The sequence below is a fragment of the Triticum aestivum genome, chromosome 2A, assembly GCF_018294505.1.
Source record: "Triticum aestivum cultivar Chinese Spring chromosome 2A, IWGSC CS RefSeq v2.1, whole genome shotgun sequence".
NCBI lineage: Eukaryota > Viridiplantae > Streptophyta > Magnoliopsida > Poales > Poaceae > Triticum > Triticum aestivum.
This window is the reverse complement of record NC_057797.1, coordinates 185,572,658-185,644,746: the sequence shown is the minus strand read 5'-3', so window position 1 is coordinate 185,644,746 and position 72,089 is coordinate 185,572,658. Positions and strand designations below refer to the sequence as shown.

Below are 72,089 nucleotides of genomic sequence, written 5' to 3'. Positions count from 1 at the left end.
GGATCGCGGCACTGTTAACCGGCGGCGCGAAAGTCGAGGACGAACGTCGACAAAGAGGAAGCAGCCGGCGGGGCAAGGTCGCCGGACAGCGAGGGGCGAGGTGGGGCCGAGGCGGCGGAGCGGCGCGGGGAGGCGCGGCGATGGTGCGGCGACCCCGGGCGGCGGGGCGAGGCGGCGGGGCGTCCGGCGACGGGCGGCTGAGCCCGGCCGAGCGAGGCGGCTGGAGCGGGGCGGCGCCGGCGGCCGGAGATGGAGGAGATGGCGGCGCGGGTGGCGAGGCGGCTCGGCCCGGAACGGCGGCGGGGAGGGCCGGAGATGGGCTCCCGGGCCTGGCGACGGGGACGGCGGGCGCAGCCAACGGGGAGGTGACACGTGGTGGCAGCGGGGAGGACCGTACGTGTCCGTCGGTGGGCTCTTTGTCTGGCGGCGCGCGGTGCTGAGATCTAGGGTTAGGGACGAGGGAGAGATCCGGATTTTCGGGAGGGGTGTATATATAGGCATAGAGGGAGCTAGGAGAGTCCAAATGAGGTGCGGTTTTCGGCCACGCGATCGTGATCGAACGATCTAGATGATGGAGCAGAGTTAGGTGGGTTTTGGGCCAAATTGGAGGGGTGTTGGGCTGCAACACACACGAGGCCTTTTCGGTCCCTCGGTTAACCGTTGGAGTATCAAACGAAGTCCAAATGATACGAAACTTGACAAGCGGTCTACCGGTAGTAAACCAAGGCCGCTTGGAAAGTCTCGGTCCAATCCGGAAATGTTTAATCCTCACACACGAAAGAAAGCTAGAAATGACCACCGGAGGAGAACGAAGCACCGGAATGCAAAACGGACAACGGGGAAAAAGCTTGAATGCATGAGACGAACACGTATGCAAATGCAATGCACACGATGACATGATATGAGATGCATGACAATGATAACAACACACGGAGACAAAGACCCGAACCCGATAAAATAAATTAACTTAACACCGGAAAACGGTAAGAGTTGGAGTATAAATTGGGAAAGTTACATCCGGGGTGTTACACTTGTAGAACCGGGATGCCGAGTCTGATCGGAATGTCTCGGGAGATGGAATATCCTTCGTTGACCGTGAGAGCTTGTGATGGGTTAAGTATGGACTCCCCTGCAGGGATTTGAACTTTCGAAAGCCATGCCCGTGGTTATGGGCAGATGGGAATTTGTTAATGTCCGGTTGTAGATAACATGAACCTTAACTTAACTAAAATGAATCAACTACGTGTGTAACCGTGATGGTCTCTTCTCGGCGGAGTCCGGGAAGTGAACACGGTATTGGAGTAATGTTTGACGTAGGTTATTCTATAGTTCTTCATTCGTGCTTTACCTCCTCTTCTCGCTCTCTTTTGCGAACAGGTTAACCACCATATATGTTAGTCGCTTGTTGCAGCTCCACATATTACCTTGCCTTACCCATAAGCTTAAATAGTCTTGATCGCGAGGGTGCGAGATTGCTGAGTCCCTGTGACTCACAGATTACTTCCAAACCAGATACAGGGACCGATGATTCCATTCCAGATGATGCTCTTGAGCTCAAGTGGGAGTTCGACGAAGACTCACGCCGTTACTATGTGTCTTTCCCTGATGATCAGTAGTGGTGTCCAGTTGGGGCAATCGGGACCGTGTCGCATGTTGGGGTTGATCTTTTATTTTGGTACCGTAGTCGCGCATTGAGGGCGTTACACCCGCGGGGCCCGCTGGCAGCGACACAGGGAGGGCCGCGTGGCGGACAGGTCAGCAGGCGACGCCAGAGTCGCTCCGACGACCCTCTCGCGGCGGCTCCTCGCTGGAGTTGGCCGGAAAATCGCTACGGTGACCCATTCTTCGCGCGCGAGGTGGCGTTGCGAAGCTGGCGACGTCGCGCATCCATTGTGGCAGTCGCAGGGGTCGGGGGGTGGCCAGCCGGGGCGCCGGCGATGAGGTCTTGCGGTGGCTGTGCGTCGGCGCGACGCACACGTACAGGCGCAGGTGGTGCGGGTGCTTGGCGACGTCGCGACAAGGGCGGGGAGCAGGGGAAGGCCCCAGGCGGCGGCCCTGGTAGGCGCGGCCAGGCGGCGGCGGCACGCGGGCGGGAGGCTAGGGGGTGCGGTGCAGGGGGGCGACCGGAACGCGTGGGCGCGCTGAGCAGTACGGGCGGCGGGCAGCGCGAACGGGCGCAAAGTAGCGACGGTGAGTGCGTGCCCTGACGGCGAGGCACGGCAGGCGAGGTGGGCGCGGGCTGACGCGTTGACAAGGCGTCAGCAGGCGCGTGGGGGGGCGGGCTGTAGAAGTACAGCGGCAGCAGCGGCAAAGCTTCAGCAGAAGAAGCAACAGCAGGTAATAGCGCGGCGGCATCGGCACGGGAGGCCAGCGAGGCACGGCGGGGCGGTCGGCCAAGACGGGCGGGGGCGCGGTTGAGGGGAGTAGGGCGTGTGCTCGGGTGCGAGCTAGATCCACGGTGGCCGCAGCAGCGAGGCCAACGGCAGCGGCTGGCTCGGCAATGATGGGGACGGCGTCTACGGGGCGAATGGGGCAGCGTACAGAGAGGGGAAGGAACGGGAGGCTCACCAGGAGCCTGTAGAGGAGCAAAGCGGGCTCGAGGGAGGCTCGAGGTGGCCGAATTTAGATGGTGACGGCGTTAGTGCCCGAGGTGGAAGACGACGGCGATTCGGGGCTGCAACGTCTCCCAGCTCGCGCTGGTGGCCGTAGTCGACGCGGTGATGACGGCGGTACTCTTGGACGCCTCTGGGCGGCACGGGGCTGCTGGTGGCCGGGAACTCGACGCGGAGATGGCGACGATGGCGCTCGGCTATGGTCGGGAAGGTGGAGCGAGCGAGGGGAGGGAGAGAGAGCAGGCAAGTGGGCGAGTGGGTGCGATGGTAGGTGGGGGAGGGGAGACCGAGGCATCGTGGGGTAGGGCATGGCCTTATCCCCTCTGGGGAGTCGCCGTCGAGACGGTCCGGCGGGGGCGAGCCCTGTAGCTGCTCGGGTCGCAGGAACAGAGAGGAGGGAGGCGACCGGGGGAGGTGGGCTGCTGGTTTGGGCCTCCCAGGTAGCTAAGGCCTAGTGGGGGGATACAGGGGGGTTTTCTCTTTTATTTAAACAGCTTTGCTTTTCTGTTTTTTTATAATCAGAGATGGGTAAGAAAATATTGGACATGCCATTTTCTTTGGAAAACTATGGGAAGTGCCCCTTTTATTCCCCGGTGATATTAGACAGTGCCACAAATATTTAGGAGACCAGAAGAATTCATTTGGTATTTTTCATAAATAGGATGGCATTTAAAAATGCTGAATTGATGTTGTTATAATTGCTAACGCTCATCTTTGCACAAAAGTGATGTTGTGTTCCTTAACAAAGGAGTGTTGTGGGATTTCTGACAAATGATGAACATTTTTCCAGCAACTTTTGAGCAAGTTCAAACTTCACTTGAATTTGAACTGAGTGGAATTTCAAATGGGAGAACAAGGTGATTAAGCATTGTTTGGAAAAATGATTAGTTTAATCATAGGGGGTTACTGTAGCATGACACTGGGGGTGTTACACTAAGATATAAGATACCCCTTGATACGTCCATTTTGCATCATGCTTTTATATTGATATTTATTGCATTATGGGCTATTATTACACATAATATCACAATACTTATGTCTTTTCTCTCTTATTTTACAAGGTTTACATGAAGAGGGAGAATGCCGACAGCTGGAGTTTTGGACTGGAAAAGGAGCAAATATTAGATACCTATTCTGCACAACTCCAAAAGTCTTGAAACTTCACGGAGAATATTTTTGGAATATATAAAATATATTGGGCGAAGAAAGCACCAGAGGGGGGCCACCTGTCATCCATAAGGGTGGAGGGCACGTCCTACCCCCTGGGGCGCCCTCCGGTCTTGTGGGCCACCTGGCAGGCCCCTGATGCCCATCTTCTGCTATATGGTGTGTTTTAACCTGGAAAAAATCAGAAGGAAGATTTCGGGACGAAGCGCCGCCGTCTCGAGGCGGAACTTGGGCAGAACCAATCTAGGGCTCCGGCGGAGCTGTTCTGCCAGGGAAACTTCCCTTTGGGAGGGGGAAATCGAAGGCATCGTCATCACCAATGATCCTCTCATCGAGAGGGGGTCGATCTCCATCAACATCTTCACCAGCACCATCTCCTCTCAAATCTTAGTTCATCTCTTGTATCTGATCTTTGTCTCAAAACCTCAGATTGGTACCTGTGGGTTGCTAGTAGTGTTGATTACTCCTTGTAGTTGATGCTAGTTGGTTTATTCGGTGGAAGATCATATGTTCAGATCCTTAATGATAATTAATACTCCTTTGATTATGAACATGAATATGCTTTGTGAGTAGTTACGTTTGTTCCTGAGGACATGGGAGAAGTCTTGTTATAAGTAATCATGTGAATTTGGTATTCGTTTAATATTTTGATGAGATGTATGTTGTCTCTCATCTAGTGGTGTTATGTGAACGTCGACTACATGACACTTCACCATTATTTGGGCCTAGGGGAAGGCACTAGGAAGTAATAAGTAGATGATGGGTTGCTAGAGTGACAGAAGCTTAAACCCTAGTTTATGTGTTGCTTCGTAAGGGGCTGATTTGGATCCATATGTTTCATGCTATGGTTAGATTTATCTTAATTCTTATTTCCTAGTTGTGGATGCTTGCGAGAGGGGTTAATCATAAGTGGGAGGCTTGTCCAAGGAAGGGCAACGCCAAGCACCGGTCCACCCACATATCAAATTATCAAAGTAACGAACGTGAATCATATGAGCATGATGAAAACTAGCTTGACAACAATTTCCATGTGTCCTCAGGAGCGCTTTGCTTTATATAAGAGTTCGTCCAGGCTTGTCCTTTATTACAAAAAGGATTGGGCCACCTTGCTGGACCTTGTTTACTTTTGTTACTTGTTACCCGTTATGAATTATCTCATCATACAAACTATGTGTCACTGATAATTTTAGTGCTTGCAGAGAACACCTTGCTGAAAACCACTTGTCATTTCCTTCTGCTCCTCGTTGGGTTCGACACTCTTACTTATCGAAAGGACTACAATAGATCCCCTATAAGTGTGGGTCATCATCCCTCTTCTTCGGAGTGGGTTTAGGAGATGGTTCAGGAAGAGTTCAATCATACTAATTTTTCAATATGTTATTCAATAATTCCTCAGCTTGTTCAAAAGTTTGTTCCCTGAAAACACAACCAGCACAACTATCTAGGAAATCCCTATAAGCATGAGTAAGTCCATTATAGAAGATATCAATTATTTCATTTTTCTTAAGAGGATGATCAGGCAAAGCATTCAGCAATTGGAGAAGCCTCCCCAAAGCTTGTGGGAGACTCTCTTCTTCAATTTGTACAAAGTTAAATATTTCCTGTAAGGCAGCTTGTTTCTTATGAGCAGGAAAATATTTTACAAAGAAGTAGTAAATCATATCTTGGGGACTACGCACACAACCGGGAGCAAGAGTATTGTACCATATCTTAGCATCACCCTTTAATGAGAATGGAAATAATTTGAGAATATACTACTAGCGAATTTTATCCTCATGAGCAAAAGGGGTGGCTATATCATTTAATTTGGCGAGGTGTGCCACAACAGTTTCATTTTCATAACCATGGAAAGGATCGGATTCAACCAAAGTAATTAACTCTGGGTCGACTAAGAATTCATAATCCTTATCATCAACAAAGATAGGTGAAGTAGCAAACTTAGGATCACATTCCATTTTAGCATTCAAAGTTTTTTCTTTCAGTTTGCGTAATAATTTCTTAAGATCATCTCTATCATTGCCAGCAAGAAAATATCTAGTTGTCTCCTCATCCATAACATAACCTTCCGGTATCTTAGGCAATTCATATCTAGGATAGCTAGGTCTAATAGGTGTTTCAAGATTTTCAGATTTAATAATTTCATCAGTTTCAGCATGCTCCATATCTTTAGCTCTAGCAATTTGTTCATCAAGAAATTAACCTAGTGGCATATTATCATCAAGCAAGGTACTAGCATCATCATGAGTAGCATTCATAGAAATAGCATCATCAATAACTTGCGGCATATCAGGATTAATAGCATCTGGCGGTGTTGCAAGTCTACTCAAAATAGAAGGTGAATCAAGTGCAGAGCTAAATGACAGTTCCTTACCTCCCCTCATCTTAGAGGGAAAAATCTTGGTCTTGGTATCCTTCAGATTCTTCATAGTCATAAATAGATAATAATCCCAAGTGACTCAACAAATATAGCTATGCTCTCCAGCAACGGCGCCAGAAAAAGGTCTTGATAACCCACAAGTATAGGATCGTAGTAATTTTCGAGGGTACTGTATTCAATCCAAATTTATTGATTCGACATATGGGGAGCCAAAGAATATTTGGAAGTATTAGTAGCTGAGTTGTCTATTCAACCACACCTGGAGATTAATTATCTGCAACAAAGTGATCAATAGCACGGTAATATGATAGTTTTGATAGTAGTAGCAACAACAATAGTAACGATAATAGTGATAGCAATGATTTTGTAGCAAGTGTAACAGTAGCAATAGCAGTAGTAACTTAGCAAGATCAATATGTAGGAAATTCATAGGCATTGGATCGGTAGATTCGTTGGATCATATTCATCATATAACAATCATAACCTAGGGCGATACAAAACTAGCTCCAGTTCATAAATATAATGTAGGCATGTATTTCGTAAATAGTCATACGTGCTTATGGAAAGAAGTTGCATAACATCTTTTGTCCTACCCTCCTGTGGCAGTAGGGTCCATATGGAAACTAAGGGATATTAGGGCCTTCTTTTAATAGAGAATCTGAACAAAACATTAGCACATAATGAATACATGAACTCCTCAAACTACGGTCATCACCGAAAAGTATCCCGAATACCGTCACTCCGGGGTTTACGGATCATACAGGGCCGGCCCTGAGGGGGGGCGAACGGGGCGGCCGCCCCGGGCCCCCAAACGCCAGGGGGCCCCCTCCAGGTACGTGTGTGTAGGGTACACAGGTATATACTATGACCGAAAAAAAATGAAGCCAAACTCAGCAACGCCCCAGCCTCTGCTCCTCTCGTGTGACTCACGTGCTAGGCCTAGGAAAGAAAAGGAGAGATGATGGGCTTGGCCCATGTTTGCACGTACAGGCAGATGATACCAATGTGAGTGATCATGCGCCCATATTTAATTTATCTGTGACATAATTTGCTAGTGTTGATGACAAACCAGTTATTACTGTGGATATTTATGATCCAAGCAATTTGGGTAATCTTGAAAATAAATTGAGGGATATATTAGTGGAAAGGGGGCCTAAAAGGGAAGAAGAAAACACTAAATATTCTTTGGATGAAAATTCAAGACATTTTTCATATACGCATTACTCAAGAAATATGTGCAATTGTCCAACAAAGTGGATATTTAAATAATTTGTAAAGATCTGTCCGCCCTTTTGGTGGCGGTTAGCGTAACTCACGGAGGGGCGACCTCAGGGCGATCCTAGTCCCGCTAGGGTTCCGTCCTGGCTACGCCGTCGTTCGTCGATCTGCACCGCTGGTGTTCGCTCAACAACGCCCCTCTGTAACCCATCTCGTCCTCTCTCCGCCCCATCCACCATAAGCCTTCCGCGAGCTAGGGATCGCGGTCGTACACCACCAGTCCTTCCCTAGGGTTTTCTGTTTTGGTGTGTGGGGGTGAGCTGGTATGATGGAGGGCGTGGAGGGCCTGATGAGGGGTTTGAAGCTGTCAGCGGTGGAGAGTAAGGGTGTGAAGTTAGGGCAGGAGGAGAAGGGGAAATCTCAAGACTGCGACATGGATGATCCCCAAGCTGTGGGGAAGCTGTTCTCGGAAAAACCTAAGATTGTGGGGATAGTAGGGCAAACTTTGGGTAGGATCTGGTGCCCAATTAAAGGACTGGAGTGCAAGGAACTTGAGACAAATATCTTCCTGTTTACCTTCCGGCAGGCATCAGGTTGGAGACGAGCTTTGGAGGATGGTCCCTGGTGGTTTGACAATGAGCTTTTAGTCATGGAGGAGTTCGACCCGGAGAAGACAGTGGAGGAGTATGATTTCAACCTCATACCCATGTGGCTTCGGATCTTCGACCTTCCCCTGGGACATATGAATAGAACCACTGGAGAGACTATAGGTGCGGATTTCTATGAGTTTCTTGATGTGGATGTTGGGCATGATGGAAAGGCGTTGGGGAAGTAACTCCGGGTGAAGGTAAAACTTGATATCAATGAGCCCCTCCCTAGGGGTTTTGTTCTGGATAGGGCGAGGGGACAGGAGGCGGGGAAGAATGGAGGACTAGAGGAGCCTGATGAGAATAACATCACGAAGAAGGAAAAGAAGGACTTACTGTGGTGCCGCTTCGAATATGAACACATGCCAGATTTCTGCTATACCTGTGGGGTGATCGGACATGGTGAGAAGGAGTGCAACAAGAAGCCTAGTAGAGGAGAGGCACCGCAGTATGGTCCATGGATGAGGGCTGAGGAAAACAGCAAGAGAGGGGAGGATGGAGGAAGAGGGAGTTGGCATGGCCCCCGAGGTAGTGTGGACAGAAGGAGGATTGGTGGAGGGAGAGGGAGTCAAGGGTCGCAGGTGTCAGGAGAGAGGAGGCAATATAGCTGGGGGAGGGGTTCTGACGGCTCGGGGAGCAATGCGGCCTCCTGGAAGAAAGAAATCACATGCTCAAAAAATACTGATAAGGCCACAGCAAATGAGGAGAAGGAGGTCACGAGCCCTCTGAAACTGACAGAGAAACCTGACACTGTGACAACAAACAAGGCTGCTAAAAGCCTCCAGTTCCACCCGGCTCCAAGTATGCTACCTGAAGGAGAACAGAGCACTATGGCAGTGGACCTACCAGCGAGCGCTAATCTCCGAGGGGCAATGCAACCTGAAGGTGGGAAGGATGGAGCCGAGGAGACGATCAGGACTGATGGTGTGAAGGGCAGCCCGAGGGAGGAGATGACAGATATGCATGCTGGTAAGGGAAAGGAGGGAAAGAGATTTAAAAGGAAATTGCGGCAGGAGGGAACGGGCTTGAACGATAACCTGAATGTCAAGCTGGGGAAGAGAGGAGGGGAAGATATGGACACATCTGAAAACAGCAACGGGAAGAGGGGCAGAATAGGAGATAGTTCTGACTGTATGGAGGAACATGGCAAAATAATAAAAGAGGCAGTAGCAGAAGTTCACTGTAAAACCAATAGCACATCGGCCGGGCTGCTTGAGCAGTCCTGCCGGGAGCAATGAAAATAGTAAGCTGGAACTGCCGGGGTCTCGGGAATGGCCCGGCAGTTCGTTCTCTTCTCGAGCTGGGAAGAGTGGAGGATCCCGATATTATGTTCCTGTGTGAGACTAGAATGAAGGAAAAGGAGCTAGGGAGGTTTAGGTGGCTGTTGGGGCTCGCCAACATGGTTGCGTGGAAGGATGAGGGGACTGGGAGAGGGGTGGCTTTATTTTGGCGTCGAGGAGTGGATGTGACTTTGAGATCATATGGAAGGCGGCATGTGGATGTGGATGTGCAGCAGGAGGGTGGCTTGGTTTGGCGACTGACGGGAGTGTATGGAGAATCAGCTATGGAGAGGAAGAAGGAGACTTGGAGGCTCTTGAAAATTCTGAAGCAACAACACCAGAATGGCAGACCGTGGCTTTGTCTGGGAGACTTCAATGAAATACTAACAAGTTATGAGAAGGTAGGAGGAGCGGACCGGCCGCAGCAATACCTGGACGGCTTCCGCGAGGCGCTGACTACCTGTGGACTCCAGGATATTGGATTTGAAGGTGACATGTACACGTGGAGGAATCATAGTAAAGAACTTCGCACGTATATATGTGAAAGGCTCGACCGTGCAACAGCAAATCATGAATGGTGTGACATGTTCCCAAATTATGTGGTAGTCAATGGTGAGCCTAGACACTCTGACCATCGGCCCATTGTCGTGCATGTGGAAGGCATGGACACGAAATGGAAGAGAGATGATCGCCTGTTCCGGTTTGAGGCTCGATGGCTGCAAGAGGATGGGTGCGAAGAGTTAATAAGAGAAGCTTGGGAGAATAATTGCTCGGCAGGCGTTGGGGGAGTGACTGAAGGTCTAAGAGCAGTGGCTACTAAAATGCACACTTGGAGTAAGGAGGTTCTGGGGGAACTTAATGGACAGATCAAACAAGCTAATGCTGATCTGGAAAGATGCATGAAAGAGGCGGTCTCAGAGGGGAAAATTAAGGAGGAAGCTAGGCTTAGAAGCTTGTTGGAGGATCTAAAAAGCAAGAAATATACGGAGCTCAAGCAACGAGCACACATGTGGTGGCTGCGTGGTGGAAGCAAAAACATCAGATACTTACAGTCTGTAGCATCATCAAGGAAGAGAATTAATAGACTGAAGGAGATTAGGAGGGAGGATGGTACGGTGGTGGAGGAAGGGGAGGTTTTAACTAACTTTGTGCGTTCGTTTTTTCAGGACTTATTTACATCATCCAACCCACACCGACTATCAGAACTGATTGATAAAGTCCAGCTGCGAGTGACTAGCTCTATGCGTGCGATCCTTGAGGCCGAATACACCAGGGAGGAAGTTAAAGCGGCATTGGATCACATAGGTGATCTGAAGGCCCCGGGGCCGGACGGCATGCCTGCGATTGTATTCAAACGACACTGGCATTTTATGGGTGATGAGGTTGTCAAGGAGGTGCTTGCTGTACTGAATGGTGGACAGATTCCGGAAGGGTGGAATGATACGCTAGTGGTCCTGATCCCGAAAGTGAAGAACCCGAAGAGAATCAAGGATCTCCGACCCATCAGCTTATGCAATGTAGTCTATAAACTTGTATCCAAGGTCATTGCAAATAGACTGAAATTGGTGCTTCCGGAGGTTATCTCTGATAATCAAAGTGCGTTCGTACCCGGCAGGCTGATTACAGATAATGTTCTTATAGCTTATGAGATATCTCAGTACTTGATGAACAAGAAGAGTGGTAAGAATGGAGTTGCGGCTATCAAAGCAGATATGAGTAAAGCCTATGATAGAGTAGAATGGTGCTTCCTGGAAGCCATGTTATGCAAGCTGGGGTTTAGCAGAGATTGGACTAACCTCGTAATGAAATGTGTAAGAACTGTCCGATACCAGATCAGAGTTAATGGCGAGCTTACATCCCAGTTTAGTCCGTCGAGAGGCTTGCGGCAAGGGGACCCTATCTCTCCCTACCTCTTTGTCATCTGCGCGGAAGGTTTGTCGGCATTACTACTTGAAGCTGAGGAGAAGGGAACCATGCATGGTGTGAAAATCTGTCCAAGGGCGCCGTGTGTATCGCACCTTTTATTTGCTGACGACTCCATGTTGTTGATCAAGGCTGACCAGCAAGAAGCCGGTGCATTGCATGACGTGCTCCAGCTATATGAGGACTGTTCCGGCCAAAGCATTAACGTCGAGAAATCTGCTGTTATGTTTAGCCCAAATACTTCTGATGCCGACAGAATCTTGGTCAAAAACAAGTTGGGGATACAGAGCGAAAATTGGAATGAGAAATACTTAGGCCTACCGGTTCATGTGGGGCGGTCCAAAAAGCAAGCTTTCAGCTACATCAAACGCAACATGTGTGGTCGCGTCCACGGTTGGCAGGAAAGGTTGTTAGCTAAGGAGAGTAAGGAGGTCTTGGTGAAGGCTGTGGGGCAGGCCATACCCATCTTTGCTATGTCATGCTTCGATTTAACCAAAACCTTTTGTGCGGAACTCAACTCTCTTCTAGGCAAATTCTGGTGGAGCCAACAGGACAAACAAAATGCAATGCATTGGATCAGTTGGGAGAAACTGTCACAACCAAAAGCGGCAGGGGGGCTGGGGTTCCGGGATATGCATACGTTCAACCTGGCGATGTTGTCAAGACAGGGGTGGAGGCTACTTCAAAACCCAACCAGCCTGTGTGCAAGGATCTTGAAAGCCCGATATTTCCCTCACTGTAGTGTCCTTGAGGCCGGAGTCCATGAAGGTATCTCTTATTCTTGGCGTAGCATCCTCCGTGGGCTGGATCTTGTGAAGCAAGGATACATCTGGAGGATAGGAGATGGCACAAGGGTCAATATTTGGACCGATCCATGGATACCGAGACCGTGGTCAAGGCGTGTCATCACACCGAAGGGAGCCAGCCTTTTAACGCACGTCGCTGATCTAATCTGCCCTATCACCGGTGGCTGGGACGAACGTCTCATAAGGGATACATTTCATGCAGAAGATGCTCGTCACATTCTGCAGATTCCCTTGCGCGAGGGGGTGGAAGACTTCATAGCATGGCATTTTGACAGCAGGGGCTACCACTCCGTGAAAAGTGCCTATAAACTTCAGATGGAGCTGAATAAACATACACAGGAAGGAGCACCAGGATCGAGTTCAGTGCGAGCCGGTCAGCTGAATAGCGTGGAGGATCAGTCCTGGAAGCGCATATGGAAACTCCCGTGTCCGCCGAAACTGCAGATGTTCGTATGGCGCATCAGGCACGAGTCCTTGGCCCTGTGCGTGAACCTTCAGAATAGAGGCATATCTCTGGAGAATTCAAACTGCTTACTATGTGGCAAAGGAGAGGAGGACGGTGGACATTTATTTATCAAGTGCAAATGGGTGAAGGAGGTGTGGAGGCATCTAGGTCTGGAGCACGAACGCAACCAGCTAGAACAGATCACTAGTGTGCATGCGATGCTTGATATACTGTGGGAGTTAGACGAAAAGAAGCGTGTTCTAATAATAACCTTCTGGTGGCAATGGTGGAATCAAAGGAATAAGGTCCGGGAAGGTGAGACGCCCATGCAAGTGGAAGAGATGGTCAGAAGAATCCGATGCAATGCACTAGAGTATGAGGAAGTCTTTACGCCGAAGAAGAAGAAGAGGCCGCCGGAGAAGTGGAATCCACCGCACACAGAGACGATCAAGTTTAACCTTGATGGAGCATTCCCTCCAGGATGCTCTATGGGTGGATGGGGTGTGATTGCTCGAGATAGCTCGGGGCAGGTTCTGGCTGCTCGGGCCGGCCGTCAGGAGAATATCCAAGATGCGTTTGGGGCAGAGGTCAATGCACTGGCAGCAGCAGTGATGACGGCGTCGGAACTGGGAGCGATGAGGGTTGCCTTTGAAACCGACTCACAGTTACTTGCTGAGGCCATGAACGCCCGTGCGGCAGACTCCTCACCTTATGCATCAATCATTGAAGACCTCAAATACCAGATGAAAATGTGGTTTTCGAAGGTTAGTATCATTGCTTGTAGACGGTCTGCGAATTCAGCAGCACATGACCTAGCCAAGATAGGTCGTATGTGTCTTCCTAATAACTATATGGAGTGGAACTCTATTGTACCGCCCAGTGTGGCTGTTTGTGTCTCGGGTGACATGCCCGAGCACCGTTAAATCTATAAAGCGTTGCTTTTCCTTCAAAAAAAAAGAAATATGTGCAATTGAGAGGTGCGTGATAAGAAATGGTCAGTTATTTCAAAAGGTGCAAAAAGAGTGTTTTCATTGTGATGTAAGCTTTTCAATTCTGACAAATGCAAGAGTGCATTGAGGCATGAGGGGTTTTGTGATTGGAAGCATATTAATGCGAGACCGAAACATGCAGCTAGTGTTGACCATATTACCAACATAAACTCTTGGAATGAACTGAGCACTGGACTGAGAAAGCATGAAACAAATTGACAAAGGGTTACAACAGCTTGGCAACATTGTGCATTGAGAAAAACATGCTTGATGAAATTGATATTGATAATATCATTAGCGATTTTCCATCTCAGAATATGAGGAGATTTTTTTAAGGAATATGTAATACATTATTTGATATGCACTTAATTTTTTCTTTGATAAAAATTATATCTACATGTAATGATTTATAAATAGACATTTATACTAAGGGCCATCAAGGGCCTCCAATTATAATTTCGCCCAGGGCCCCTGAAATCTCAGGACTGGCCCTGGGATCATAACACGTAACAGGTGAATATAACTTGCAAGATCGAATCTAGAACATAGATATAATAGTGATAACATAAACGTTCAGATCTGAAATCATGGCACCCGGGTCCAAAGTGACAAGCATTAAGCATGGCAAAGTCATATCAACATCAATCTCAGAACATAATGGATAATTGGGATCAAGCCCTAACAAAACTAACTCGATTACATGATGAATCTCATCCAACTCCTCACCGACCAGCGAGTCTACGAAGGAGTTACTCACCCCCGGTGAGGAGCATCATGGAATTGGCGATGAAGGAGGGTTGATGATGACGAAGATCGAAGATCCCCCTCTCCGGAGCCCCAAACGGACTCCAAATCTGGCTTCCCGGTGAAGAATAGGAGGTGGTAGTGGCTCCATATCACGAAACGAGATAATTCTTCCTCCATGGTTTTTTCCTGGAAAAATAGGATTTTATAGAGTCGGAATCAAGGTCCGCGGGGCTACCAGGTGGGCGCAACCCGCCTGGCCGCGCCTAGAGGGGGCGCCCTGGTGGGTTGTGCTCACCCAGGCGGACCCTCCGGTGGTTCTTGGCTCCAGTATTTTTCTTTTGTTTTGAAATAATTCTCCAAAAAGTTTTGTTCCAATCCGAGAACTTTTATTTCTACACAAAAACAACACCATGGTAATTCTGCTGAAAATAGCGTCAGTCTGGGTTAGTTTCATTCAAATCATGCAAATTAGAGTCCAAAACAAGAGAAAAAGCGTTAGGAAAAGTAGATACGAGGGAGAAGTATCAATAAGAACTTTGGAGTGATTCTTCATCGCACGTTGAGGGATGGTTATATGATCCAATTGTATTAGCATTGTTGAGATATTACACTAGCGAAAGTATGAACCCTAGGCCTCATTTTCAAGCCTTGCAATATTGTTTGTTCTCACTTTTGTTACTTGGTACTTTGTCGTTTTCTATTGTTACTATTACAAAAATCAATATCTACTATCATTACTACACTTGTATCACCATCTCTTCGCCAAACTAGTGCACCTATACAATTTACCATTGTATTTGGTGTGTTGGGTACACAAAAGACTTTTTGTTATTTGATTGCAAGGTTGTTTGAGAGAGACCATCTTCATCCTACGCCTCCCATGGATTGACAAATCTTAGGTCATCCACTTGAGGAAAAATTTCTACTATCCTATAAAACTCTACGCTTGGAGGCCCAACACGAGTCTACAAGAATAAAGTTGCGTAGTAGACATCACTATACGTCTTGCAATGGGAACAAAGTTGGCCCGATAGGGACTCACCTTTGTCCGGCAATATTTTACTTGCCCGAGATTCGATCTTCAATATCTCCATACCTAGTTCAATCTCGTTACCGGCGAGGCTCTTTACTCGCTCCGTAATACAAGATCCCGTAACTAAACTCATTAGTCACATTCTTGCAAGCTTCTTGTCATGTTATATTACCGAGAGGGACTAGAGATATCTCTCCATCACATGGAGTGACAAATCCCGGTCTCGGTCCATGAAACCGAACAAATACTTTCGGAGATACCTATAGAGCATCTTTATGATCACCTAGTTACGAAGTGACGTTTTATAGCAGACAAAATATTCCTCCAGTATCCGGGAGTGACATGATCTCATAGTCTAAGAAACAAATACTTGACATGAAGAAAGTTGTAGAAAATAAACTAAGTGATACGATCTGATGCTAAGCTTACGGTTGGGTCTGTCCATCACATCATTCTTCTAATGATGTGATCTCATTATCAAATGACAACTCATGTCTATGGTTTAGGAAACATTAGCCATCTTTGATCAACGAGCTAGTCTAGTAGAGGCTCACTAGGGACAATGTTGTTTATTTATCCACACATGTATTTAAGTTTCCGTTCAATACAATTCTAGCATGAATAATAAACATCTATCATGAACAAGGAAATACGACAATAATCATTTTATTATTGCCTTTAGGGCATATTTCCAACATGATCTATATGTCGTCATTTGTATTTGTAGTCTTATGATCTGTCTAGTAAGTTGTTATACTGTTGTGAACCTTGTGCGTGTTGTCCAATCTATGGGCCCAAGCAACACGATCTCAAAAACTACATAGGTAACACATATCGTTTAGGGAATTTGTGACCTCTAACGTGACAGGTGGAGATATCTATGAGAACTGAAGACAATATGACGGTGATCCATGAAACTTGATACTTGGTTCCGGTCCAAAGACCTTAATTGTGGAGATGACCACTATGTGACAACGGTGAAGCAGGACCATAAAATGCGATGTAACCCCGCGAGGAGGAGTTCCATAACATTAGGGTGATCCACCTATAGAACAAACATATTAAATTCTATGAGTATAATACAAGATAACTCGTATTATCGTCGCACTAGCACACTTGATATATACTTACTATGAGCTGAATTCTCTCCGCGCCTAATCTCTCCACTGCAGGAAACACAACTCTACTTTCACATTTATTTATGTTATTTATTTTTAAGTGTTTTTACCTTCATTACTATGAACCTTTTATCTTTGCCACTCTAGTTTATCCGTCCACTAGGACAATGAAAATATTTGCAGAAGTACAAACCGTTACTTCACAAAAGAATTGTGTCACCTTATGTGTGACAAAAGCGCCAATATGAATACTCTTTTCTGCTCTTCGTTGGGACGATAACTAATCGGGACACTTCCCCGAAAATGCTACATAACCCTGTTTGGCTTGCAGGCATCACCATACCTGATTCTTAGGTCTGGACCAGAGCACAACAAGGCGTCCCTAGTCATCATCTCGTAAACACTGCTCTGGAGGTAAGGGAACTCCATGAGTTTCCTTGCCAATGAAGTATGTTTTCTTCAGGTAATGCTGGTACTGCCACACAACATTTTAGAAGATAGCACAAGAAATAGCAAATGTTGCCTTATAATGAGTGTCCAAATCGATCATTATCTACAAAAAAAATGAGAACATTTGTTGGGTTATAACTAGCAGGTAGTTAGAAAGTATAGGGCAAAGCAAAGTAATTGTCACGAATAACATTACTTACACATACTCTTGGAGAAAACTAGAAATTGGTATTTTTTCGTCTTTAGTATAATATTTCCATGACAAGAAGATACACACATAGGTTTTAACGGCATCGAAAGCAATTCTTGCTAAGCTATGGATGACTAGTGGTGCTAAGTCCACAGGAATAAGTGTGCTACCTTGTGGAGTTGGGGTTCTTCGTCGTGCTCTTGATTCTTTGGGCACCGTAGTTGTGTCACTAACCACTCGTATTTGGGTGCTCTCTAGCAGAGATGGTGTTGAGTCAATTGAAACTGGGACTATCTGCCGGGGTTGGAGTTAGATGTGGTGTAGCTGGTTCTCTGTCTATCGGAGTAGAAGTACTATCTCCAAGAGTGTGCATTATGTGTGGTGGGACTGATTCTTTGGCAATTTCAACTGAGACGCTCTTTGCATCGACAGGTAGTCTTTTCAAACACCGTGTTTTTATCCTTTTAATACTGAAATCACTCCCTTTTATGTATGATACTCCTCACTTCAAGTAGCCTAACCGCCATGTAGTAACTATTCCCTTTGCTCATAAAAGACGTTTTGAATATTTAAATATAGACCACATATGGACCAAAATGAATAAACAAACACACTAAAATGTATATGTATACAACCGATTCATAAAAAAGTAGAACATCCTATATTTGTGAACAGAGGGAGTGGAAAAATATAGGGACAACTAAAAAAATCTAGATTATAGGCTTGTGTCCGTTCAAAGCTTTCTTTTATTTCAGGTACTCCCTCCATTTCCTTATACAAGGCCACAAACTCAAATTACAGATACCAAGGTAAAAATTAATGACTGCTTTGCAAGCCAACTTTTCTTTTCATTAAAAGGGATCATTAATAAACCTGCATGCATGCAAGGAAGGAATGAGAAGGAAGTAGCACAGTGTCATTATGACTACATGCATGCAAGTATTAAATAAGTTGCTAGTTCGAGAAAACATCATTAATTTTTAACTCGATTACTGTTACTGGCCTTGTATAAATGCAAAATGTATTTTTCATAGTGGCCTTATATAAAGGAATGAAAGGAGTACTATAAATTTGTAACCTCAATCGTGAATAGCGAACACTGTTTATTTGGTCATTTTACATTTGTTCTATCATCATATCACCATATCACAATTGGACGCAAGAGCCACTTCTGGCGTGCATTTGGAAGCTATGACCTACTCGTACGATGCCCTAGAAAAAACCACTTGTACCATTGTACGATGTCCTGAAAACCCTACTCGTACGAAAACAATTTAAAGGTATTATTTCCATAACGCATGGGACATGTGGTTAGCAAGATCAAAATTCACATAGTAGGTATTATTTCCATGTACACACATAAATCATAAATGCGTGGGGTAGAGTAATTAGGAACAATACTCCTGGATCGGTACGGCGCTACCGACCACATGGCACACGCATGCGATGCGGTGCATGCATGTCAAGCTCGCCCATTTTAAAAGGCGTGGCGTGCATGCATGCATGCATGGTGCGAGGCTGCAGCTGCGCAACGGGGGGCCAGTGTCTGCTGCCCGCTGCAATGATGCGATTCAATCGATTGCTTGCCCAGAGATCAGTTCCGATATTTTGCTCGGTTTTATATTTTCAAGAAAAATCATAGTCATTCATCTAACAAAGGAGAGGTTTTTCTTTTGCGGGGAATATAACAAAGGAGAGTTGACAACGGGACCAAGATGAGTGATTGACCAAACCAGCTGGTATTAGTGCAAAATATGCCGTAACAGCAACACATGCCACACCGACACATATGCTCTCTCTTCTCTTTTTTCTTGTCCCAACTTTTTCGTAGAAGATAAAAAAAAAAGATGTGTCTAACTCTCATCTAAACTTTTTTTTTTGCGGCAGAAAACTTGTATTACTTATTCATAGTATCAATACAATCTGCTTGTACCAGCTTCAGAACCTCAGGTGGGCCAGAACCGAGCCAAGTAACAATTCTATGATCAACTCTAGCTAACCTAGCCAGACAATCACTAGGTTTATTCTGATTCCAACTTACATGGGTAACACAAGTTTCTCTAATACTCCGAAGGTACTTAATTTCCTTCACCAAAGAAGCATAAACAGATCTATCCTCTTCCACCTCTTGTATCATGGAGACAGCAATAAGCGAGTCCAATTCTATTATAATGGGTGCATCACTCCTCTGAATAGCTAGCGACAATCCTTCCATACATCCACTTAGTTCCGCTTCCAAGACATCCCGACACGAGAACAATTGCCTACACGCCGAGAAAATGATGTTACCATTCTCATCACGTAAGATCATCCCAGAACCTGTTGTACCGTTCACATCGAAGAAACCATCAGTATTTAACTTAAGCCAACCCCGAGCAGGGCGGCTCCAAGTCAAGTTTTTTACATCAGGTGTTGTACTCGGCAGACTTTTTTCATAAGACAGACTCACTTTCCCCTTCCGGGAATCCGCTGATGCATTCGATCGGATCGCAATAAGTGAGTCCAAGTAACTCTGCAAAAATTTGCGTGATGCATCAACAGGAGGAGCAGGTTTTTGATGCACTACTTCATTCCGAATATACCAACTTCTCCAGAATGTGAATAGCACCATGCATCGTTGCGCTTCGTCCAAAGTTTCCAGTAACTCAAACAGCCACCCCTTGCCTGTGTACATAATCGTTTCAATTACCGGCAGCCTCCAAACGCTGGCCATGGTGTTGTATAGATGCCTCGCAAGCGGGCAGCGTAGCACTGGGTGAAAGTTGTCCTCAATTTCCCTCGCACAAATCGGGCAAAGCGGAGAAGTTTCAAGGCCAATCTTGTGCTTATTCTGCCATGTGGGTAAGCTGTTTGATGTCAGTCGCCATGCAAAATTCCGGACTGTAGGAGGAACTTCAGAAGACCAGATTAGCTTCCATAATGATCTGCTCCCATTCGGATTTGTACTGCTAGATTCAGAACTTCCTCTATGGACCTCCTCAAACACCATATCATATGCGCTTTTGACAGAGAATTGCCCATGGCGGCCCGGACCCCAAGCTAAAACGTCCTCCTCCTGCCTCGGGGAGGCTCTCAGCTTCATAATCTCCATTACATCAGCAGCAGCGAAGAATTTTGCTACCTGGTCATACTTCCATGAGCCATTTGGATTTAGCAAATCAGCCACAAAACGGATCCGACATCTACCATGTGGTGAGATAGGCTTGTAAGAAAACGGCCACGGTATCCAATTGTCGCGCCAAATTCTTATACTTCTCCCATTACCAACCCTCCATAGAATTCCTTTCTTCAGCAAATCAAGACCATGACTAATAGCTTGCCAAGTAGAAGATGTTGGGGAACATAGCAGAAATTCAAAATTTTCTACGCATCACCAAGATCAATCTATGGAGTAATCTAGCAACGAGGGAAGGAGAGTGCATCTACATACCCTTGTGGATCGCTAAGCGGAAGCGTTCAAGTGAACGGGGTTGATGGAGTCATACTCGTCGTGATCCAAATCACCGATGATCCTAGTGCCGAACGGACGGCACCTCCGTGTTCAACACACGTACAGCCCGGTGACGTCTCCTACGCCTTGATCCAGCAAGGGGAGAAGGAGAGGTTGGGGAAGACTCCATCCAGCAGCAACACGATGGCGTGGTGGTGGTGGAGGAGCGCGGGACTCCAGCAAGGCTTCGCCAAGCACTACGAGAGATGAGGAGGGAGAGAGGTAGGGCTGCGCCAACAGGGAGAGCAAATCACGTGTCTTGGGCAGCCCCAAACCTCAAGTATATATAGGGGGAGGGGAGGGGCTGCGCCCCCACCTAGGGTTCCCTCCCTAGGGGTGGCGGCAGCCCCCAGATCCCATCTAGGAGGCGGCCAAGGGGGAGAGAGAGGGGGCGCACCTAGGGTGGGCCTTAGGGCCCATCTACGCCTAGGGTTTGCCCCCTCTCCTCTTGAGGACGCCTTGGGCCTTGGTAGGAGGCGCCCCAGCCCACCTAGGGGCTGGTCCCTTCCCACTATTGGCCCATGTAGGCCTCCGGGGCTGGTGGCCCCACCTGGTGGACCCCCGGACCCCTTCGGTGGTCCCGGTACACTACCGGTGATGCCCGGAACACTTCCGGTGGCCAAAACCATACTTCCTATATATTAATCTTTACCTCCGGACCATTCCGGAACTCCTCGTGACGTCCGAGATCTCATCCGGGACTCCGAACAACATTCGGTAACCGCGTACATACTTTCCCTATAACCCTAGCGTCATCGAACCTTAAGTGTGTAGACCCTACGGGTTCGTGAGTCATGCAGACATGGCCAAGACAACTCTCCGGTCAATAACCAACAGCGGGATCTAGATACCCATGTTGTCTCCCACATGCTCCACGATGATCTCATCGGATGAACCACGATGTCAAGGACTTAATCAATCCCGTATAGAATTCCCTTTGTCTAGCGGTATGATACTTGCCCGAGATTCTATCGTCGGTATCCCGATACCTTGTTCAATCTCGTTACTGGCAAGTCTCTTTACTCGTTCCGTAACACATCATCCCGTGATCAACTCCTTGGTCACATTGTGCACATTATGATGATGTCCTACCGAGTGGGCCTAGAGATACCTCTCCGTTTACACGGAGTGACAAATCCCAGTCTCGATTCGTGCCAACCCAACAGACACTTTCGGAGATACCTGTAGTGAACCTTTATAGCCACCCAGTTACGTTGTGACGTTTGGCACACCCAAAGCACTCCTACGGTATCTGGGAGTTGCACAATCTCATGGTCTAAGGAAATGATACTTGACATTAGAAAAGCTTTAGCATACGAACTACACGATCTTTGTGCTAGGCTTAGGATTGGGTCTTGTCCATCACATCATTCTCCTAATGATGTGATCCCGTTATCAACGACATCCAATGTCCATGGTCAGGAAACCGTAACCATCTATTGATCAACGAGCTAGTCAACTAGAGGCTTACTAGGGACATGGTGTTGTCTATGTATGCACACATGTATCTGAGTTTCCTATCAATACAATTCTAGCATGGATAATAAACGATTATCATGATCAAGGAAATATAATAATAACCAATTTATTATTGCCTCTAGGGCATATTTCCAACAGAAGAGGCATTGCCTGTGAAGACCGTGTCTTCCAATTTCCCATTCGGATAATACTTCGCTTTCAACAGTCTCGCACATAAGCTGGTTGGCCTAGTAAGAAGTCTCCATGCTTGACATGATAACAAAGTCTGGTTGAAAAGGCGAAGGTCACGGAAGCCCACCCCTCCTTTTGACTTCGGTTGGAGTAGATGATCCCAACCTTTCCAATGCACCTTTCTCTTGCCCTCCGTTGAACCCCAATAGAAGTTTCGAATCATCCTAGTCAGATCGTCACATAATGAGTAGGGCAATTTAAATACCCCCATAACATATGTAGGCAGGGAGAGGGCAACCGACTTGATCAAAGTTTCCCTACCTGGCTGGGCCAGATGTCCATCCCCCCACTGGATCAATCTCTTTGTCAAGCTAGTTTGCAAGTTTTGAAAACGGCCCTTAGACATACGTCCCTCTGGAGTTGGGAGACCCAGGTACCTCTCCTCAAACATTGTACTTGTCACTTGCAGCGTAGAACGAACCTGATTCTGCACTGAATCCGGGCATGTTGAGCCAAAAAAGAGCGAGCATTTGTTAAAATTTAGGCTCTGGCCCGTAGCAGTGTTGTACACGTCCAAAGCTTGTTTCACCTCCAATGCTTGCTCCTGTGAAGATTTAAAGAACAGGAGAGTATCATCTGCAAAAAGGAGATGAGAAACCCCGGGCGCTCTCCTACAAATTCTAATTTGAGTTATTGCATTTGATACAACTCGCTGCCTTAAAATTGCGGAAAGACCATCAGCCACAAACAAAAATAGGAATGGTGATAAAGGGTCACCTTGCCGAAGCCCACGCGACAGTGCAAATGAATCCAAAAGGGTCCCACTTAATTTAACAGAGTATCTAACCGATGTGACACATGACATTATCCAGTCCACCCATTGGTCCGAGAAGCCCATTTTTTGCATCACTCGCTTCAAGCAAACCCAGTCCACTCTATCATAGGCCTTTGAGAGATCAAGCTTATACGCACAGAAGCTCTTTGAGGGGTCTTTTTCTTGCTTGATGTAATGAATGCACTCAAATGCCACCAAGGCATTGTCAGTTATCATTCTCCCTGGTATGAAGGCACTCTACTCTGGACAAATAATATCATCCAACAATGGCCGCAACCGGTTAACCAAACACTTGGAAATCACCTTATAGGTGACATTGCAAAGGCTTATTGGCCTGTAATCCGGCATACTGACAGGGTTAGCAATCTTAGGAATAAGAGTGACAGATGTGGAGTTCACGCCTTCTGGCATGATACCTGTATGAAAAAACTCTCTAACCGCAGCTAACACACTGTCCTTCAAGACACTCCAATTCCTCTGAAAAAAATGAGCCGGAAACCCATCCGGGCCCGGAGCCTTCAAGGGTGCCAATTTGACACATCGCATCCGATATCTCTTTATCACTGAAAGGTGCACATAGCCTTCTATTATCCTCATCAGAAATCAAAGGTTCAACAAGATTTATGACATGACTTGGGTCAATGCTCGGGTCAGCCTTGAATATGTTATGAAAATAATCATTGGCTATAACCTCCATAGCTGAAAAGTCCGAGTGCACGACTCCTATACTATCCGTCAGCTCACGGATTTTATTTTTTCTAGCCCTCCATATTGCTTTGCTCTGAAAATATTTAGTGTCCCTGTCACCCTCCTTTAGCCATGTAATCCTCGATCACTGAAGCCACATCATTTCCTCCTGATAAAGTAGCTCATTCATCTTATCAGTTATACTCCTAATGTCCTGCCTGTCAGCATTCATATTCATCAACTCCTCCAAGTGTGACCGAGACTTGGCAAGCTCCTTTGTAACATTACCAAACTTCTTCCCCCATGACCTTAGAGCTGACATTGTTTTCGTTAGAGCTTGCTGTAGGTCTGCCATGTTGCCAATAGCACCAATCGAATCCCACGCGACCTTCACAACTTCTGGTAGTGAGCGATCTCTCTCCCAGAATAGTTCATATCGCCGCCCCCCTCCAACTACCCTTTGCTGATCAGGTTTCCCCCTTAGAACTAGCGCCACGTGATCAGAACATGGCAATGGCACATGTTGGACCGAAGCGTAGGCGAACATATTCCTCCAGGAGTTTGTTGCCACAGCTCTATCCAGCCTCACACGAACATTGGATTGTCCACCATGTTTATTATCATAAGTGAAAGGGATTCCGGTAAAGCCGAGATCAATTAGTCCACACACCTCCAAGGTATCACGGAATGCTACCATCTGTGGCTCAGCTCTTGGAGTTACTGACATGTGCTCAAAGCTCCAAAGTGCTTCATTGAAGTCCCCAATTACTAACGAGGGAAGGTCATTTATATTTTTTAGACTTCTGAGCTTCGTCCACATAATATGTCTATTTTCAGTCCTCGGTTCACCGTATACACAGGTGATCCTCCATTGCTCACCATCCTCTTGCAACTTAACAGTAGCATCAATAAATCTTTCATCCTTGTCCAATATATCCACAATGCAAGATTCATGCCAAAAGAACGCCAAACCTCAACTCATTCCATTACTATCCACACCTTCAAACCCCTTCAAACCTAACCTGCCATGTAATCTTCTCATCTTCCTCTCCTTCTGCCATGTCTCACATAAGAACATAAAGGTCGGGGAATGCGACTGAGCCAAAGTCGCTAACTCACGAACTATCCGGGTATTCCCCCCTCCCCGGCAGTTCCAACTTATGAAATTCATTGGGACCGGCAGTCCTCACTGATGGAGACCGCCAAAAGGTTCATGTCAGTATCAACTTCACTACCTTCTTCTCCTTGTTTCCTTTTCTTAACTATTGGCAATTTTCCTGGTGTATTACTTCCCAACTCTGCACTCTCCTCACCTCCTGAAGTCGCTCCATTTTCAAGCAGCAGCACAACATTTGAGACCTTGCCCAAGAGGTTAGGCACAGGTTGTCCTCTCACATTTAGAGAGCCATCTTCAGACACGAGCCTTTTACGAATTCTGCTCCCATCATCCTCAGCCATCGAAGCACTATACTGTCCGGCCACATTATGTGCATTGGCCATACTGACCCTCCTCTCTTGATCATATGTATTGTTCATCTCCACTACTCCAGGCCCCCTGCCATTGCTACCTCCTCTCCTACCTCCTTGCCCTCTGCCTCCCGAGGCATTACTACCTCCTCTACCCCCTGCTCTCCCACCTCTACTTGTAGCAGCACCTCCTGCTCCTGGATCATTGTTCCAATGCAAAAAATCTCCCCAATCACAGGAGCCAGGGTCATGTATTCCATCTCCGCACTCTTCCACCACATGCCCCATACATCCATAGAAGAAGCAGAAATCATGGAGCTTCTCATAGCTGATGGGATACTTCTTCCTCTCCTTTAATGTAATACGAACAAATCTGACCAAGGGTTTGTTTACATTCATAAACACTCGCACCCGTAAATAACTTGAAGGATTTATCCTTCCCTCATTCACCATAACAATAAACGGTGGCTCACCCACCTTCTTTGCCACTTTTTCTGCTAATTCCTTCTTCCTCGTAAGTCCATCCGGCAGCCCTTAATTCTTGCCCATAGCGGATACATGTTCAGGGAGTATTCAGCCACATTCGTGAATCCGTCATACTCAACCAAAACAACCGGGTCTCTACGAAATTGCCAAGGGCCTCCCTCCATTACTCGCTTCCAATCCCCCAAGCAGTGACATTGCGCCAAAAACAGGTTTGGTCCTTTAATGTTGAAGGTAACGCCTTGCGCACATGCCCACATGTTCCTCATTGCGTTCAAGAGCGCCGAGTGGCTAAAGGGCCTCAAGGTATGAACCCTAAACAAGGCAAGCCATCTCACGTCCCCAATCAATTCCTCAACCTCCCCCGAGAGATCCAAATCCTCTTCTTCCTCTCCATGCAGCTTTAGACCTTCAAACGCGTCCTCCAGGTACTGATCCGGGCCAAAGTGATCCCAGCCACCAACCTCTTCCTCTCCGTGATCCTCCATGTCCTGATCTCCCGTCACGCCACCTTGCTTTGGATCAGGCGGGCCAGAAGATCCTCCCGATCCTGCACCTCCATCAACAGCCGCTTCCTTCATCTTCAACTTCTCTGCATCTCCTTCCTTCATCCCTCCATCGCCATCAAACTGATCGGGCGCCGCCATGCAGCACCAAGAGTGTCAGCCGCACGCACCCTTCGTGCGTCAGATCGCCCGGAACAATCGCCGATTGGTAATAGGTATCACGTGGACTCCGACGGCGCCGTCGGAGGAAAAGGTGGAACCCTAGGCGGACCCTAGGGGGAAAAAATCTGGGTCATATATTAATGGTATAAACTCTCATCTAAACTACTCCCCTTACATTATGGGACCAAGAGAGTAGCCTATTAAAACGTCTTATATTTTTGAACGAAGGTACTAGATAAGTAATAATTATGTCTCATCGAACTACTATACCATTGGATTTTACGTCGAGAGTTGTGGGGATTTCTTATATATATTTCTGTTTGGTTAATTAATAAATAATATAAGAATTAGATGTGGCTTTGCTAATTCTCATTAGCAAATTCATAAAAAAGTCCACGAACTCGCTGATGGCCACAGGGACGCCAGGCGTAGAACATCCCGGCCTGCAGCGCCACACGATGCACACATTATTATTTTTCTACGGGTCATACACGACATGCACGGACATACTCTAGCGATCCATCTCCCCTTCGTTTCCGCATGGACAAATTAAATTTTGCTCATGGTTCCTTCCGCGCGTGGCTGATGGAGACAACTAAACAAGAAAACTGACCGCTACTTACAAAAATCTGGGAGCGTACGTCAGGTCGTCAGCTAATGCGAGCAAGATTGGTTCTACGGACTCCATCCACAAGACCACAACTCTCATGCATGCATTGCGTGCAACAAACTTTGAGTCGATTGATACTACTAATTATCATTCCGCATAAATTCTAGGTTTTCGTTGGATTGAAGGATTCCTATAGGGTCTTGCAATCCCTTAGACTACCCATAAGACTAGCCACAGTGGGAGTAATTTCAGCAGTAACTTCGAGTTCAACTCAGCAAATTTGCTTATGTGACAATGAGTTAATGAAGAGAGAGGTAGTTGTAGTAACTTAGATAGTTACTGTAACATCACATGTTTCAATGCAATATGAGTCTATAACATAATAAATGAATCTTTGCATGTTACCACATTTAAATTACTACCCACTATGAAGATAGTAACATAGTCTAGAGATATGTGTATGTTACTATCCAATGAAAGTAACATAAGTACTAGTAACATCACACATATCTAGATTAAATAAATGATGCCACATTTAATAAATAAATAAAAGATGACAGTAGTAACATAGTTTGTTACTACTACTAGTATGTCACACATATCAAGGCAAGATGTGTTTATAACTTAATAAATAAAGTGCTTCATGTTACCACATATATATTACTCACCACTATAGAGGTAGTAACATAGACTAGTAACATGGGCATGTTACTAGTCTATATTACTACCCATTATGGCTAGTCTTAAATTTGATGCCGCGGTTGTTTAAATCCTTGGATCAAAAGGACCGGACCCCTACATTTATGAGATCGTCCTAATCCTACATTCTATGAAGAGGTTGGACCTTTATTTTTTGCATATCAATGAGGGTAGGGTATCACCAACGGCGACCCATAAATTTTCTCTGGCATCCGTTCGCGGGCAGGTGGATCAGTCCGCAGACATGGATGCGAAAGACCGACATCAAACGCTAGCCGCATACATTGCAAACTTTTTTTTCAACAAACCGGATGAAATTCATGTCAACACGGCCGAATTTCATACAAACCGGACAAAAACGGTTACATTTTGGACAAAATTTAACTAAAAAGGTAAAACTATGTGCATGTGCAATCATGCGGAGCTCCACTCTCATGACATGGATACACTATACTAGTCTACGATCGGCCGAGGCATATTCTTCCTCAATATCTACCCTATGTCCGGCTACACCACTCATCGAAGTGGCAAAGAGGGTGCTCCAGCCGGAGGGGAAGATGTTTTCGTGGAGCCCAGACGGATGCGCCCAGGATGGTCTGAGATAAAGACCGGACAGGTCACCAACGGTGGCCTCCACGGGATAGAAGCAGTGACATCCTCCCGTGTTCTATTTCTCCTCGATGATGGCGGCGGACACGAACGTGCGGGCGGCCACCTCGTCGACATCCACGCAGCCGGCTTCTTTCTTTGTCTGCATGGTGTAGCTACGCGCGCGTCAACCACGGATGGCGTGGGCGCAGACACTGGAGGCGCGGTACGACGCGGCGGCATCGACGATAGCGAAGATGCGCGTGCCGCCGTGCTCCCCGCCGTGTCGGCCTGGAGCAGCTCGCCACTCCTCCGTGAGCTGGCTTGGAACGGCGAGCTGCTCCGTCGGTCTTGTAGGTGGAGCAGCGAGCTGCCTCTCACATATCCGGCGGGCTCGACGGGCCACCCAACCGTCTCTTTATGCCGGAGAACTGCTCTTCCGGGTCGTCGGATGCCATCGAAAGAATGAAGAAAATGGTGAGAGATGGGGAGCGGTGGAACGGTGCGATTCTTACCCGGCGTTTGGCCTCGTTTAAACAGAGGGCGGACGGGAAGAGCCTGCTCGGCGCTGCGTTTAATGTCAGCCCGCTCGTGAACGTACATGTGGCCGGAGTTGGTTTCTCGACTTCCACGCGACTTTAATGAAGGTGTTTGAATGCGACGAGGAGGCGCGTTCAGCCAGGTGTGCAGCGAGCGGCGCCCTCGGTTGACGCACCGCTTCAATAGCAGAGGCACTGAGAAGTCGTGTCCGCCCTGAGATACAATCAATGTGGCTGACCTCCTTTTCTCATAAAGTCTCTAAAAGCACCTGCTGTTAATTCATAACCCGCTTCTGTTGTCTCTATGTAAATTATGCAAAAATATATTATTTAAAATCTTACCGCCCACTACATCATCATATTGTACATTTTCTTATGGTGTGGTTGATCTGGTTCAATTGTCTTTTTTGAAAATAATTAATGCAATAGTAGCTTAGCCATGCACACGCGTATTCTTACTAGTCGCGTACGTAGTCTTGGAAACTTCTTCCGTTCGGAATTACTTGTCACAGAAATGAATGTATCTAGATATATTTTAGTTCTAGATACATCCATTTTCGAGATAAGTAATTCTGAACGGAGGGAGTAGCTAATTAATGCACGAGGCGTGCATGCATGAGCTAATTACTTCATGCTCATTCGTGTGCATTTGAATGTACGCATGAAATTAGGTTTCCCCGACATTTGAACGAAAACTGATCAATATACACACAGTTTGTGCTAAAAAGAGAGCACGTCCATTCGACGGGCACACTCGTGTATGTGCAGTCCGCACAGGCGTAGCAACCTGAATTGAACGTAAAAAAGCCAAATTGAAAACAGAATATAATATTCAGAAAAATAAAACAGAATATACACACAGTTTTTCGTTTCCTTTTTGCGGGAAGAATAGTGTTGTTTCTTCTGACGGGAATCATTCAAGTTGTTTTTGTTCTGGCAACATATATGCACTGCTATCTATGATTCCCAAAATGGAATTAGCCTTTTCCTTTTGGTGGGTCTTCGGGCTTCGACGTTTAGAGCATCTTCAATACATAATATAAATGCAAAAATAACTAATTTTTGCATCACTGAGGTAAAAAAAATCCCTTTTCAATATATGATGTAGATGAAAAAAAAATACATTTTCGCCATCTGAAGATGTAAAATACAACACCTCGAGTTGCAAATTTACATCTTGACCTACACGAGATGTAAAAATGGCAGTGGCACGCCAACTGCCCAACTGCCTTCATTTCGCTTCTGCCCGCCCGACCCTCGGCTGCCCATCGCCGCCGCCGCCGCCGCCTGCCCACCTCCGATCCCGCCGCGACTCCGCCCGCCTGTCGCTCGCCGGAGTAGCGACGACTGCCCCCCTCCCCCCGGTCGTCGATTCGATTTCGGTCGCCGCTTCGAATCGAAGCTTCGTTGGAGGTTCGGCTGCCGTAATGGCTTCCACGGCGTGGTCGTGGACGGGTTGAGCTTGTTCCTAGCCTCGATCCACCGCCGGAGGTAGGGGAGGGGCACCACGCCGCCCGCCTCCATCGTTTTTCCCGCCACATGAAGTCGGCCGCCCCTCCAACGCTCTTCCGCCGCCCCTACGCCGCTTATCCTCCTCTCTTCGCCTCGAATCACCGCTCCTCTGTCGTTGCACCGCCGCCGTCCTGCCGCCCTGATCCGCGTCGCCACCATCCTGATTCACCACCCCGCCGCCCCGACGTTGCCTCATCGCCGCCGCCTCGACGTTGCCCCATCGCCGCCGCCCCGAATCGCGTTGTGCTGCCGCCGCCCACTAGTTTTACATCTCCATTTTGCATCATTTTATTGGAGTTGCTCTTTTACAACTCCAATATACATCATCTACTGGAGTTGTCTCTTTTTTGGAGATGTAAAAAGAAGTTCTTGGTGATGTAAATTTTTACATCTCTAAATTTGCATCTTCTATTGGAGATGCTCTTATGTTAACAACCATGCACACACTTAATATTATGTGCATGATACTATTAGTTTTACGTCCTCTATTTACATGACGTAAAATTATAAACGTAAAAACATAGAGTAAAATATACATAAAACATATTTTGTGTGGTTTTATGATTTATATCTTGGTTTTCTTATGCCAATTTTGTGTAATGAATCAATATGAAACTTACTATTTGTATACCAAACGTAATTTTTAATACAATGACATAAGAGTACATTATATGCGAAATAACTTATTCTGCATCATGTGTGATGAATAACATTACTATTTATATATAATTCCACAATATAGTGCATATTAGGGGTTTTAAGTCAAACATGTCTATATTCTATAGGAAAAAAACATCCACATTACAAAATTAGTATCAAAGGTACCATTAGATTCATCATGAAGTGTATTTCTATTTTTTTTAATTTAGTGTTCTATATGCTTGTGCCTGATAGTTTATTCTGTAAACTTGGCCCAACGTAGACATGTTTGACTTTTGAGCAAACTAATATGCGCTACACTGTGGAATGGAGGGAGTATATAACAAATCTCTTTTCAACAAGTGACTATTCATATTGATCATTGATTCACCCATGATTTAAAGTAGTTGGCTTTGTTGAGCAATGATTTCTATGAATAGGTATATCAACCTACATGTATCATTGACCTGCATATACATAAAATCTTCTATATATGCGAATTGCAATTTATCTATAGCATAAGACCATAGGGTGGCATATCTACGGAATAGTGCAAATGCTTTCTCTTGGTCATATAACTACACACATTTTTTCTGCTATATGATTTCCCCGAAGTATTAGATCCCATTGGGTTAACATGTAAATAGTTGTGTTTTATACAAGAAGGGCTTATGCATAAATCAAGTGGTTTATCCATTGGTTAACCAGCAGACCTTTCACGCAACAGGAAAGAGGTGCCAACATCAAAAGCAAACTTTTAGCGAATTAGACGGGCCATTAAATCTTAAACACTTAAATAAGCAAAACACCGACACAAGGTCCAATGAAGACCCGCCACTTCCATGGGTTATTTTTATCTATATGTGGTTATGTCATATTTATAGCACGTTACGGTACCACTTCCATAACTTATGATGTGTGTTGGACGGTTAGGGGGGAGGAGAGCGGTATTCTAGCCCAATAGCTCGGAGACGGGTCTGGTTTTAGTAAAGACATGCCCAATGTTGGATAATTATCATGAGCATTTTTCCAGGCTTTTAAGGCCCAATACGAATAAGGGATGGATATTTTTTTTGAAAGAATTTCTAAGTTAGTTAGGGGCGTCTTTGGGCCGATTGACTAATCAACAATCCTAGGCAATATCGTAGAACTATTCTTTCCATGTGATTAATTACTTCAGTTACCGAATGAATGCAAGATTTAGAACATCTGGTCGAATATTTCCATATATCAAAGTCGTATGATCTTCTACACACACATTAAAGGCACGTCTATGCCAAAGATAAATGTGGTTCTTGAGAGATTGTTAATTAATGATTTTGCATAGAGATATCCTAATGAAAAAAACTTCCAGGCTGTCATTGACACCAACAATTATGTTTGTAGATTGCCCCTTCCCCAAGATTCGACAGTGCTTCATGTTTGCAACAAACCTCGCTACCATGTCAATGAAACACCAAGTAATTCAATCCATAACAAGATAAATTTTTAATCCTCTATAACAACACTACAAAATTTAAATACTAGAAAATAACCAGCACAAACATCTTTCCAAGCTTTTAGGCCCAAAACGAATAAGGGACAAATATTTACCAAAAGAATTCCCAAATTAATCCGAGGCATCTTCGGCCCAGTATCTAGTCAGTGATCCTAGGAAATACAATATAACTAATTCTAAAAAAGGAAATACCACAGGACATATTTTCCTTGCATGTGATTAATTACCCCAGTTACAGAATGAATGCAGAACAGTTGACCAAATATTCCCTATATCAAAAATGGATGTAAAGTTTAGATCATCTGGGAAATATTGTCTACATCAAATTCAAATAGTCTTCTACATGAACATTAAAGGCACATCTATACCAAATATATAGATGGTTTCTAAGAGATCATTAATGATTTTGCATAGAGAATTCGTAATGGAAGAAACTATCAAGTAGTCACTGACCCAACAATTTTATTTGTAGGTTACCCTTCCTAAAGACCAACCATTGTTTCATGTGTGCTCACAAACTAAGATCATGAGACGCCAAATAATTAAATTGTAACAAGATAACATTTTAAACCTATAAAATGACATAAAATTTAAATACTAGAATATAAACATCACATGCATATTTTTAGGCTTTGAAGGCCCAATAAGAATAAGGGCCAAATATTCTCAAAAAATCCCCAATTTAACCCGATGCATCTTCGGCCCACCGACTTGTCAATGATCCTCGTCAACATCGTAGAACTATTTTTCCTTGCATGCGATTAATTACTGCATCTACCGAATGAATGCAAGGTTTAGAACAGTTGACCAAATATTTCCCTATATCAAATTCATATAATCACCAACATTAAAGTCACATCTATACCAAAAATAGATGTGGTTCTTAAGAAATTGCTAACGATTTTGGGTAGAGATATAGTAACGGAAGAAACTTCCAAGCTGTCATTGACCCATTTTTTGTGTGTAGGTTGCCCTTCCTGAAGACTCTCCATTGCTTCGTGTGTGCTCACAAACCAAGTTCATGAGACACCAAGCAATTAAATTTGTAGCAAGATAACATTTTAAACATATAAAACAACATAAACTTTAATACTAGAAAATAAACATCACAAAAAAATTTCCACGATTTGAAGACGCAATAAGAAAGGGCCAAATATTCTCAAAAGAATTCCCATGTTAACCCGAGGCATCTTCGGCCCACTGACTAGTCATCGATCCCCATCAACATCGCAAAGCTATATTTTCTTGCATGCGATTAATTACTCCAACTACTGAACGAATGCAAGGTTTAGAACAGTTGGCCAAATATTTTCGTACATCAAATTCGTATAATCACGAACATTGAAGGCACGTCTATACCAAAGATAGAGATGGTTCTTAAGAGACCGCTAACGATTTTGCATAGAGATACCGTAATGGAAGAAACTTCCAGGTTGTCATTGACCCAAGAATTTTATTTGTAGGTTGCCCTTCCAGAAGACTCTCCATTGCTCCATGTGTTCTCACAAACCAAATTCACGAGAAACCAAGTAATTAAATCCTAAACCTATAAAACAACATAAAATTTAAATACTAGAAAATAAACATCACAAACATATTTCTAGGATTTGAAGGCCCAATAAGAATAAGGACTAAATATTCTCAAAATCATCCCCAAGTTAACCCGAGGCATCTTCGGCCCACCAACTAGTCAACAATCCTTGTCAACATCGTAGAGTTTTTCTTCGTTGCATGCGATAAATTACTCCAGCCACTGATTGAATGCAAGGTTAGAATAGTTGGCCAAATATTTCCCTACATCAATTTTGTATAATCGCGAACATTAAAGGCACATCTATATCAAAGATAGAGGTGATTCTTAAGAGATTGCTAATGATTTTGCATAGAGATATCATAATGGAATAAACTTCCAAGCTGTCATTGACCCAACAATTTTGTTTGTAGGTTGCCCTTCTTGACGACTCTCCGTTGCTTCATGTGTGCTCACAAAGCAAGTTCACGAGACACTAAGTAATTAAATCTTAAACCTATAAAATAACATAAAATTAATACTACAAAATAAACATCACAAACATATTTTCTAGGCTTTGAAGGCCCAATAAAAATAAGGGCCAAATATTCTAAAAAGAATTCCCAAGTTAACCCGAGGCATCTTCGGCCCACTAACTAGTCATCGATCCCCATCAACATCACAGAGCTATATTTCCTTGCATGCGATTAATTACTCCAACTAGTGAATGAATGCAAGGTTTAGAATAGTTGGCCAAATATTTCCCTATATCAAATTCGTATAAACACGAACATTAAAGGCACATCTATGCCAAAGATAGAGGTGGTTCTTAAGAGATTGCTAACGCTTTTGCATACAGATGTTGTAGCGAAAGAAACTTCCAGACTGTCATTACCCCCAGCAGTTTCAAGGTTACCCCTTCATGAAGATTTGCCATTGCTTCCCGTGTTCAACATGATTTAACCTCACCGATCATGTTCATGTTCATGATACACCAAAGCAATTATATCCATAAAAGATAAAATTTTAACCTCGAAAATAACATAAATCTAAAATACTAGAAAATAAACACCACAAACATCTTTCGAGACTTTCAAGGACCAATGTGAATAAGGGTGGAATATTTCTAGAAAAATATTAGTCAATGACTCTCGGCAATATCATATATAGCCATTCCCTTACTAAGTCAATGCATTGCTAAGAACATCTGACTAAATATTTGCCAATAATCAAATTCGCATAGTCTTCTAGATAAACATAAACGTTACATCTCCACCGAAAATAGAGGTGGTAACGTATTCGCAAAAAGAAGAAGAAAATAGAGGTGGTAACCGAAGAAACTGCCAGGCTACCATTGACGACCCCGGCAATTATGTTTGTAGATTGCCCCTTCGCGAAGATTTGCCATGGCTTCATATCCGCGACATGGGAAACCATATTCATGCAACACCAAGTAACCAAACCCATACTGAGGATAAAAAATTGAAACCTCTAATAAAACAACATATATAAAATCTAAAGAATCCAGGAAGCAAAAAGCTTCCCTAAAAACAATTGCGTGTGGGAATTTCTGTTTGTTGCATGTTGATCACACATCTCAAGGACGTACGTACGTGCGCGCACTATTCGCCCACTTGGTGCCGATTCCAACCACTCTGTTCGCGCGACAAGGACGGCACACAGGCGAGACGGAACCACGCCCGTAGAGTACTTACAAATACAAATGTACAACGGCAGCACAGCAGGTACGTAGCACTACTCGATGCAAAAAAAAAAAGTACGTAGCACTACGTTCGAGTCTGGATGAATATGCATGGCGCATGCGTGGATCAACGTCGCGAATCTAAAAGCACGGGCGTGCCGTCCTCGTCACGCTGAGCCGCGCGCAGCCGCAGGCCACACGAAAAGTATAAAAATGAAAAGACCGTTTCTTTCCATGTAAGCTGCTGCCAGGTGGGCCGCACCAGGCACCATGGCGGGCCGTCCGCGCGGTGGGGGCCGCGTGCCGCTGTCTCGACCGGCGCGCCGCGACGAAGCCCGCCCGCCCGCCCGCCCGCACGACGTGTCTCCGGCTGCCCTAGTGGTGGCAGGAAACGATTCTTTTTCCGTGCGTGCGTGACGGGGGAAACCGATGGCTTGGCGCTCCGGTGGCGTGCGTGCATGGGCTTTGTTTTGCGAGACAGAGATGCGCTCGCCGGGCCACCGCCCCGCCCCGCATCGCACTCCTCCACTCGTTCACGTACCTCGCCGGGCCGGGGCACGAGGACAAGGTGAGCGGACCCCGCCGCGCACCGGCGTTGGTGATTTTGTTCCGTTCCCCGTCCTTCCCTCCTCACGTCCCTTCCCCTCCTTCGCCCGCCGCCGCGCGCGGCCCCGGCCTATAGATTCCCGCCCACGCGCACGTACCGGCGTGTACGCACCTGCTAGTTAACGGCGGATTGTACGTAGTTCCGTTCACGCCTGGCTGTATCGTCGTGCACGTACGTACCTACGTACGTAGGCAGTAGGTACGTGGTGCGGTAGAAGAGCAAGGGGCCGGCATTATTTGTTTGATTAGACTATAGACGAGGGACCTCCGGCGGCGTCCCTAATCTCTACTGGCAGTACGAGTATATATTAATAATCAGGAAACACCAGAGGGGAGGTCGTTCTCGTCGTGTTATTTTACCGCCGTTCACGCTGGACCAAGATTGGATCGGGGATCAGGAGCGAGCGAACGAACCAACTAACGTGCATGCATGGAGCACGTTTTGCTCCGTTTGACCTTCCTTCATCAACAAGATCCCACGACATATATATCGATAAAAAATGCAGGGTTGTGTCATTTTTGTCTGTGAGACTGTTTTCTTCTTCCACCTAACACCAGTTAGCTTTAGCCTGGATAAAAGTTGCAACCTTACGTAAGCACCGAGATATATATGTTTTATGAATGCGACAAATTCTGGACGGTTTTTGCACGATGCAGCGCATCAAACCGTCCATTGTAGAGCAAAAGTGGATAGCACCGTTCAATCCTCCATGGAGTTCGGCTGGCAACTGTCGTCCGCACAGTAGTTTCGATGTTTTACTTTGTACTACCAATGGTAATACGTACGTAGTACTGTAGTAGTACTCTGTATTATTATATGTATATATGCAAGGGTATGGATGAAAAATGGAGAAAGTTTGTATGGTGGCGTATAGCATGGTGGGAGGCTGGGAGGTGAGTCCGAGGCGTTTCGTGTACACGTAGCGAGAGCAATCCAGACGCTGGGTACTACTACTACTTTTCTGCGACTCGCTTTAAAAGCCTCCTCCTCCTCGCGTCGCCTCGCCCCTCCTCCCCCCTCCGCTCGCTCGCTCGCCATATTTCCCTGCGCCCCCACGATTCCCACGCCTCCCCAAAACCCCCCCTCGCCCCGCCCCGCCCCCCCGCACCGCCGGCCTAGGGTTCCGGCCATGTCCTCGTCGGGGCCGCCGAACCCCATCGCGCCCGCGCACGCCACTGTCCTCACCGGCACCCCCATGTCGGTGCAGCCGCAGCCCAAGCCGCCCCCGCCGCCGCAGCAGCCGTCCGGCTCCGCCGCGCCGCCGCCGTCCCAGCAGACGCAGACGCAGCACCAACAGCAGCAGCAGCAGCAGGGCCCTCCGCCCGCTTCGCTCCAGCAGCGGCCCAGGATCTGCTTCAACGCGCACTGCAAGGACCCCAAATCCGAGGGCCCGCGCCGCCGCGGCTGGCGCCTCCGCTCCGGCGACTACGCCGAGCTCTGCGACCGATGCTAGTACGTACGGTAACCCTTCTCTAATCGAATCTCCTGCCCCTCCCTCCCTCCGCCCCAATCGCGCCCGCTCGATTCGTGCGCCCGGGGAGAGCGAGCTCGCTCCCTCCCTCCGCCCCCACGGAGGCGGATTCGCCTATGGCGCACACCGGATCTACGTGGAGTGATCGCTACGTCGGCGCGATTTCGGCGGATACGCGGGGGTTTTCTGTAAAGTTGGTGGTTTCCGGGAGCGCTTTGACTTGCGTACGACGACTCCTGGTGCCTGATGCATGCATGCATGTGTGTTTTCTGTTTTCTGTGAGCAGTGGTTCGTTCGAGCATGGGACCTTCTGCGAGACCTTCCACTCGGAGGTGGCCGGATGGAGGAAATGCGAAGCGTGCGGGAAGGTGTGTGCGCCTGCATGCCGCTGATTCTCTAGCCTTTATGGCTCTACTCGTGATTTGTGCTTGCTGATTGATCCGTCTCTGTATTTCGGTTCTTGCTGGGCAGAGGCTACATTGTGGGTGCATCGTCTCAGTCCATGCGTATGCGCTGCTCGACGCCGGCGGAGTTGACTGCATCCTATGTGCTCGCAAGTCCTATGCGGCAATGGTATGGCATCAATTTTTTCACTCTTGCGTAAGAATTTACTATTATTGGGCTGATGGTAACGAGGACACTATCTTATGAAATATGTTGTCTCTGTTTTGCATACCGGCACTTTAAGCTGGTGAACTCTGATCAATTTGCATGTGCAGAGATTTTACAAATTTGCATTTGGATGGTTTGCAGAATGGTTTCACTTGCACTCTAGTTATGCTCACCTCCTTTTTTCTAGTGTACATTCGAACTGAAAACATCCATCATTCATAGCTGTACTCTAGCTATGCTGTTTTGTTGCCAGCATTAGTTAGGTGCAACCCTGATGTTATCTGTCTGAAGCCCAGTTTCTACTTTTCGCATGCCATTTACCATAGCTGGCAATTGATTTATGTGAAGGATGTCTCTATTAGGCATTGAAGTGTTTATATTTGCTGAAGCTGCTGGAGCTTTGCAATTTTCTTGTGTTCTGTGAAGTTCACATTCTAACCCTTGTTGATGCTAATTGTTTCTTATGCTTGTTAGGCACCAAGTCAGATGTGGTCAACTCCTACTGTGCATATGCCTCAAAATGTTGCTGACAGAAAAGACAGTTATGTAAAGAGTTGGAGACCTCCTACGGGCCAGATTTCAAGTCAGTGGCGACAGAATCACCAGCTGTGGAACATGTCCACTATACAATCGGACTTGCAGCAACGTCTAGCTTATGAGTTTGATAGGCCAAGTGGCAGTGAAAAATTACCTCCAGGGCGCACTTTTATTCATGCCCAGGAAAAGAAATCTGATGACATGCATGACAGACCAACAACACCTGCCGGCATGGGCCAGATTATAAGGGACAGATATGCCAATGGGCTCGGACAGCAGACAAGCATGGATCCGACACACTCCTCTACGCCCTACCAGAGAGAAGGACCAAATCCAAATAGCCTTCATGATCCTAGTCACCATGTAGGAGAAAGCGATCCTTTGTCTTCAAGGAAAGGGATAATTTCAGATGGTGGTTCTACTGTATCTACTGGCTTTAAGCTTGATTCACATCATCCATCCATTCTAAAGGATGATGCGGCGTCAACCCTGCCGACAATGGGTGGCTACACTATCACTAATTATCCACCGGTACCTGGACGAAGCGACCATCTCAGAATCATACCTAATAATCCGCAACAACCACCCACCACGGTGCCCCTCTCAGTAGTGCAAAAACAGTTCTATTCCCATAGTGTCATTGAGCCCAACTACCAAGCGCAATTCCGTAATGGAAAGCCCAGAATGGATCCAAAGGCGAGATCAGAATTACTTCCCCGCTACTGGCCTAGAATAACAGATAAAGAGCTACAGCACTTATCGGGAGAGTATCCAAAAAACTCTACGTATCTTCATGAGCAATTTCCTCTTAGACAATATATTCCTCTCTATTCTAGTAATTAATAATAACATAAGCTCATTTTTTTTAATAATGACATCTTGAATTATATCAAAATTATTTTTTTAAAGACTTCTTATCTATATGTAAGTGTCTCCTTAACACTCCTACAGTTCGAATTCTGTTATTACTCCTTTGTTCGAGAAAATGTTAAGTGCCAGTGATGCTGGTCGAATTGGTCGTTTGGTGTTGCCAAAGAAATGTGCTGAGGTAAGTTGATTCACTATGTCATTCTTAATTATACCTTCGTTAATTTGTAGATTCTCCATGATTAAATTATGTTAAGGCTACTGTCCATGGAAATTTTCTTTCACTGTTGCTTACTTATTCTGTATGTATGGTAATGATCCTGGAAAATACAAAGATCCCGGGCTTCAAGGAGATCGTTTTTAAAGAATTCGGAAAACACATTTTGGAGTTCCAAAAATCTTGATTTTTCTTCACAAGTGCATGTGGATGTTCACTATGCACTTGTAGAATTTCATGAAGAAATATGATTAGTTGTGTTCTACACCTAGATCTATTGATGTAATATTTTTCTATTATATAGATCAACAGAGTCTTTTTGCAGCGCACAAATTAAAAAGGACACATCTACATGTACACAAGGCCTGTTTCCAAAATCTTCTGTAACTTCTACTCCCTTCGTTCCTAAATATAAGACATTTTGGTAGTTCAAATTGATTTAACTACCCAAACGTCTTATATTTAGGAACGGAGGGAGCAGTTATGATTTTTTATATTTTGGAAAAATCTGGACTTGACATGATCCGTTCTTTTCCTGTCACTTGGTTTGCTAACTAATCTTGAACCATATTATTTTTGTCAGTAATCCAATGAGCTGGATTAACCTGATATGTGACTAAGTTCTGTAGAATGGTGGTATCAGCAACTAATCTTCTTCCCAGATGTTTTAAATACAAGTAGAGTTTGCTGGAGAAAACATGTTTGAATTTTGAAGCCTTAGTATAATAGGATATGTATGGATTTTGTATACTACTCCCTCCATTCCTAAATATAAGTCTTTCTAGAGATTTCAATATGGACTACATACGGATGTATATAGACATATTTTAGAGTGTAGATTCATTCATTTTGCTCCGTAGGTAGTCCATATTGGAATCTCTAGGAATACTTGTATTTAGGAGCAGAGGGAGTAGGTGTTTTAGTTCTTAGAAGAGAACCACCCTCATGTAAAATCATTTTGTATAGGCATACTTCCCTCCAATCTCTCAGCCAGAAGGACTTCCCTTAAAAGTTCAGGATGCCAGTGGTAAGGAATGGGTGTTCCAGTTCCGTTTCTGGCCCAATAATAACAGCAGGATGTATGTATTGGAGGGTGTCACACCCTGCATTCAGTCGATGCACTTACAAGCGGGCGATACAGGTAGATATTCTGTCTTAAAAACATGCAATGCACTAGATGTCGAATATATTAGCTTAATATAAAACCTAAGAGTAATAGCGTTACTTAGCATGGGTATAACAAATTAGTACCCCATTAGGTTTTTTCCTTGTACCATGATATCACACAGTACACATCTTGTACAGATAGAAATACCATGATCTGGCAATGTTTCTTATCCACTAGATTGGGGCATGTGATTGTAATTCGTTGCTATATCCTGTTTGCTGTTCTATTACATTAATGCTACCTTTCTTAATAATATTACCTTTCCTGATCTTATATTTGAATTGTTGGTGTCTTGATTTACATATCTTTCTCCATATCATATGTAAATTTCCCTTATCCAACCTTCAATTTTTGTCGAAGGTCATCATCCAGTCTCAAACTCTAATACCGTGTAAAGTGCACCCTCGAGCTCGTAAAGACCATCCACCCCTTGGGTCCATCCAAAGCTGTTTGTGCTGATTTGAATGTCACATGCGTACATCAAACAATTAACAGAAAAAAATGCAGGGATTCTCATGTCAGTCTTCTCCATCTCCTCTCGCGTCTTCTTTACTACGTCTCTTTTCACCCTATTTCTCAGGGCCACCAGTATCTAGACTCCCTATTCATGGCCTCTCCACCCTCACACCAGCACCCTCCACCATGTCCGTTGTCCTTCTCATCATTGTGTCATGTTATGCTCTTGCCGTAGTTGCACTGCATCCATATCACAGCTGTACAGCACAGCCTCCACATTTTGTCCACGACAGACACTGTTTCTGATGACACCTAAGAGATGTGGATCACTACAACAACTAGAATGGCTTGATAGGGCTAGGTTGACACAATGTAGGTCGCACATCCATTATATGACATCCGGGTTAATAAGATTGATAGACTACTCATATCAACAAGGAGTTCCTTATTTTCTGGGTGTCCATCGGCAAAGAACCTCAAAGTTAAGTGTGCTTGGCTTGGAGTAATTTGAGGGTGGGTGACCGACTGGGAAGTTGATTCTGGGTGTGCACAAGTGAGGACAAAATGCGCAGGAAAGACCATAGTTACCTGATTCGCAATTCGCTCGGTTCACAATTTGAATTCGTGATTCGGAATTAGCTATATCTATCGAGTCGGATTCGGCGGGGGGTACACATCTCAGATTCACGAACGTAGAAGGGGTTTGCGAACCCGGCAATTACGATTCGCCGCCTCTAGTATAGTGTATTTTTCTTTTATATGGAGACGTACACGCTAGGTGGGCCACATCTGATCCATGTACGTAACAAAAGAACAGCCCAGTAAGCCCACTAGAGAATGGAAACCCAATATAAAAGAACAGCCCATTAAGCCCGCTAGAGAATGGAAACGCAATATGCTGGCTTTAGGTCGAGACTTCCTAGCGATCCCAGCCGCCACACACACAGCACGCACACATCTTCTACCTCATGGCTTCAGGCATGCATCTCTCCTTTGTTCTTATTCTAGCACGTCTCTCCCTCCGCGCTCGTGCTCTGGCGGATGTAGGAGACGAATGAGGAGAAAACTTGACCGATTAGGGTTCGGCGAATCGGGCACCGATTTCCGTTAGAACCGACTGAGTTTGAACTCCGATCTGGGTTGTTAGATCTAGATTGGAGTTCGAGGCCTCTCCCAGCGAATCTGGTAACTACGGGAAAGACTCATGTAGGTCTGTGGGGCCAGTCTAGATCCTAGGTGGTAGCCAGGCGTAGCGGCCTTATACCCGGTAGCCAGTCCAGGGATCATTACACATTATGTGGCTATGTTGGAGCGGCAGCTTCAAAGCAGGCCTTGAGAGGAAGGAGGGCCACCATGTTAGTGAAGACCACCACTGTCAATGACAACCACTCTGGAATGGGCAGAAAGGGGTAAAGTCAATGGTCTTAAGAATTTGAGATTGTTTCGAAACATTGTTATGTTGAAAAGGATTTGGGCAATATCTGAAGGCTGCAATGGTCTTTTTCCCTTCTCATTTGAGATTCACTTATTTTATTTTAATTTTTTCTTAAGAAAGTGGTCATGTGTTTTGCTGATAACTCATCCCATTTAATATTGTTCAGTAAGTTTCAGCCGAATAGATCCAGAAGGGAAGCTGGTTATGGGATTCAGAAAGACAAAGACTCAAGAACAGGTAGGGTGTTACTTAAGTATGTTGTGTTGTGGCTCCCCTGGAGGATAGCTCTAAAATTCAATCTTTTGTTACAGTTCATGCAGCTTGTATATTGCTATTTGCTTGAACGATAGTCGAATGCAGATTCAATTGTGTTCTTTTGTTTGCTTAATGCCTGATGAAGTATTATCATATACATGCATAGGGCATGTCTCCATTCTTGACAATTTAGATGTTCTGCTGCATCCTGTTGTACCGTCAAGTCTTAAGATCTCCTGTTCATATGCTAGATCTTTTGATATCATAACTATGCTGGCTATTGACAAAATAATTGCTGGAATAGTTTGTTTGACTATAAGTTTATATGTTGATCAGATATTCCGTCAGGAAGAACCAACAAAGCCTGCAAATGCTGCACCAAATCTTCCAGATGTGAATGTTAATGTCAGTGCTCCAGATTCTAGTCCGAACTCTTCGTTAGCGCGACCAAATAAAGTCAACACAGAGAACAAAGACTCTAGCCCTGTGGAACAAGCTGCCTCTAAAATAGACAAAGGTGGAGTAGCACAGAAAGAAGGGCCGGGAACTGTTCGCACATCCCCCGGACCTGTGAAGAGAAAAGCAACTTCTATCGGTCCAAAGATTAAACGGTTCCGGATCGATAACGAGGAATCCATGGAATTAAAGATAACATGGGAGGAGGCTCAAGAATTGCTTCGCCCTCCCCTGAAGGCCCCTTCGGTTGTTATTGTTGATGGCCATGAGTTTGAGGAATATGAGGTATGTCATTCTTCTCAAATATCACTTGTGGTCTTTCGTCTGTTCCGGAAAAAAAACTTGTGGTCTTCTGATAAATAGTACTCCCTCCGATCCAAAAAAAATGTCACACTTTTGAACTAGTTTTGAACTAAGGTTATTTCAAAACTGTGACACTCTTTTTGGATCGGAGGGAGTAGTACATATGTTTATTCTGATATTTTATTTTGTGGCACATAGCTTACCAGTGAACTTGTATTATTACATGATTTGTTTTCTCTTATGTACTTGTTATGAAAAGACTAAAACTTACATGTTTTTCGCAGGAGCCACCAGTACTTGGGAGGAAGACATATTTTGTGACTGACCAATCAGGGTAATGTTTTCAGAATGATTTTTCTTGGCATGTGCATTTGACATGTGTGTAGAGATGGAACAAATGAGGCCTCCTTTTCTTATTGAAATGAATGCTTAATTCAACAGTCTGCTCAACATATTTATCTACTTACCTTTTTCTGTCAGTGAGCTCCTTGCTGTGCTCTAGCCTCTAGGTTTTAGTTGCAACAACATGTAATAATTGACCTTTGTGTTCCTATCTGGGAGTGGTGGAATGCCAGTGCCAAAACCTAGGCTGCCATATATCAATTTAACTCCTATGGAGTTCTATCTGTAAGATTTCCCGCATTGTTAACTTCTGCTTGCTTCTTATAGTTTATTTATTTTATCAGTGAGAATCATCAGTGGGCTCAGTGTGAGGATTGTTCCAAATGGCGGAAACTGCCAGTAGACGCCCTTTTACCCTCTAAGTGGACCTGTTCCGACAATAAATGGGATCCTGAAAGGTGACATACTGTTCTGTGTTGGCTGATTATTTCGTTATCATCGTACATTTTTATCTAGTTTCACTCGTATTGTTTATTATGATTAGCTAACAGTACAATACTGTACTAGTTACTGGTACAATGATGAACCATCTTTACAAATTACAATTATCTAGTCCTCAAAAATAGCAAATCATGTTTAGGAAAAAAAAGTTACCTTTCAAGTGGACATGCTGTAAAAGACATGTTTTTTTGAGGTTGAGAACTAGTATTCTTATTTTCCTGATATGTTCTCGTGGGGAACAACAATCATGTATCTGATCTACATGCCATCAAAATATGAGGAAAGAACCCCAGACAGAGACACTGATATTCTTGACATTGTGCAACTTACGGTAAACTTCATAAGGAAAATACTTATCCCTCAAACAAGTCCTCGCTGGGCATAGATGGGCCTTTTTCGTGCTAGTGCTAGAGAATGCCACATGTATTTGCTATGTAGTGTGCCAAATTGAAGCATATCTATTTTTACTGAAAGCTACAGAACACCATGGAGAAATTGTGTTACGACACAAGTGGCTGAAATCTCTTACCCAACTGGATGTTCATAAACTTCTTTATTATTGAGCTCAACAATAGTACTCCCTCTGTTCACTTTTATAAGACCTTGAAGACATTTCAGACAATGTGCAAAACAGCCTATTTTGAGTTGTCTGAAACGACTTACAAAAGTGAACGGAGGGAGTAACTATCTTGCCACCGAGGGGAGAATGATTTGCTCCTACTTATATTTTAGCTGTTGAGCTGATTGTTGTTTTTGTTTCTAGGACGACTTGTGTCTCTCCACAAGAGGCAAGCATGGAGGAACTTGCAGAACTGATTCCTATAAAAGCAGGTATGGTGGCCTGGAAAGATTTAGGCATGGTTATGCAGAAGTTGAATTTTATTACTCCCTACTAAAGTTGTACTAAAGCAGTAACAATTAATATGGATCGGAGGGAGTAGTAGTTATTTCCAAGTAGAAATGCCAAAGATGAATTACAGAGGGATATTTCTTTTAGATATCCACTATAACAACAAATGAACAACCGAAGGTGTAAAGGAGAACCAATCAAATGTATACCATTACAAGATGTGCCATAGACATAGCGTAGTCTTAGGTTATGTATGGTTGCGAGCTACAATTTGCCATGGCTAACCCTAACCTCCAATTGTGGATTGCCACACGTTCTCAGCCGTATAGCCCATATAGTATACATCATAGACATAACTTTTTGTCAACTTTTGCCACATTGCCTGAGGTTAGTTGTGGCCTGGACCTTGAACCAAAGTACATGTTAACTAAAATCAGCACGCTGGTTTGCTCAGTTATGTTGGGATTTAGACGATGCTCTTTCTATTGTATTAATAATTTCAAGACTCGCTAGAATCATGTTCAGTGGATGTTTAGGTAATGCATCCTCTAAGTTATCCCTGTTTGCACAAAGACATTGTGATTATCTTGTGTTTGAAACTCTTGTTGAAGAATAGTATGTTGGAGGTAACACTGTACCGTTATGTAATGGCTACTACATATAATAATAGCTTTTGCTTAATTGACATTGCAGGTGCTGCAAAAAAGGCTAAACTTAGGATGGATACTGACAGTATCGATGTTTCGGATGGGTTGGACACTCTGGCAAACCTTGCTATTCTTGGTGAGGGTGAATCTCTTCCTTCCCAGCCAACTACAAAGCATCCCCGACATCGCCCTGGCTGCTCGTGCATTGTCTGCATTCAGCCTCCTAGTGGGAAGGGACCAAAGCACAAGCAGACATGCACCTGCAATGTATGTATGACGGTGCGCCGTCGTTTTAGGACACTGATGCTTCGGCGTGAGAAGCGTGCGTCTGAGAAAGAATCGGAGGAGCCGCCTCGAAAGAAAGAGCAAGGCCAGTCGAGCGAGTCTCCACAAGACCCGCTGCCGGCTAGCACCAGTCCTACTAGCACTCCCCAGAAGGTGAACGGAAATGGTGATGACGCGGAAGAAGCCGTGGAGCATAGCATGGCATCCTCTCCTATGAAGAACCAGATTGACCTGAACATCCAGCCTGAACGGGAAGACGAGCAGTCACCAAAATCAGATGCGGTCGGTGCAATGAGACTTGCGCGAGAGAACGCAGCCTAGTGCGGCTCACCGTAGTGGCGAAAGTGGTGATAGATAACAGCAGATTGGAAACTGTCTATACCAATGGAGATATGCGGCGCCTGGAGTTGTAGTGTAGGTGTTATTACATTTTCCATACAAAAGGATCTAGCTAGTTTCCTTCCTGTTGCGGGGGACATATTTCCCAGTGTTGATGCTATATCGTGTATACCATAGATCAGTCGGTTGGTGCTGTAGGCAGGCCCCGTTGTAGGTGTTGCCTACCCTGTATGTATGTGTATTGTAAGAGCAGCGCTCTTCGGCACCATGTCAGCGGCATAATTTATTCATGTATCGACTCAACCATCCCCAACTAGTATGTGCTTCTAATGTCGATAACAAACACTATAGTTCTGTGGAGCTTTTGCGGTGGGTGGGTCGGGGGGTGGGGGGCAGTGTCTGCTTTAAACCCTCGTTTGTTCGTGGACGCAATCTTGGCCTGAAATTGTTTGGACACATGCATATGATTGCTGTGGATGCCGAGAGAGAAGAAAAATAAATAAAGAGAAAATGTAGTCCCGGACATGGTGGGCTGTTCGGACACCCTCGACGTCTTCATTTTCTTCTGACATATATGAGCTGGATTTGAGGGTTTGCCAACAACATGATTTTTCCCTTGTCTCTCATGTCCGACATGTTTGTATGGACATATGGGGTTTCATTTTCTTCTCACGTATATAGGTTGGATTTGAGGGTTTGCGAGCAACATGGGTTTTCCCTTGTCTCATGTCCAGACATGTTTGTATGGACATATGGGGAGGATTTGAGGTCCCCAGTTGAAGATGCTCTAAAACTGGGGTTCTATATCTAGAGAACTCATGAACTTTGTATGGAGATGAAGTGTTGTTGTTTCGGTTGACAAAGAGGCATATTTGTGCCAAGAGAGAATGTTCATGCTGGGTCGACGAGGACGTCGGTTTTTTTGAGTGAGGTGTACGTGACATCCCCGTTTAATAAAAATGATAGACTACTCATGGTAACAAGGTGCATCTTATTTTTCGGGAGCCCATTCGAAAGTAACTCAAAGTTAAGCGTGCTTTTTTGAAGCAATTTGACGATGGATGACCGATCGGGAAGTTGATAATAAAAATGTGCAGAAAAGACTAGTGTTGATTTATGGGACCAGTCTAGATCCTAGTTGTTAGCATGTGCAACAACCAAGAACCGATAAATGAACCGATGGGTTTAACTAGGGAGTTATACAAGTTAAGCGCTATTTCCTCTCAAACTTAGCTACTCGTTGACCGATAATAAAGATGTGCAGAAAAGACTAGTGTTGATTTATGAGATCAGTCTAGATCCTAGTTGCTAGCATGTGCAACAGCCAAGAATCGATAAATGAACCAGTGGTTTTGGCTGGGGAGTTATACAAGTTAAGCGCTATTTCCTCTCAAACTTAGCTTACTCGTTGACTGAATCCTACTATCTATGAAAATAATCTATAGCTTCATGTAGACTGAACTTGTTCCGGAGCATGTCTGATCCTTGGAGGCGACTGATTTTGCTAACCTAGCAGAGTTGGCAGCATTGTAAGGTTACTCATAGTGGAAGTGTCATACATTAGTATGCATATGATATTAGTCTATTTTAAATGATCTAATTTATTACGATGCATGATATATAGTAACATAATATTTCATGATATATAGTAACATAATATTTGTTATTACAAGGTATCATGATATGATATGATACTCAATTCTCTATATTTTCATTTAATTCTATGCCACCTCACCAAAATTTCCTAGTCATTATGCATGATACTCGTTATAATACTCTCATTATGGGAGGTCTAAAATCCTTCCCTTTTCATCTCTGCACAGTGGTGTAGCTCGGTCGGTGGCATCTCGATGATGGCTGTCAGTTTGGGTGCGGGATTGGTTTTGGGCCTGGCTTATGACGAAAATTTCTTCAACATAAATCCAACCCACCCTACCCTTCTGGTGCACCATACGGCAACATGTGGCGGCAGAGTTGGCTGTTGAGGACTGGTTGCCAGAAGAGTGGTTTCAAATCCCTTCCTTTACCACCCAACTTCTTAAGCACTTAGACGAGGTGTAGTCTACAATTTATAAAACCTTCCCTACTACAACATGACGATCTCTAATTTGGTTGGCATGGACAATCTCAAGCCTGAATCCGTGCAACTCAATATCAAGACTGCGTATCAAGACTGTGAACAAGAACTTTGCAAGTATCTGGAAAAACTTTTGAGAAATTCCAGCCACTCTCAGGGAAATCCCTAACGAAGAAGAGATTGAAGACCAGTTGGTCGACCTGCATAGGGGATTCATCATGAGATGTAGTTTCATATGATGTATCTTTGGTATTGTAGATATAAATAACATTTGCGTAAACCCGATCAATGTTTCTAAAGTCCGACTTCTAATTTTTTTACATGCACTGCATTATCGAGCGGATGAAATATCTCTTTCCCGCTCTCAGCTATCTGACGCATCACTCAATCTTATTGGGGCTCCTCTATCTCTCTCAAACTTTATATCTCACAGCTTCACACATACACATGTCTCGCTCGCGCTACATATAGACCCATCCAACACGCTCCGCCTTGTTCTCTCTCTATGTGACACGCACCCTCTAAGTATCATAATCCCTCACTCCATCATAGGCACATACACTCCCCCTTAAGTATGATTATCTCTCACTAGCCATCAGGAACACATGTATTGTCTTCTTCCATCCATACGTCTATCTCGATATTTCTCGGGGTATCTTCTATCGCGCACACACCTTGTCACTCGATCTCCCATCCATGTAGTCCCATCACGATCTCCAGGGGATCTCTCTATCACAAACATACACTCCCTCATCCCCATGTCTGCATTTTCTTCACACGTCTCTCTCGACCTCTCTCCCTTGCTTGTCAGACCCCTGTTGGTCACGTGCTAGGGGTCTTTCTCTCTCGGTTGCAAACAACCACACACTAAGTCCTCACCTTGCTTTCGTTGTCGAAGATGCATGTGTGATATGTTTGCATAAGACACACACGCCTTTTCTCTATTTATCATGTGTTGTCCATGTCTCTTTCACACACACACACACACACACACACTTTTTTCACTCACTTTTTCTATTTCACACACACACACACACTTTCTCACTCTCTCTCTAGTTAGGGACTCTCTCACGTCCATAAGCATATGGATGTTTTGAAAAGTCAAACCTCAGAAAAGTTTGACCAGGTATATGTGGAAAAAAATATTTACATCTGGAATGATCATTAGATTCATCACAACATGTACTTATTTCATACTAGCATTTATCTTTGATGTTGTAGGTATAAGTAATTTGTTTATAAATTTGGTCAAAGTTTCAAAAGTTTGACTTTAAAAAAATGTTGGCACTACATTATCGAATGGAGGGAGTAGCTCTTTCTCCCTCCCTCTCTCTGCTATCTCTCACGGGCCTCCCCTCTCACTCAAACTCTCTATACCGACGGATTATACGCTCACGGTGTCAGCGTATAGCTCCATATATTGTTTAGTTAACCGGTCAACCAGTCCACATGTTGCCTTATTAGCTCGTGTTGTCTATCTTCGTGTGCTGGCCCATGTGGCAGTGGGTGAAAATAAGTAAACTAGAGGCCCATTTGACATGCGGTGAAGTAAACAAAGTTGAAACCACTCGGGGTAGCACCCCGCACGCTAGTAAATTGAGGGCGCATTGAGGACACACTTCTTCTGCGTGAAGGACGCACTCGCGCACAATTCACCACTGTGCGGCGGCATGCACAGAAGGACGCACTCGCGCACACCTAGCGGGTTAGCACACAACACAGACCAGCACACGTGTACACCAGCGTCGCCGCTGATTGAGATGGACGGCGAGACGGCCAACAAGCGGAGGCGGCTCGAGCCAAAACCGCATCCGGCGAGTCTGGACTTCACCAGCAGCCTCCCCGACGACATGCGGCTCGTCATCATCGGCCTCCTTCCCACCAAATCTGCCGTGCGGACCGCCCTGCTCTCCCGGTGGTGGCGCCCCCTCTGGCGCCGCGTCCCCCTCAACCTCACCGTCGACAACTCCCTCTGCGACGGGGATTGCAAACGCATGGCCGCAGTCTCCAAGATCCTATCATCGCACCCTGGGCCAGCCAGACGCCTTGACATCCGCATGCTCAGTACCAACTGCAAGGTCCAAGCCAAGTTCGACGAGTGGTTCTTATCCCCCACCCTAGATTAGCTCGAGGAGCTCAACTTTGAAGCTAGATGATGTCGCTCTCTACCGCCGTCCGTGCTCCGCCTCACGCCAACGCTGCGCCGTGCCAGTTTCAGCTCCTGCTATCTTCCCTAGATTAATGCCGCGCCCGCCCTTCTTCTCCCTCAACTCAAGCAGCTCGACCTCTTCGACGTTGGCATCTTGAAGCAGGCTATGGAGCACCTGCTCCGCAGCTATACTGCACTCGAGTACCTTCGTCTTGAGCAGATCCACGGGTTCATTAGCCTCCACATCGCCTCGACGAATCTCTGATGGATTTTTGTGTCTTGCTGGCCCCGCAACAAGACATCAATTGGGAAGAGATCACTCCAGCTGTTCCATGTTATGGTCATTGAGAATGCGTCTTTCCTTGAGAGATTGCTTGTATCTGATCTAGAAGGTCCAACAAAAATCAGGGTCATTGACGCACCAAAATTGACAGCGTTGGTGTACTCGTCGCCAAATTCTCCGAACTCTTTATTAGATCCGTAATCGTTCAGGTACAACACTCATCTTCTTCTCCGTCTTCTTAAAATTCACATTTTTATATTTCTTCTTGATGTATTTACGACCGTCTTCCAGAAAATGATTCCCACAAGCTTGACCCAATCTATGCGCACAGTGAAGATCTTGGCAATAAAATCTATCGGCCCCAATCTGGATCAAGTTGTTGGATTCCTTACATGCTTTCCGTGCACGGAGAAGCTACTCATCGAGGTGAAACTTCTTCCCTATTAGTAAACGGTAATCACAATGTAGCTCAATTTTTTCGTAATTTTGCCAAATTATGATGACAAGTGTAGTGTTCAAAATTGCATCTACGCACTGCACTTAAAGAAATGTTTTTAGTATTTTTTCTCACGTGATCACCTGCATCGTTTTTTTGTTGTACTACTATAGTAGCCTAGGCTAGTCATAGTAGAAAGTAACTTAGACTAGTAACTCTATGGTTACCCTAAGAGCAAGTACTACCTCCGTCCTGGTTTACTCTTCCTATTCTGTAGTATCAAAATTTAACCATAAATTTAACTGATAAAATGTTAATACATGTCACTAAAAAGTATATTGTTGGATTCGTATTTGAACATAATTTCAAATGGTATAATTTTTGGTGACATGCATTGTCATTTTCTTAGGTAAATCCATGGTCAAAATTTTACACTAAATACGAGGTAGTACAAAAGTGGGCTATAACGGCCCTCCACTATGTAGGCCAAAACACGTGCCAAATTCACTTGTGATGCATTTGGCATCGATGCCCCTCCATTGCTCACCTGGTGCCCCAATCTGGATCACATACTTTGCTTCGGTGCCAAGTTAACTCACGCAATGAAAAACACTTGCGTGGGAGAGAGAGGACCGAGGCAATAAAAAACACTTGTTTGGGAGAGTGAGAGGCTGGTGTAGTTGGTTTGATTGATTTGTTTATACATGTGGGTCTATGTGCACAGCGGTGCCAACTCTCTTACATCGTGAGAGCGGTGCCAAAATCTTTTGATTTGACATCGATGCGTATTATGTGGCATACTTTTAAGAAATATGGCATCGGCCACATAGTGGAAGGCAACAAATGCCCAAGCTCTTCACGTGATCCTAGGTAAATGAGAGGAAAGATAAAGAGAGAGAGAGTGAAAAATATCACTAGCCAGCCAACCCTATCATATGAGTGAATGATATTGGTACCTCTTGATGACATGACAATCTTATACAGCCAGCTGCTCTAATATATTCTCTTCTTTTGCAGATAAAAAAAGACCCGAAAGTGAAAAATGTGCTGCACTATAACAATCTCATCGAATGCCTTGATCTCCATCTTACAAAAATTGATTTGATCGACTACCGAGGCAACACATCTGAGATTAAATTGGCCAGATTCTTTGTTCTGGAGGCAAGTGTGCTCAAGGTAATGAGGTTTGGCGTTCTCTGGCGCAACAATGAATGGCGTGCTGATCACCGCAAGCGTCTAAGCCTAAATGACAAAGTCTCCACAGAAGCTGAATTTGTTTTTGAAACATCAAGTGGCCAGAGACTCGAAAACTTATTTGCCCATTAGTGAATTTTCAGGGCGGTGGATTTTAGTTTTTACGATAATGCTACATCCACATAAAGTAACGAAAGTTCTTACGTAAACTTCCTAGTAATTCCCTCTTCGTAGGTGCAGCATTACTCCTAACATTTGTAATATCAGTTTGGAACTTGTAATATTGCCGTGTCCTATTCCTGCGTTTTCAAAATCCTGGGAGTCAAAAAGGTCCTGAGTTGGTGATGATGTTGTGCCTGCCATCTTTCACCAATAGCCATCGGATCTAAATCTAACGCATACAAACCAAACTTCTCTAGTTTTGCAAAAAGATGCCCACACTTGTTCCCTATTTACAAACAACTCCTTGTCTCTCACAATCAGCCTTATCTCCTCACCACCACATCTTGAAGGCCATGGAAAAATCTGGCGCGATGGCTGCTGCCGGCGCCGTCCACCCCCAATCTTGGTGTTCCGTGCAATGCACGGGCATCTACGCATGGGAAATTATGTTGAACACGGCTAGTTGTAAGCAGGCTAGGTCTACATCCATGATGATAGTGACTATAGATGGTGAGGTTGACTATGGTATGCCGAACACAGCGCCTATACTCAGGTGTCATCTCCGGCGCATGGTCTTGTCACTTCACTGGGAGGAGCAGTACGTAATAATTTGACCAACGGGTAGTACAGTGCTACTAGTACATTGGTAGTTCTACTACTAGTACTAGCACCACCGTCTCGATTTAGTAGTACTACCACGTCCATCTGGATTTAGTATTTGACTAGCAGTATCTAGTAATGCATGTCACAAAAAATGTACTACTCACTCTGTAAATAAATACATGGTGTATTGTTTTATTCCCATCGGCGAGAGAACTTAATGTCTTTTTGCTAATTAATAGGATTACATGCAATGAACTAACCATTGCATGTCATGTTTGGTAGTCTCAAGTCATTGAAAGCATGCACGGCCCACATCTCTCATTGGTTGATATGTTACGAAATAAGAAATGAGGAGGGAGTTAATGTACCGTGTCTAAGTGTTTTGGGATTACACAACATTTTTGGTTACATGCATTAACATTTTATTAGTTAAATCAAAGGTCAAAACTTGGCGCAAAATGCAAAGGGGACCAATAAACTAGTAAACATCAAAGTTCTCTCGTTTGGCCCCAACTAGAGGTCCGGTGAGATGACTATACTGCACCGGCTCGGAGAGGGACTGTCGTGGAATTGTCATGGCAGATGTCCTAGCAGAAGGACTTAGTCGTAGGGCCATCGCAACTAGGAAGCTTAAAGGGGTTAATCGGGACAAAGGACACGAGAGGTTTTATACTAGTTCGGCCCCTTACGATGAAGGTAAAAGCCTACATCTAGTTGTGTTGATATTGCTGGGTTTTCGATCACCAAGAGGCTAGTTTGCCGGCTTGGTTATCGATCTCTTGTTTCTTGCCCTAAGCCGCCACTGGGTCGTCCCCTTATATACACGGGTTGATGCCTGGTGGCCTACAGAGTCCCTGCCGGCTCACAAATCGTGTCCAACTCGGTGACTTCTTTTACATGCCTTTCCTTACAAGTCTTTCCTTACATACGACAGTTTACAATATTGGGCCTTAAGCCGCCTCTAGGCCTTTAGGCCTTCTATAAGATTTAATAAACTATCGCCTTGAGTGCTTACTGGGCTTCCTTTGTGACCCGCCATTGGGGCTGACCCGACCACTCCTGGGAGGGTCATAGCTGATAGTTATATCCCCAACATTAGGCCCCAGGTTGACTTTGAATTTTGTTCTTTGTCAATCTCCAACACTTAAACAAAAATCCATCTTCCTTTCCTCGTAGAAATTTTTGTAACCCGCCATGACGTCATCTCTGGAAAACATGAAAAACTCTTATGACATCATCTCCCAACGGATCTTCATCTTTAATGCCTTCCGAGAATCGAGGCGTCCGTTTAGTTGGACAACCATTATTCGGGTCTTCCTCGATTTTCGCGCCCGCCTGTTCGCTTATCCCCTTATAAATAGGCACGCGGCCGGTTTTTCTCATTCTCCTCTCTTCTTCGTCTTCCTTCTCTCGCGACCTCCGCTGCTACTCGAGCTCCGTCGCCGCCAGAGAGCTTCTCACCTCCATCGACCTCGGCCGCTGCATCGACCAGAATCAGTTCAGAAAAAACGACGACGACCTTCCATGGAAACTCTGTGGCTGTAAGCATTTCCCTTCTTGCCCCTCAGATCTGCATTAGGGCTTTCTAGGTTTTTCCATGTTCTTCATAGTTCATCACAGCTGCTCCATAGTTCTTCCCTGCAGCCTCTTCTTGATCCAAAAAGAGATACATGTTTGTGCAGTAGTTGTTTTGTGCTTCCTCTTGACACTGGTAGATCCCTTTTCCCCAATCCAGGGCCTCATTAGGACTTACAAATTCATCTGTGCTAAACTTTTAGGTCTAGAATTTTTTCCATTTTGAACAGCCATTTGATCTAGAATAATACCAAGCAATTTGGGAAACTTGTTTGTCTCAACACTTAGCTGAATCTGCTTTCTCAAATATCTATAGTCATGGCAGCTTACTGTGCCGGCTTACTTTTCCTTATATGACATTAGCCCTTATTTAAGCCACCATTACTCCCCTGTATCATCATCATTTACTTTCTCCATTATCATTGAATTGAACCGGCATGTTGCCTTCCTTTCAGTTCATTTTTGAACATCATGCCGTCCAAAGCGTCGACTGTATGCAACTGGGTTCCCTCAATCGTGACCGAGGACAATTTGAAGGAGTTCTTCTCCATAGGATTTTTGCCAGGAAAAATTTCATGTCTTATCGTGCACCTGACCCGGATGAGGAATGGCCCAATCCAAGAGATGGTGAAGTCATTGTCTTTTCTGACCACATGAACCGTGGCTTTTCACCGCCCGGCTCAAAGTTCTTCAGAGATGTCCTCCATTTTTTCAAACTCCACCCTCAAGATATCGGGCCCAATTCCATATCCAATATTTGCAACTTCCAAGTGCTCTGTGAGGTGTACCTTTAGGAAGAGCCGACCGTGGAACTCTTTAGAGAGTATTTTTATCTGAACCGGCAGAACGAGTGCACCAACGGCCTTAGCTTGGAGCTTGGAGGCATCTCAATTCAGCATCGATAGGGCGTTGTCTTCCCCCTCATAGTCTTGCCGAGTCATCCAAAAGACTGGAATCAGACTTGGTTCTATTGTCAAGACACTTCACTAGCAAACGAGAAGCCACTGCCGGGTTATCGCGCCGAGCGTGTTGACTCCAAATTCGTGCTCCCTGACAAGCTTACTGCTACCGAATGCAAGAAGCCGATCCCTTCAATCAAAAGGATTAACGCCTTATTAGGGAACGGCTTAACCGGAGTTGACTTGACCCGCTGCTGGGTCTCATGGCGGGTTATCCCTCTAAGCCGCCGATCAAAACTGATGTGTCAATATGGTGGAGGCCCAAATGATTCTCTTCGTCACAGCTCCGTCCAATTACCCGAAGAAGATATTGTTGCAATGTCAACCCTTCTGGTAAAAGGCAAATACGAAGACTGCAGTAAAGTTGGGTTAAACCCCTTCTGCAAACTTAACCCAACGCCAGAGGTAAAGAACCTCTGATCTCCTTTTTTGTATTTTCCCCAGCCGTGTTAAGTACCTGCATGATCTTTCATCTTTGTTTATTCATCTGCAGGCCAGATCTGATTTCTGGAAAGCCAAGTACGACCACGAAGCCGCCAAGAAGGCTAGAGCCGCTGCTATCAACACCAAGAAAACGACCCGGCGGTCCAAGAAGAAGAAAAGTACCGCCGAGGATCTGATGAAGCTTGATGATACTTCTGAGTCGGAGGTAGCCCTTGACTCCCTTGGCCAACTTTTTAATAATCTTATTAACACTGATCATTGCCAGGATGACACAGGGGCCAGTCAGGCCGTGGAAGAAGAGGTAACTATTTCCTCCGACTCAGCTCATTTGCCAAGACAGAAACTTCGAGTCATAACCCGGAAAGTAAGGTTTTCACACCCTTTGGCTTATCTGGATCCTCATTTTCTTTTGAAAAAGTAGCAACATGAGAGCCGCCGTCAGACCCGGAATGATGATGAACCGCCTGCTGTTCTTCAACTGACTCCTCAAAAACGCCAGAATGAGGTTTATTTCTTTGTCTTTGACTTTCTGTTAATGGATCTTCTCCCTTGCATTACTTACTTTGTTTTATCTTTGTAGGAGGTGTCACGCTCTTCTGGTGATTCGTCACAGACCCAACTTCCAGCCTTCAAGACTGCCCCTGGGTAAGGAAAAACCCTCTTTCCTCCGTGTTTTTCAAATTATATCTTTATACTGATAGTGTCATAACATTTCTTTTAGTGGTCAAGCTAAGTCCAAGAAGGCCAAGGTGACTAAACCAGCGGAAGACCCGCCAGTCCTGGCGCCTGAACCGGCCATGCCACCTTCTCCCCCTCCTACTGAAACTCCAGAAGACCCGGCCGCCTTGGCCTTCTTGGAGATGGAACAAATATCAATAAATACCAGCCGGGTTTTGACTTGGACAATAAGAAGATGGCGACTCCCTCCTACAAAGTGACCGACCTTATCCCGCCGGTTCGTCAACATACATTTGCTTCGGATATTGATCCAGCCGGCTTGATTGATGAAGAAGTAGAATTTACTACTGTAGACGGTTTTGACTGGTCAAAACCTAACTTCCAATTAGCAAAAGGCGGTGGGCCAACGAGGGAGGAGTAAAGACCATCTTCATGGGCTTTTAAAAGCCTTGTAATAGATTATCTGTGAAAACACTACATAATTTGCCTATGCCATCGCACATAAGACACCGTGTGTGATTCTACGTTTCCTGATGTCAATATATGCATCATATTTATGGTTGTCCCTGCAATATTTCTGCTCTGTTCCTGTAGATAAAAGGGAAAAACTGGCTTGGCGGCTTAGTACCGAACGGGTTGGAACACTTGGTTTATAGCCAATATTTTTATCATAGTAGAAAACAGAACCAGACGTAAAAAGAAAACAAGGTTGAAATAACCTTTGATTAATACAGAAGGAAACTATTCATAAACAATAGCCATACCTGTATCTTTGACCTCCGGACCACCGGTTTATATGACCCGGGTGATGAGGTTGATAATCAAGTCTTTGCGAGAAGTCAATGCTTCTGAATACCTGATGATTATCATGCCCTGGTGGCTTGTTGTCAAATAGTCAAGCCGGTGAAAAGACCATGATTGATTATTTTGAAATTGAGACAACAAAAAACCAATAAGACAAATAACAGGTGGTAAACAAAATTAACCTTGTAACTAAAGGTTGGGGGTTTTATGATTCGAATATGATCAGTAAACCGGACCAAAGGGGTTAAGCTAAGATTCAAATATGATCATATAGCCCCCAGTGGCTTTGGCGTTGCGCCGATCAAGAGGATACCGACATATATGTTCTCTTTGGTTCGAATACGACCTATGTTTGAATAGGAAGCCCCCAAATGACCTTGAGAGGTTTTTAACGACCCTGATTCGAATAAGATCCAAGTTGGACCCAAAAGGGGTTAAGTTGTGATTCAAATACGATCAAGAAGCCCCCTAGTGAGTGTGGATTTGAGTCGATCAAGAGGGTTACGACAGCTATGTTCTCTTTGGTTTGAATATGACCTATGTTTGAACAGGAAGCCCCCAAGTGACCATGATAGTTTGCACCTAGATTCGAATACGATCATAAGCCGGACCAAAGAAGGTTAGACTTGATTCAAATATGATCAGCTCCTTAATAGTCATTTGAAAATAGTAAAAATAGTAAAGATGCGTAATCTTTGAAAATAAAAGAGACCGATGGTCCTGATTTATTTCTTATCATAGTATATACAACGTCAAAGTATGTACATGATGAGAGCCGGTGGCTCAGGTGTAGTATGGCCGAAGTTGAGCAATGTTCCACGACCGATGGGTCTCCTCTTCCGACTTACGTGAGTCTTTGTGCTCTCGAACGTCAATGAGGTAATATGACCCGTTGTTTAAGTTCTTGCTGAACACAAAGGGTCCTTCCCAAGGTGGGGATAGCTTGTGTGCATCTGACAGATCCTGGATGAGCCGGAGGACCAGGTCACCTTCTTGAAAAGTCATGGACTTAACCCGACGGCTGTGATAACGGCGCAGGTCCTGTTGATAAATTGCTGATCGAGCCGCTGCTAAGTCTCTTTCCTCATCTAACAAGTCAAGTGCATCCTGTTTGGCTTGTTCATTGTTAGCTTCAACATAAGCCGCCACACGGGGCGAGTCATGAGGGATGTCACTAGGCAACACTGCTTTCGCTCCATAAACCATGAAGAAAGGTGTATAACCTGTAGACCTGTTAGGGGTGGTGTTGATACTCCACAGCACCGAGGGTAACTCCTCTACCCAACAACCCGCGTTCGCTGCAAGGGAACCATAAGCCGGGGCTTGAGACCTTTTAAGATTTCCTGATTTGCTCTCTCAGCCTGACCATTGGCTTGAGGATGAGCTACAGAAGAAACATCAAGCCGGATATGCTCACACTGACAAAACTCCTCCATAGCCCCTTGGGATAGATTAGTGCCATTGTCAGTGATAATGTTATGTGGAAAACCAAAACGGAAGATCACAATTTTCATGAACTGAACCGATGTGGCCGCATCACACTTACTCACTGGTTCTGCCTCAACCCACTGTGAATTTGTCAACTCCCACTAAAAGATGTGTCTTTTTATCCTTAGACCTTTTGAAAGGTCCAACCATGTCAAGCCCCCAGACCGCAAATGGCCAAGTGATTGGAATCATCCGCAGCTCTTGAGCCGGCACATGTGCTTGTCGTGCGAATTTTTGACATCCATCACATCTACTGACCAGATCTTCTGCATCAGTGTGAGCCGTCAACCAGTAAAAACCATGACGAAAAGCTTTGGCCACCAGAGATTTTGACCCGTCCTGGTGACCACAATCGCCTTCATGGATCTCACGAAGTATTTCTTGGCCTTCTTCAGGGGAAACACACCACTGAAACGCTCCAGAGACGCTGCGATGGTATAGTTCTCCGTCGGAAATCGTCATTGACTTAGACCGCCGGGTTATCTGTCAGGCCAGGGTCTCATCCGCCGGCAGCTCGCCCCTGGTCATGTAAGCCAAGAATGACACTATCCAATCTGGGATGACGTGAAGAGCCACCACCAAATGCGCCTCCGGGTCAGGAATGGCTAGATCTTCTTTTGTAGGTAACTTAACAGACGGGTTATGCAAAATATCCGAAAAGGTGTTAGGTGGCACCGGCTTACGCTGAGATCCCAACCGGCTTAAAGCATCAGCCGCTTCGTTCTTCCTACGGTCAATGTGTTCCACCTGATAACCTTTAAAATGCCCTGCAACAGCATCAACTTCACGGTGATAAGCCGCCATGAGAGGATCTTTGGAATCCCACTTGCTTGACACCTGTTGAGCTACCAAATCTGAGTCGCCAAGACACCGGTTCCGGCTCAGGCTCATCTCTTTAGCCATTCGAAGACCATGGAGCAATGCTTCATATTCCGCTGCGTTGTTAGTGCAAGGAAACATCAGCCGCAACACATAACAAAATTTGTCACCTCGAGGGGAGGTTAAAACAAATCTAGCCCCCGAGCCTTCCTACTGTCTGGACCCATCAAAGTGAATAGTCCAATATGTGTTGTCTGGTTTCTCCTCTGGCATCTGCATCTCTGTCCAGTCATTAATAAAGTCAACCAGTGCTTGAGACTTGATCGCAGTACGCGGCACATACTTCCAGTGGCCTCTCTATTCTGGATGATGTCCCCCAAAGACGTAGAGCTAACCACAGTGATTGGGTGACCCTGGAAGTAATGTTTGAGCTTCCGGCTTGCCATGAACACCAAGTACACGAGCTTTTGCCAATGTGGATATCTTTGTTTAGATTCAATCAGCACCTCACTAACGTAATAAACTGGTCATTGAACCGGATGTTCCTTGCCAACCTCCTTGCGCTCCACCACAATTGCCACACTAACAGCCTGTGAGTTAGCGGCTATGTATAACAATAGCGGCTCTTTCTCAATTGGAGCAGCAAGAACTGGCAGCTCAACAAGCTATTTCTTCAGATCCTCAAAAGCAGAGTTTGCATCATCGCTCCAAACAAAATCATCCATTTTCTTCATCATATGATATAAAGGCATCGCTTTCTCCCCTAACCGACTTATGAACCGGCTTAAAGCAGCAACATGACCCGCCAGCCGTTGAACGTCATTGATGCATGTTGGTTTGGCCAGGGATGTGATTGCCTTAATTTTCACCGGGTTAGCTTCAATACCTCGGTTGGATACCAAGAAACCCAAGAGCTTGCCAACTGGGACTCCAAAAACACACTTGGCCGGGTTGAGCATCATTCTGTAGACCCGGAGGTTATCAAAGGTCTCCTTCAGATCTGTGACCAAAGTTTCCTCCTTTCTGGACTTTACTACTATATCATCCACATAAGCATGAACATTACACCCAATCTGATTGTGAAGGCAATTCTGCACACACCGTTGATAAGTCGCCTGGGCACTCTTAAGCCCAAAAGGCATAGACACATAACAGAAGGCTCCAAACGGAGTGATAAAAGCTATCTTCTCCTGGTCCTTGACTGCCATCTTGATCTGATGATAACCTGAATAAGCATCCAAAAAACTCAAACGCTCACAACCCGCCATAGCATCAATAATCTGATAAATACGAGGGAGAGCAAAAGGGTCAGACGGACAAGCTTTGTTTAGATCAATATAATCCACACACATACACCAGGTGCCATTCTTCTTGAGTACAACACCAGGTTAGCCAACCACTATGGGTGAAAAACTTCCACAATGAACTCGGCTGCCAAGAGCCGGGCCACCTCTTCTCCAATGGCTTTGCGCCGTTCCTCGTTAAACCATCGGAGAAACTGCCTAACCGGCTTAAACTTTGGATCAATATTGAGAGTGTGCTCAGCGAGTTCCCTCGGGACACCCAGCATGTCAGAAGGTTTCCATGCAAAGATGTCCCGGTTCTCACGGATGAACTCGATGAGCGCGCTTTCTATTTTGGATCCAAGTTGGCACTGATGATGAACTGCTTGGATGAGTCACCGAGCACAAAATCAACCGTCTTGGTGTCATCAGCAGACTTGAATTTCAACACCGGTTCATGCTCCGTTGTTGGCTTCTTTAAAGACGTCATGTCTGCCGGGTCAACATTATCCTTATAAAATTTTAACTCCTCTGTTGCGCAAACAAACTCAGCATATGCAACATCTCCTTCTTCACACTCCAGGGCTATTTTCCGTCTTCCATGTACTGTAATGGTGCCCTTATAACCCGACATCTTGAGCTGCAAATACACATAAGACGGCCGAGCCATGAACTTGGCGTAAGCCGGCCGTCCAAACAGAGCATGACATGGGCTTTTGATCTTAACCACCTCAAAGGTTAATTTTTCCACTCTGGAATCATACTCATCCCCAAAGGCTACTTTCAGTTCAATCTTACCAACTGGGTATGCCGATTTTCCAGGTACCACACCGTGAAAAACAATGTTGGATTGCTTAAGACTCTTATCAGTCAACCCCATCCGACGAAACGTCTCATAGTAGAGGATGTTGATGCTGCTGCCTCCATCCATGAGCACCTTAGTGAATTTATATCCAGCAACCTAAGGCGCTACTACCAAAGCCAAGTGACCCGGATTATCAACCCGGGGAGGATGATCCTCTCTGCTCCACACAATAGGTTGTTCTGACCATCGTAAGTAATGTGGAATCGCCGGCTCAACGGCATTGACAACCCTCTTGTGAAGCTTCTGGTCCCTCTTACATAAACTAGTGGTGAACACATGGTATTGCCCACTATTCAACTGTTTTGGGTTGCTCTGATATCCGGACTGTTGCTGTTGATTCCCTTGGCCGGGTTGTGGATTATAACCTCCCAGGTTACCCGTATGGCCCTGACCGAAAAAACCGCCTCCACCTGAACCGGCGCCCGGGCCATGAAAACCACCTCCACCTGAACCGGCACCAGGCCCGTGACCGCCATCAAATGCATTTGAATTCTTAAACGCTTTCATGATTGTACAGTCCTTCCACAGATGGGTGGCTGGTTTCTCCCGGGTGCTGTGTTTTGGACAAGGTTCATTCAATAGCTTCTCGAGGGTGGGACCTGACCCGCCTGACCGAGGGGGTTTCCTACCATTGCGCCATTGATTGTTGCCCTGTGTATTGGTGTTAGCTACAAATTCGTCAGCCTTACGTTTGTTACCTCCTTGATTTGTCAGGTTTTGCTGGTGACCCTTGCCGTTGCCGTTCTTCTTTCCCTTCCCTGTCTTTTCTTCATCAGACACAGGGTCCTTGGTACTATCATAATCAACATACTTGACAAGAGCCGCCATCAACTGGCCCATGTCATTGCAGTCTCGCTTGAGTCGCCCCAGCTTCTGCTTCAGAGGTTCAAAACGGCAGTTCTTCTCCAACATTAAGACTGCAGAGCCGGCATCCATCTTATCAGATGAATGTATTATCTCCTTGACCCGGCGCACCCAATGGGTTGTAGACTCACCTTCCTCTTGCTTACAATTAGTCAGGTCCACAATCGACATAGGTTGCTTACATGTGTCTTTGAAGTTCTGAATGAACCGGGCCTTCAACTCCGCCCATGAGCCGATGGAATTGGGTGGCAACCCCTTCAACCAAGTACGAGCCGTTCCATCCAACATCATAGTGAAATACTTAGCCATTGCCACATCACTGACCTCCAACAGCTCCATAGCCATCTCATAACTCTCAATCCAAGCCCCAGGCTGCAAGTCGGCCGTGTAATTAGGCACCTTATGAGGCCCCTTGAAGTCCTTTGGCAAACGCTCATTACGTATGGCCGGCACCAGGCAAGGGACACCTCCGGTTCTTGTGGCTACTCCTGCCTCAACCGAGGTTGCTGGATAAGTCGGAAAAGTCTGATGATGATCTGCCTGCTCCGTCGCCAGTTGAACCGCTCGCTCAGCCTCTTGTCGGATCCTCTCCTGATCCGCCAAGTTAAGGGCTCCAGCCTGTACCGGCTCATGCCTGTGCGGCCGGTTGCGGCGTTGAGCATTGCTTGAATGTCAACTGAATCCATATGCCTACTGTAGCTTGGGCTCCGGCTCGGGCGAGGGGTTGAATGGATCCTGTCTCGACTATAAGAGTACGCATCCTGCTGCGCCAGAGCTGTTTGAAGAAGTTATCTCACCCTTCATGTTTTGATCGCCGCCGGAGAGTCGCCTTCCATCGGGAGAGCCGCCAAACGAGCCGACGTAGCAATGAGGTTTTCCAAGGGATTGGAGAAGTGACCCGGTGGTGTTGGCACATAATGAGGCGGAGCGGTATGTACGCGAGGTGGTTCCATGGCGCGCGGCTGAACTGGTGCCCCGTGTGTCGTGATCCGATTTGCCTCCGGAGGGTTACTTGTCCCGGCCCTGGGTGTATGGAAAAGGTTCCTAGGATCGAGCGTCAGAGGTAGACGTGACTAAGTTTTCTGATGCCTTCTTCTCATGACCTCGTTTGACGTGTTCAGATCCACCGAGAGCCGGAAGGTCTCTGCTTGAAGCTGTTGATCACGAGCGTCCAATGCCGCCCGCTCTGCTGCCATCCTAACCTCTTCTGCTGCTAAATTTTCTTTAGCTTGTACCATCTCTTCACGTACGCGTGCCACCTCTGCGTCATGCTGAGCTTTATCCGCCAGATCTACCACGGCAGTCAACAGGGTCGTCATTTTATCCATGAGGTCCATTAGAATCTGAGCCGGGGGGCGCACGGGGTCTCCTGACCCGGCTGCGGCTGACCCGATGGTTGTTGCCGCTGCTGCTGTGGAGTTTTGCCCGGGCTGTGTTCCTGCCATGAAGACTCCAGCCCAATTCGGCGGCTCAAGGGGGTCTGGAATACTGCTGCCATCGGAACAGCCCCCGAGCATGCCATCCTGCAGCTGATACAAAGAATCCGTCTCGCTCATTGATGATGTGGCGTCAGAATAGATGGCCGTCTCACTGCCATCCACCTATTCTTCACAGTATTCACTGCCGTGGATGCAACCTACGAAGGCATGCTTCACGACACATTGAACACGGGTGGACCTCGCGCACTGAGCCGTTTCGACAAGGTTGGTGTGGACGTCCGGCTCAGGGCCCGACTCGCCAATCCGGCTGATGAAGACGTGAATTCCGCCGAAGGGGACCCAGTACCCATACTCAATCGAGCCAGCCTCGGAGCCCCAGCCTTCGTCATCGACGTAGAGCTTGCCGTGACGACTCTTGGTCATCCGTTCCACAATGTATCCCTTGAGCCCTTCGAAGTTGCCCTTCAAGAACTCAAATCCACCATGCGCCGGCCCCACGGTGGGCACCAACTGTCGTGGAATTGTCATGGCAGATGTCCTAGCAGAAGGACTTAGTCGTAGGGCCATCGCAACTAGGAAGCTTAAAGGGGTTATACAAAGGACACGAGAGATTTTATACTAGTTCGGCCCCTTACGATGAAGGTAAAAGCCTACGTCTAGTTGTGTTGTTATTGCTGGGTTTTCCATCACCAAGAGGCTAGTTCGCCGGCTTGGTTATCGATCTCTTGTTTCTTTCCCTAAGCCGCCACCGGGTCGTCCCCTTATATACACGGGTTGACGGTTGGTGGCCTACAGAGTCCCTGCCGGCTCATAAATCGTGTCCGGCTCGGTGACTTCTTTTACATGCCTTTCCTTACAAGTCTTTCCTTACATACGATGGTTTACAATATTGGGCCTTAAGCCGCCTCTAGGCCTTTAGGCCTTCTATAATATTTAATAAACTATCACCTTGAGTGCTTACTGGGCTTCCTTTGTGACCCGCCATTGGGGCTGACCCGGCCCCTCCTGGGAGGGTCATAGCTGATAGTTATATCCCCAACAGGGACGCAACTTCATTAACTTACCACACCTACCTTTGGTTGTATGACACGTGGGCCCAACAGGTGGCTGTCCTGCCTGTCATACAACCAAAGGCAGGTGCAGTAGAGGGCCGAGGAGTAGATGGCCAACACGCATGTGAATTCAACAAAGTCTGCACTTCTCATATAAAGGCTCCCTGCCAGTCCAATCTACGAAATCCTACGCACCTACGCACCCTAACCAAGGGCAAGAGTAATCACTCCAGTCGCAAGATCAGTTGACTAGAAGCTAGACCCATGGAGGCGATGAGAGCGAGCATCAGCCGGCTGTGCCAGATGGTCCACGACACCGGCCTGTGGCCCGGCACCGAGGAACGTCTCCAGGTCGTGCTTGAGGCCGCCAGGGTGAGAGGCCGCTTGGACGACAGCTTCATCTCCTTGTTTGACAAGGTCCTCGTCGGCTTCCTCGACAAGTTCACCGTCGTCAAGAAGCTCACGGACGACCTTGACGTACGCCTCCAGCCCACGTGCCCAGGCTCTACGATGCCCGCCACCCTCAACGGCCTCTATGGTGGTAACCTCTTCGACGCACTGGTGGCCCTGCGACTGCCCGCCATTGCACCGGAGAATGTCCACCTCGAGGTCGCACTCGCCGCGCAACGCCTGGCGCAACAAGACACCGTCGACATAATCACCCACGTCTACGCGCAAATCGTCCACAAGGACTACTACCTGCCAGAGGAGGACGATAGGTCGCTGGCCTTCTTGACCTGCAGGGCAACCTTGGACGGCATTGTTCAGAAGCACGTTGAGCTTGCCGCCAACACCGCCGCTCCTCACACGTCGGTTGGTGACCCAGCGCACTAGGGCGTGAGGAAGTCATTGATGGATCCATATGTATCTTTATCTTTCCGTCAAATCCATGTAGTAGTATATGGTACTACTAGTAATTATCTTACCTTTCACATCAACTTCATAATTTTTGTACGTACTCCATGCATGAACCGCACCAGAACCTAACTTCTCATTACTCTAGGGAAAATTGTTATTTCTATCTATCGGCAGCGCCATGGAGCACAACCAAATTTTACAAGTTACAAGTTCAAACGGAAAAGCTTGCCGTGTTCGCGTTGCACCCGCTGCCCACACGGTTGGTCCAGCACGCCGCTCAAGGGGGAATGCGTGGTGTGTTGCATTTTCACTTACAAGTGGGACTGTAGTTGAGCAAACCGACTATCGGTAAACCCACACCCCGCCCAGCGCGTGATGGCTGAGAAAACAGGAGGGAGAAGAGATGGTTGTAGCATAGACTCCAAGAAAATTGGTGTCGGATGGGACTCATGTGGGTGGTGTGTGACGTACTGCTAGATGTGAATGCTAGTTATGGCCCATGCCACCCCACTATATCGAGCCTATATCGAGGTGCTTGTTATGTATAACAAATTTCCTGGAGTCCGTGCTCATCCCTCCTCTATCTCTCTTCTCAGCCAGCCAGCAAACGCGCGGAGCCCATCGTCTGTTTGCTCACATGCGGTCCCACATGTCAGTGAAAATGCAAGAGGACCCACTGAACCTACACATCTTTCACCTCGACGTGCTGGTGATGAAAAACAAATCCAATAAAGATCTTCGGTGGCCGCTTTTGGATTTACTCAAGAGTAGTAAGATTCTATTCACAGTTTAACCCAAGATGCACATCACATGGCTTCAACTAGCACTCCATTTTCTTGCATAACACGACCTGGATGCTGGATGTCCCACGTGTCGGCAAAAGGCGGCAGACCGGAGGAGTAGGAAACACGCAAGCCCTGTGCGTACATCATACTACGTACAAGCCCACCTCATGCAGTCACGCTATCACCATATTTCTTGGCCTCCCTGCGTCACCTAACTATTGGTTGGCTCTATGTGATGTGGCAACTTCATACTACTACAGATGCTGGCTATACTACTACGGCACTAACACTCCAAGAAGTGAGCCGAAAACCATTTATAAATTGAGTTTATGACATGCATATGCAAATGTACCATTCATTACATACAACAATTCATCAACACACAACGACAACGAGGATATATGTTGGATTATAGATTAGTTCCAACAAAACATTCTAGTAAATACTAAAGTTTTCATCACACAACAAATAACAAGCAATGAAATGAACTTCAGCTCAACCACTCCTCGGCGTTGGAAACACTTGCTTTGAACCAGAAGAGTTTGTCTCGGAAGGGCCAACTACTGTCAATCTCGAGACCAATGCATGACTGATCATCCAGGATGAAGCGGCCTATTTCATGACCCATATTGTGATAGCCACGGTAGGGAAGCATAGAAATGTCCGAGGTATAGATACAATTGCTTCTCATAAATGGTAATAATGTTGTGTCAACAGCAGCTGGATCACCTTTCATCATGATTGGATAGTTTTGTCCAAGGAAGAGTGAGTTTCCTCCAAGAGTATCAATACTAAACCAGGGAGAAGGTGTTGGCGCTAGCACAATAGTATCCATCCCAAATACCCTGCAACGGATGTTGGAATATGTCCGAAGAGTGCGACCATGGGAGACAACACCTGCTTCCTTAGTCACATCAGCAGTGCCCTGTATACTGACAAGAAGAGGTGATCCATCGAAATAAGTTGCCAGGCACCACTAAGTACCCCTATATGGGTTCTCATGCTCGTGATCATCATCGTCATATCCCCCTTGGTTATAATTTTTTTCAAGTATAGGTGGTGGAATGTTCACAGGACCTTGGAAACACAAGAAGGTTAATTAGTAAAGGGAAACTAGCTAACCCGCATGCATGTGGATGAAACAATTATAATTACGGTGGAAGACAAATGTACCGAAAGCATCAAGATTCCAAGCAAAAACAGTGCCATGAATGGTGGCAGCAAACACAAGACCCTCGTATTGAATTGCATCACAGTGCTCATCCTTGTATAGAAACTGATTTTTGAGCAATATCCATCCAGTCGAACTATGAAGGAAGGCAACAAGCTTGTTGAAGATAGCAACAACTACATATTCCATTAAATCCCAAGAGCGGTCGGGAACTTGAAAAATTGCTATCTTATGTAGAAGACAATCACCATGGACATACTTGAAAGTACGGTCATAACCGGTGTGCTCAACCTCTGGGTAGTCTGAGATTTTTGGAAGTGGAACCCGGTGACGAGTGTACACATTCACAAGTTCCCACTCGCAGCTGGACCCAATATAAACAACCCAATCTCCATTTGCACCTGCCCAAGCCTTACCCTCAAGCGATGGCATCTTAACATCACACGTATCATTATCAAGCAGCACCAACTTGCACAAGGTGAGGCCTCCGTCGTCCGCGCGCCAGTGAGCAGGGTCATGGTGAGAAGATATGGGAGATCAAACCACTCCTGGAACCTTGTGTTCATTGTAATGATGTTATTAGTTGAGTCGAGAATGGTCTTGAATGAACCTGCCATGCTAGCCGAGTTATAACGCCCCGGATACAACTTTCCATATTTGTACTCCGACTCTTGCCATTTTCGGCTCTCTAAGTTATGAGATTCCTTCGTGGTTGGGTTTTGTATTTGTTTTGCATTTTGTTCATGTCATGCATTTCATATCATGTCATCTTGTGCATCTCATTTGCATGCGTGTTCGTCTCATGCATCCGAGCATTTCCCCGTTGTCCGTTTTGCAATCCGGCACTCCTACGTCCTCCGGCGCCCCCTTTTACCTCTTTTCATGAGCGGGTGTTAAACTTTCTCGGAATGGACCAAGATTTGTCAAGCGGCCTTGGTACACCACCGGTAGACCGCCTGTCAAGTTTCGTGCCATTTGGAGTCCGTTTGATACTCCAACGGTTAACCGGGGAACCGTGAAGGCATCGTGTATTTTGCAGCCCAACAACCCTCCAAGACAGCCCACAAACCCATCCAAACCACCTCCATCCTCTCGGCCGCTCGATCACGATCGCGTGGCCGAAAACCGCACCTCATTTGGACACTCCTACCTCCTCCTAGCTATAAATATGTGCCCCTCCCGGATTTTTGGCGCAGTCTAACCCTAGCCTCTTCCTCCTCATGCCGCCGGACACATCCAGATCGGACTGGACACGTCCGCCCGCTGCCGCCTGACGAACCAGGACGCGACACGTGGCAGCCCCAGCCACCGCGCGCGTCGCCGGCCCGCCAGGCCCGCCGCTAGCCCCTGCGGCCCATCTCCGCCGCCCGCGCCCGCGTTCGTCCTCCGCCTGCCCGCGTCGTCGCCGGCCTCCACCGCCGCCCCTGCCTCGCTGGACCACCGTGGCGTCGGCCACGCTCGACGCCGGCCGCGCCTCGTCGCCTGACACCGCCATGTCCCCGCGGCCCTGCCGCCGCTCGTCGCCTCGTCGCCGGTCGACCACCGCCTGGATCCGGCCGGGACCGACCCGGCCCCACCGTCCCCGACCCCCGCCGGCGCCTCCTCGAGCTTCTCCGGCCCCCGCGCAGCCCATCTCCGGCCATCCTCGTTTCCCGCGCCCTAGATCCAGATCCACGAGGTTGACCCTGTTTTTTCTCTAAGTCCATAAATTTTAGCATTCTGGAGCCCTGTTTATCATGCCATAACTTTGTATGTGCTACTCCGTTTCGTGCACTTGATATATCAAAATGTTCATCAGGATGTGCTCTTCATTTTGTTCCATTGTGCCATGCTTGTTTGAGTCCATCTTGATGCCCAAATCGCTGATGCAAGAGTGCCATAAAATGTTAGGTGCTGATTCTTAGCAGAGTATGAGCATTTGTCATTTTTGCTACATTTGTTGTGTGCTGCATATGGGCATGAGCTCTACATGTGTTTTGGGATATGCCATGCCATATTTACAGGGGTGTATGCCATGTATTTTTGTGATCAATGTGGTGACTAGCACATGTATGCAAAGTAGCTCTCATGATATTGCTGATTTCAGAGACTTTGAATTTCTCTAAGTCATTTCCCTGCTGTTATTTTTATGCCATGTATTCATGTTGCTACAATGAGATCCATGCTTCTTTTGAGTATGTCCAGTAAGGATAATTTGGGAATATGGTTGTGCTCTATCCATCCATGCTCCTGTTTGCATTTATGGAGTGCCCTAGCGTGACTTAATATTGCTCTACTTTTGCTATAAAATGTTCCTGGCAGATTGTTTACGTGTTAATCAATTTTGCCAAGGTTGTTGTAGTTGATCCACGCATGCTATAAACTTGATTCTTGCCATGGTTAGCTTCTTGAACATGTCTTCTTTTGATTTCTATGCTTAGTTTGTCATGCAAGGCTTTGTGGTGAGTGATTCGAGCTCGCAAAGATGCTTTCATAATTCTGTTTATCCATGTCCAGTTTTCTGCTAAGTCTGAATCTGTTAATGAAACTTGCTATGTTTACATGGGTTCCATCATATTTTATGTGCCCTTTTGGCTCATGGTCAGTAAGGGACTTCTGTTCTATGCTTTGAGTAGATTCATGCCATGCCTTTGTTTGCTATGTTCTGATCCTGTAGTATGTTGTTAGCTTGCTCTAAACATTGCTTCCTGATGTTAATTCCTGGCATGTTAGTATTTCCACTAAGTCTGTGAAGCTGATATCTTTTGCACTTTTGCTATGCTTGTTTGAACCTGCTCTTATGTGATTTAGCCGTAGATCAGTGCTCATATTTTGTCAAGCATCTTAAGTAGATCACTGCCATGTGCTTTGTTGCTATGTTGGGGTGCAATAGCATAGTTTCTTGTTGCATTCTATATGGCATTGTGCTGTTAATCGCAGAATTGTGCCATTATTGTTTTGCTTGCCATTTCCAAACCGTGCATCCGATTCCGGTGATCTTTATATCGATTTCGACCGAAATCAACTTATATTTCCAGTGGCACACTTGGTTTGCCAAGTTGATGCCTTGATCATTATTTTCCTTTTGGAGCCCGCATATGCATTGCATATCACATCCCGCATATCATGCCATGTTTTGCATCATGTTGCTTGTGCATTGCACCGTGGTTGATTGTTGTTTCCTTTGCTTGTGTT

General features: G+C 45.8%; 1 protein-coding gene across 2 annotated transcripts; it reads left to right on the top strand.

Moving 5' to 3' along the window:
* Positions 1 to 37,231: 37,231 nt before the first annotated feature.
* On the top strand, positions 37,232 to 47,236 carry LOC123188256 (B3 domain-containing protein Os07g0563300). Of its 2 annotated transcripts, none has more exons than XM_044600305.1 (12): positions 37,232 to 37,638; positions 37,944 to 38,025; positions 38,129 to 38,230; positions 38,744 to 39,591; positions 39,758 to 39,854; positions 40,857 to 41,031; positions 43,116 to 43,186; positions 43,541 to 43,945; positions 44,248 to 44,297; positions 44,650 to 44,763; positions 45,570 to 45,637; positions 46,350 to 47,236. In XM_044600305.1, exons 1-12 carry the CDS (start codon positions 37,316 to 37,318, stop codon positions 46,907 to 46,909), a joined length of 2,895 nt encoding a protein of 964 aa, XP_044456240.1. In that variant the 5' UTR covers positions 37,232 to 37,315; the 3' UTR covers positions 46,910 to 47,236. The 2 variants fall into 2 exon arrangements, with proteins under 2 accessions (XP_044456240.1, XP_044456241.1); XM_044600306.1 differs by having other exon boundaries at positions 37,233 to 37,638; positions 38,744 to 39,573.
* The last annotated feature ends 24,853 nt before the right edge of the window (positions 47,237 to 72,089 follow it).

Excerpts from the sequence above, each read along its gene's own strand:
- LOC123188256 (XM_044600305.1), top strand. The coding sequence starts at position 37,316 with ATGTCCTCGTCGGGGCCGCCGAACCCCATCGCGCCCGCGCACGCCACT. Across the intron at positions 39,855-40,856 it reads TGCCAAAGAAATGTGCTGAG|GCATACTTCCCTCCAATCTC; the intron begins GTAAGTTGATTC and ends CATTTTGTATAG. Across the intron at positions 43,946-44,247 it reads ATGAGTTTGAGGAATATGAG|GAGCCACCAGTACTTGGGAG; the intron begins GTATGTCATTCT and ends TGTTTTTCGCAG.